At 40.7% G+C, this 72,089-nt stretch overlaps 3 pseudogenes; all 3 read left to right on the top strand.

Moving 5' to 3' along the window:
- The first annotated feature begins 36,889 nt into the window (after nt 1–36,889).
- LOC148041983 (glyceraldehyde-3-phosphate dehydrogenase GAPCP2, chloroplastic pseudogene) lies at nt 36,890–37,482 on the top strand (annotated as a pseudogene).
- An 8,902-nt stretch (nt 37,483–46,384) lies between these two features.
- On the top strand, nt 46,385–47,029 carry LOC148041982 (glyceraldehyde-3-phosphate dehydrogenase GAPCP2, chloroplastic pseudogene; annotated as a pseudogene).
- An 8,720-nt stretch (nt 47,030–55,749) lies between these two features.
- Nucleotides 55,750–56,411, top strand: LOC148041981 (glyceraldehyde-3-phosphate dehydrogenase GAPCP2, chloroplastic pseudogene; annotated as a pseudogene).
- Nucleotides 56,412–72,089: the final 15,678 nt, after the last annotated feature.

Below are 72,089 nucleotides of genomic sequence, written 5' to 3'. Positions count from 1 at the left end.
ACACAAGCCACGTGTGTGGCTATCTCCCCCCATCCTATATGAACCCCCCTCCCCTTGAGCTTGGGAGGAGGAGAGAACACAATCGTGAGACTGCCGTGCTATGCGCATACCATCCGCCATCGCCAAGAACACTGCCCTGCTCTGCCGTGGAAGCGCCACTGCTGCCACGCCGCCTTCCCTTCACCATCATCATCATCATCCTCCTTTTCGTCGTCAATCTCCTCTCCTCCAATCATTAATCTCCCCCCTCGACGTCATTCTGTTAAGAAGCAGAAGCTTCTTAAGATCAGGCTTTCATAAGCCTTGTGCACACGGCCTTTTCCCCCCGGTTTCCTAAAATCCACGTCTTGTAAAGGGCATTCCTATGCGAGGGAGAAGTAGGCAAGTTTTTGAGGTTGAGTTGCCAAAGCTTGGAGGGAGTTCGAAGATCGCATAAGGGCGAGGACAAATCGTGGAGTCCAAGTCCACTACATCAACGATGGCTCCAAAGCCAAAGGCGCAAGGCGCACACGTGGGAGCCTCGAACCCAAGTTTACACGTGGACATCGCTGCGAGTCCTCATACCTAGGTTCTTAGAAGTTTAATTCCGCATAAACGGAATGCATTGGGCACGTTTAAATTTCATGAGGAAGTTATGAATACAAATTACTCATTCGTCTTACGAGTTTTAGCCCACTTAGGCTTACCTACCATTTGAACTCTATCCCAATTAGGATTACCTTACCTACCATTGAGAAGCATATCCACACCTAAGCTTGCCCACTATTGAGACGCCTATCCCACTAAGTCCCATGATTCTTTTTAGTCTTCAATTTTTTAAAGTTACAAAAATTATAGATCTATATTAATTCTCAACTCTTCATACAATTTTTTCTATTTGAAGTTTCTCTTTATATAAATGTAATTTTAATTTCTACATTGAATCTTATGCACTTTCATAGAATAATAGAACATAACTTTCTAAAATCAAATATTAAAGAAACATTTGCATGTACGCACTTTAATAATAGAGAAAAATATGATGAAAGGCATGGTGCATACTTTATATAAGCCCAAAGAAGATCATGAAGTTGGATATCACATACTTGTATGCAACCTTGCTCAAATATAAAATACTTTAATATGGAAGCAATCGATACATATTTGTTTATATATCCCCCGTCTCCATTGTACCTTTATCCTATATATTTGAGAGGAGAATTTCAATAAGAAATATTTAATTCTTATATATATATGTATATATATATATGTATATATATATATATGTATATATATATGTGTATATATATATATATGTATATATATTTCCCTCTATGTGTGTGTGTGTGCAAATACTTCTCAATTTTATACAAAAAAGGAGAGATTTCACTAATCCAACCACTTACTTAACATATATAATCCAATTTGACACACACACACTCTCTCTCTCTCTCGCTCTCAGATAACCACAAAAATAAAGAAGAGAAGAAAACAACACACAATATAATTACGATAGCTACATGCAAAGTTATTTCTCTTCTCTTTCCCTCACTTTTTCCTCTCTTCGTCTCTTTTTCTATTTCATATCATTTTAATGATAATATGGAAATAATGAGATAGGATAAATTTACATGTATGCTGTCACTATCTCATTCTCTCTCTTTATCTTCCTATCTTCTTTTCTCCTACTCTCTATTTCTTTTACACGATCTCTTTCATACAAATGCAAGAGAAAGATGAAGAGAAACACATAGAAGACCTTGTAGCCATGCTTTTTTCCTTCTTTTCTATATGCGTTGAAGAGAGAATCAAGAAAATGAACTAAAGTTGCATAAAAATAGATGAAAAAGAAGCACTTATGTTTATGTATTACACTTATGGGTATGGGAGGGGGATACAAAAATGAGTCTCTTTTTAAAAATAACATGGATATTTGCATGGGTATACCATGGCACATGATGATGCTTGTACTAGTGTGTATATCGAAGAAATAAGACCAATGCAAATTAGCATATACACCAATGAAAATACAAGCAATCATGACCGTTATACTAATAGCATGCCAAAATACCCCCAAGCCATTGAAAACTAGCATCGGAATAGTCTCCCTATCTGTTGTATCGATGACACTCACCATGTAAGGAGAATATTAATTTACTAGTTTTGCATTGAGTTATATCAAATTGTATAATAAAGTTCTCTCTTTATTAATTCCTATATAGAGTATTGTTTGCTAGCTATGATGACATTACTATAGAGTAAATTACTAGATGAACTACAAAGAGCAAAAAGAACTATATACAAGAGAAATAATATGTAGAAAGAATGTAATGAAAGAGACCTAACTAGCCTAACTAAGGAAGAGAAGAGAGAGAACAACTGCAGGAGAAGAAGAAGAGGAGAGAGAAAGACAAGGAGAAGAGAGAGAAAGAGAGGAAAGGGAGAAAGAAGAAGAAGAAGAAGAAGAAGCCATGAAAGCTTCTGAAGGTGAAAAAGAGAGATTCTTGATAATTATGTGATGCCTCAGAAAACCCTCTTACATGTTATATACCATCAGTGTGACTGGTATGTTCCCATGCCATGTTCCCATGTCCCCCGCCCATTATAAACCATCCCATCTCATAGAGTTTTTGTCCTAAAAAACAAGGGATGAACCAGAAAAGAAGAACTGGAGCTCCCGAGTATGACTCTTCACATAATGCAATGGCAATAAGGAAGAGCGACGGGGCAAAGAAGAGAAATGGGGCGCCAAGGGTATGAGGTATGGGAGACCATATGGGAGGGTCTTGCCCAGATTATAATCCACCATTTCATGATAGATAAGACCCTGGATGGGGTGGAGAGCATGTTGTCCTATAGGGGTCTGCTGTAGGAAATCAGCCATAACTTTGTGTAAGAAACTCCAAATGGAACAAGTGAGGTGTCGTTACAGAGCCCATGAGGTGTACTTTGAGTCCATGTGGGTAAAGGGGGGCTGAAAATACGTTAGGACCAAAATTTTTGCAGAATAGATGGCTATCTAGAAGTAACTAGTGTGTTGTCCAAGATAGTATGGCTGGAGCAAAACAGCCATAACTTCCTCTAGGAAACCCTTGGGGAAAGTGAGGTGTCCTCACAGAGCCCTTGAGGTGTAATTTCAGCCCATGTATGGGAAGTGGGGCTGAAAATGTGTCAGGACCAAAATAGGTGCAAAACAGTTGGTTGTCCAGACGCAGACTGTAGCCCAAAACAGGGGTCAAGTGTGGTTAAGTTCCAGCCAATACGGCCTCCTTGATGTGTGGAAACTCATCCAAGATAGATGTTGGGTGCCAAGAATCTTCCTCTGTTGGTAGGCCTTGCCATTTGATCAAGTATTCATGAATAGAACGGGTACGGAGTTGCTTTTCACGTTGCTCAATGACCACTTCGGGAATATACTGAATAAGGCCCTCCTCATCTATGGGGGGTAGCTCCTCTAAATAATCTTTGGGAGTGCCAATGAAAGGTTTCAATTGGCGCACATGGAAGACATTATGGATCTTAGTAGTGGGAGGGAGTTGGAGACGGTAGGCCAATTCCCCAACCTTCTTGGTGATTGTGTAGGGCCCATAATAGCAGTGTGCCAACTTGTTGCAAGAACCGTCCTTTACTGTAGCATAACAAGACTTGGGGACCTTGAAATATACCAATTCATCCTCTTGAAAGTCAAGGGGTCTCCTTTTTGCATCAGCATGGAGCTTCATGTGCTCTTGAGCCCTTTTGAGATTTGCCTTGCATTGTTGAAGTAAAGCTTGCATGCAGTCCAACTCTTCTTTTCCAAGGGGGTTGAGCTTTTCATTGAAGATCACGGTGGGGAGGGGCACCCGATAACCATACAATGCTTCGAAGGGGGAGACTCCAATGCTCGAATGAGTGGAGTTGTTGTAAGAAAATTCGGCCAAATGCAGCCATACATCCCGAGAATTCTGCACATCATGACAAAAATGTCGTAAATAAGTCTCAAGCCACTTGTTGACTCACTCGGTCTGCCCATCCGTTTGGGGATGATAGACTGTAGACGGAGCCAATTTGGTCCCCATGGAGCTGAAAATTGTCTACCAAAATTGACTCATAAATTTGGTGTCCCGATCATGTACTATGATGTGGGGCAAGCCATACAGCTTAAATACATGCTCCATAAACTGAGTGGCAACTTGAGATGCTGTAAAATGAGATTTTGTAGGGATGAAATGGGCTGCTTTAGTGAGCCGGTCAACTACCACATAGATGCTATTCCAACCCTTCTTCGTTGTAGGTAAATCGGTGATGAAATCCATGGTAATGTGGGTCCATTTTCCTTCGAGGATAGGCAAGGGCTGTAATAATCCACCCAGTTTAAGAGTGTTATCCTTATTTTGTTGACAAGGCACACATCTAGACGTGAAGTCTTTAACATCTTGCCATAGGCCTTTCCAATGAAAGCTTTTTGAAATGCGGTCATATGTTTTGAACACCCCTAAGTGGCCAACAATCGGTGAAGAATGCATCTCTTCAAGTATCCTTTGGGTAAAAGGAGAGGCATGGGGGATTATGATATGGCCATGGATCCAAATGAGGCCATTATGGAGCTGATATTGAGAGTTGTCATCCATAACACCTTACTGTAATTTCTGAAAAAGAGGGCTGGATTCAACATTAAGCAAGTAGGCCTCCTGGAGCACTTCAATCCAATCATGGTGGAGTTCACTGATAGATGAGACCTTGCATGACCACATGCGAGAGAGTGCATCATCCACTATATTGTCCTTGCCACAAGTGTGGATAATCTCAAAGTCATAGTTCTACAAGGTAGCTACCATCTACATTGTTTGAGAGTGAGGTTGGGCTGAGTCAAGAAGTATTTGAGCACACGGTGGTCACTTTTCACTTTAAATTTACTACCATACAAGTAGTAGTGCCACTTTTTGATAGCATGAATAACTGCCAATATCTCCTGATCATAGACATGCAACTCTCTCTCTTTATCATCCAATTTCCGGCTCTCAAATGCTATTACACTGTGTTCTTGCAGCAAGACTGCACCAATACCCTGTCCACTAGCATCAAACTGAATAGTAAAATCCTTTGAGAAGTTAGGGTATACAAGGATGGGGGCTGAAGTGAGCAATTCTTTCAGTTGCTTAAAACTGTGATCAGCCAAATCATCCCATAAGAAGGCCTCTTTTTTAGCCTGTTAGCTAATGGTGCTGCAATTGTAGCATAATGGCGAATAAATCTCCGATAAAAAGAGGAGAGGCCAAGAAAACCATGCAAGGAGATAGTAGTAGTGGGTGTGGGCCAATCTCGAACACACTGCACTTTCTTAGGGTCAGCTTGGATACGTTTTTCACTAACAATGTGTCCCAAGTACTCAACCTCTGTTTGCATGAAGACACACTTTCTTTCCTTGGCGAATAACTGGTGCTCTCTTAGTATATCAAAAATTTGTTTGACATGCTTCAAATGCACATGTAGTGACTTGTTGTAAATGAGTATATTATCAAAGAATACCAACACAAACTGGAAAAGCCATGGCTGTAATATTTTGTTCATTAGGCTCTGAAATGTGGCGGGGGCATTAGTGAGTCCAAACGACATGACAAGGAAATGGTACAAGCCACGGTCAGTCCGAAAGGCTATCTTAGCTTCATCACCCACTCTCATTCTGATTTGGTGGTAGCTTGATCACATATCAATCTTGGTGAAGTAGCATGCTCCCTTGAGCTCATCATGCAAATCATCGATTCGAGGGATGGGGTATCTATTTTTTATGGTGATCTTATTGAGATCATGGTAGTCAATGCACAATAGGAATGATCTATCATTTTTCTTAACCAATAAAACCAGGGAAGCATAAGGGGAAGAGATAGGCTCTATGAATCCCATTTTAGTGAGCTCTTGTACTTGCTTAGCTACTTCCTCTCGCTCACATTTAGAGAGCCGATATGGGGTTTTATTGATGGGATTGGCATGGGGCTCCAAGTCAATTGGGCGATCCATTAATCGGAAAGAAGAAGAGGGGAAAGAGATATGATAAATTTGAGATCTGCCTAAGAAAGAGGGGGAAACTAAAAAGTAGAGAAATGAAAAGCCAAATATTAAAATAAAGTTGATGAAAATTCGATTCACAAACTTCCAGGAAGTGTCAGCATTGTATTCCCCATATTTTCCCTTATTTTATTATTGAGGGAAGATTTGGGCCAAGATATGGCTAGAAGATTCATGTTACATGAATCTAGGATCCTATCTCTCTCATTGGTTAGGCCTATATCTCTTTATTTACTCCTTAAGGGGCAAAAAAGAGAGTTCATATTTCTCCTAATTTCTCCTTTGATGATTTCAACAAATATTCTTGGCTCTATATTCTGATACACAAGGATGAAGTGCTAGATGTTATTCAAGGATTTTAAAAAACATGCTGAAAAAGAGTTTGGATGTTAGATCTCATGTTTGAGATCTAATGGTGGTGATGAGTATGTCTCTCATGAATTTGACAAGTACTTGGCTGAGTATGGCATTAAACGGCAGCTTATATGTAGTTATACACCACAACAAAATCGTGTAGTAGAAAGGAAAAATAGGATGCTTATAGAAGTTATAAGAGCCATGCTAAATGAGAATAATTTACTGAACTATTATTGGGTTGAAGTAGTTGTAATTATAGTATATGTCTTGAAGAGAACTCCTACAATTGGAAGTTTATGATCTTACACCGTATAAGAAACTATATGGACACAAACCAAATATCACCCATCTTAAAGTCTTTTAATGTATTACTTATGTACATATGCTGGATGAGAAGAGAAAGAAGTTATATCCAAAGGCTTGTAACTCTATATTGATTGGCTATGCATAGGACAAAAAAGGCCACAAATGCTACAATCTGAAGACACATGAGAAATTGGTTAGCAACGATGTAGTGTTTGATGAGTTGGCTTCATGGTATGATGGTCTAAATGTGGTTGTTTTTGATGGATTAGCAAACGATACTCATGTTGAATTTTATACCATGGATAGTACCACTATTAGTGGGCCTATAAGAGACACATTCTTTACTATTAGTCCATGGATAGGTCACTTGTGCATTCATAGTTCTATATCCAGTGACATGGATATGTCAGGGAGGGGGAGATGTGAGATAAAGGCAAAGGGAAGATATTTAAAGATGTTACTAGGCCACTTACTTCTAGTTATGAGTCACTTGGTAGTGACAGTCTTGATAGTGAACTTGGTATATCATATGTCACTACGCCTAGAATTAGGCAAAGCAGGTATGTACCACCTCATGAGAGGAAATCACATATTAGTGCACCATAGTTAAGAAGGATGGAAAGAGTTAGAAAGCCTATTGATAGGCTGACTTATAGTTGTATTCAACTAGACACTTTGTTTACATAACTAAAGTGATGGGTCACAAAGAGCCTACAAAGTACAATGAAGCAGTTGGTGATGAGAATTGGTGCATAGCTATGGATGAAGAATATGTTTCATTGGCTAAAAATGACACTTGGGATTTGGTCAAGTTACTTGAAGGAAAAACACCCATTGGTTGTAAATGGGTTTGCAAAATGAAATGCAAAGAAAATGGATCTCTTGAGAGATAAAAACTGCTAAAGGGTTTGGGTAGCAATAGGGTCTTGATTATGAGGAGACTTACAGTCCAATCGGAAAATTGGCAACCGTGAGAACTATCATTACTTTGGAAGCATTTAAGAGATGGAAGATTTGGTGGATGGATGTCAAAAATGCATTTCTAAATGGAGATTTGATTTAGGAAGTGTATATGGAACAACGAGAAGGCTATGTACACCTTGATTATTCGAATCATGTGTGTAGGTTAAAAAAGCACTTTATATATTCAAAGCAAGTATCAAGAGCATGGAATGCTCGGATCAGCTTGTATTTACAACAACTTAGATCTTAGATGGGAAACACAAATCATAGTATATTCACTAGGTAGATAGAGACAAGGTGTGTGGTCTTGGTTATTTATATAGATGACTTGATCTTTACTGGATGATGATCATGGTATTACTAAAATAAATCCATGTTACATGTGAAGTTTAAAGTGAAAGACTGGAAAGAGCTAAATTTTTTTCTTGGCATTGAGGTAGTGACTACACCTTAAGGAATTTGGCTACTACAAAAATAGTATGCACATGATATATTGATCAATATGGAATGATGGAGCCTATGGAAACACCACATGATCAAAATGTGAAGCTTGGAGTTGATATTGTGTGAGGTAGAGAATGTTATAATATACAACCAGATGTTGGGCAGCCTGATCTATCTTACCATTACTCAAGTTATTCAGTGGGGCTGATTAGTCAATTTATGTAGAAGTCACACAAACCTCACTTGGATGTAGTTACGAGGATTATGTGGTATGTGAACAGTGATTTTGATCATGGGTTTTTTTATGAGTTTGGAAAGCCACTTGATTTGACACAATATATAGATGCTGATAGGGCAATATGTGCATATGATAGACAATAAACTAGTGGTTATGCTTTCAACATTGGAAGTAGTATGGTTAACTAGAGCAGTAAAAGGCAACCTACAGTTTCTCTCTCTAGTAGAGGGGAAAAGTATAGAGACGCAATCTTGATTGCATGTGAAGTGGTTTGACTTTCGAAACTATTATATGACTTGGATATACAAATGGATAGGAAGGTCACATTGCATTGTGACAACATGAGTAGTGTGTTATTGGCAACTCCAAAACATTAAGGAGGTACCTCATTTCACCCATTGTTGGACTATGAACACATTCTAGCAAGAGATATCAAGTGAAGAAAAATGAGGTACACCTACTCCTTTACATGCTTTACTTAAGAGGAAAGGTTCTCTAAAAGATTCTCATGTTACTATTTTACATGAGGATGGTAGTTCTCATAATTTTGTTTTAGAAATATTGGTTAGGAGATTGCAGCTAGAAAATAATCCTTCATTGTACAAGGTTAAATCTAAATTTCAATGCATTAGATATAATGTAACATGAGAATTAAAAGGGTTAGATTTGCTATGATACATGCAAAGAAAAACCTTATTTTTGAGTTGCACATTTCCAATTATCAAATATAATCCTCATTACGCCCTTTAGACATCAATATATTCCTAACATTGACTATCATACTCATGCTATCACTTTTGAATTTCAAGACCAAACTATTACTTTGAGTAGTGATCTTGAGGTTGAATTGTTTCCAATGATTAGTCACACATAAGCTAAAAGAGCACTTAGATAGCAAACAAGGCATGCTGAAGTAGAAACTATTGAATCTTTTGCATTGCCTCCTACCTATGAAAAGATTTTGGAATATTAGAAGCATTGTTTTGAATGATTATCCACTTGAACTGCCGCCATCTCATGGAGACCTAGATCAAAGATAGATTCTTTCTTAGGGTAACTCTAGCATACAAAATGCCCTACAAGCACAACCCGTTACATCAAAAAGAGGTACAAAAACCAATAGTGGCATTGTTAAATAAGGGTCTAATCTATCCTAGATCTTCTTCACTTCATACACCTATCTTTTTGGTGAGCACTACTTGCTCAAGTAAATGTACACCATCATTTTTTAACAACTTGAGATGTTTGGGAAATATATGACAAACCCACTCATGCAACAACCACGTTCATGCTCTACACACCATGCACTCACAAATTATTTTTGAGATCTCAATCTCAGGCAAAGAACCCCTTCACAAGGTATTTGCTTGTACTCAATGTCACATGTTAAGATTTACATGGATATAAACAATCACTTTTGGACTCTACATAGCTCAAGTAGAGAACCCTTATGTGATAGGTGAATACAAATGTTTTCTTTGACTACTTAGGTTGGATATGATTATCCATTACCACATGTGCAAATATTTCTCACTTATACAATTATCATATGGTTTTCCATTGTGTGAATAGGCTTATACAAAATCCAAAATTATACTAAACAATTTCTTCTAAAAGGGATAGAAGACACATGGCATCATTATTGTCTTCATCATCTTCTCCCGTGTGTGGTTGTTGTTGATGTCTTCCTCTTCTTCTTCTTCTTTTAATTATATGTGTGGTTTTTGTCCACATCATCTTCTTATTCTCCTTGTTGCCTGAATGGTTTTAGTAAGCTGACAAAGAATGCTCTTATGCCGATTGAAGAACAAGCCCATATTGAAGAGAAGCCATGGAAGCCAACGTTGGCCTCATCATTCAGCAGCTCTTACAAGAGGAATCAGCTTGAGGTCACGGCTCTAAATCACATGCTATTATAGCATTCCAATGGCCAAGTTTGCTAGATTTGTGGTGATGATGTTGGTATCACTCCGATTTGTGAACTCTTTGTTGCCTACAATGAATGTTCATTTTTAGTTTGTTGACCATGCTATGAGTATGAGAAAAAAGATGGTAAATAAGCATGCTATTAGTGCCACTGCACCATTTCCTTTTTCATCTAAAAGATAGCTAGTTTTCCATCCCTATCTCCATGCTTTTCACCCATGAAAACTACTTTATGTGAAGTTGGTGAAATATCTTTCTACCAATGAGCTCTCTATGGTGTAGGTGAGTGAGAGTGGAGAAGCTGTTGCACTATCTACTTTTTGATGGTTGCTTCCGTACTCGATTATAGCTAGGTCCATTCATAAAGGCCTCTAGATCCCTATCTACATTTTCCCATCCAAGAGCCCATGTGCATGCTAGCAGGACATTACTACCTTTCTCTAATTCATCTTCAAGCTCTAGGTGCTCAATTGAGTAACTGAAAATGGGTCCCTTGAACTTCAAAAGATGTTTGGGGGTTAAAAGGAGGTTTTGGTTCAATAAGCATGTCCATGCACTTAGTCTACTAACACAAAAATGTCATAAAAGCTTGGCCTTGCTATTCATATTCCTTTATCTTTCTAGCTCCTATTCTTCAACATGCTATGTTTTCTCATTATTTGCTTCTACGACCTATCATAATACTATGTGCCTTAACATACACACTCAACTTTGACCGCCCAAAAAATTCCCACTTAAATGCTGATTATTACAATCATCTTGATTCAAGGCTTTTTGTCTAGACCTATCATAATCATTCCACATTCTATTTCACATCACATTGACCATTGCTTGGCTCCAAATGATCAACATTTGAATCTAAACCTTCATACAAACATAGCCTTCAATATAGCATATATGATCTCTTAATCAGCATGCTCTTTTAACATGAACTTTAAAGGGTGTGCTTCACAAGCTTCTCTCCTTAAGAAGCTTCCAAGTTTCCAAATTTATGACATCCTTCCCTTCTTCCACTCCACATACCTCAATCAACATGCTCCAACTTGCAAGAGCCATTGGGGTTAACACATCCCATACACATTGTCCTTTGATGAAGTGAGAATTCAAAAGATGAGATAATAGTTACCAAAAATACCTTCTTTTGAGTTCATGTGACTTCAAGGCAACTTCCACTTCTTTTACTCTGTGACATTCTCGATTTCTAAGCACGCGTTCTTCACATGAACCTTCTCTTAATAGGAGGTCATGAGAATAATAAATTGAAAATTATGGAAATTTTTTTACTTATTCCCCTTTTTCCCCCAGCCGACTATCGGGCTGGAGTAGAGGGGAATAGCAAGAGTGAATAAGCTCCTTGCTGGAGCTTACAGGGGGGAGAATGCCATGCAAAAGGGCGCGTGGAGGGAGGGAGGTACCTCTCTTTCTGGCTATAAAAGCCAGGGCTATGGTAAGCACAAAGGGGGTGCAGAGCGTAATGCTGCCCACGCCAAGGAAGGAAGAGATTGAGAGGGATCACGCTACAGTGAGGACTGTGAGGGAGGGCGTAAGGCTGGCCGTGTGGGAGAAGGAAGAGCTTCTGCTTCAGTCGGCGCTCACTACCGTGGAGGAAGGGAGCTCGCGAGGCTGCCGTAGGACGCCACCAACTCGCCGCCATCAGGCGGTCATCATGCCGACAGAGGAAATCTCCTTCTCTCTTTCACGTGGGGCTTTCACGATTTTTCTTGAAGCTTTAGAAGCTTCTTAGGAAGCTTCTAAAGCCTCCTTGGAAGCCCCCTTTCGTGTGGGTCTTTATTAGGCCTTTTCAAAGTGGGTTTGATAAACCCCCCCTCCCCGGGATTTAAACCCCATTCCTGTGGGTTTTTCCCTCTCTGCAAAAATCCTTCTTTAAGGTCTTTTACACCCTTTTCCCCCCTTTTCCAATCTGCTAAAGTTCATTTAGTACCCCCTTTCTCGTGGAGTCCTATTCGAGGCCTTTAAAAAGCCTCGTCAAGCGTTTTTTTCCCTTGGATTGCCCACAAGCTCCCAATAGCCCGAGTGCTAGAACCCTCCCGGAGGGCCTTCCCTATTGCCTCTCAAGCGCGTTCTTGTTAAATTGGGATCTTTTAAAAATCCCCTTTGCCTTCACAAAGCAAATCTTTTACACCCCTTCTTCCTCGAAGTTTAAGGAGGAAACCTATAAAGCCTTCTGAAGCCCAATTCTGAAAGACGGTGCTTCCGTCAAGGAAGCCGTACCGAAAAGGGAATTTTGCGTACAAGGGAGAACGGGCCAAGATCGTAAGATTGCGGCCAAAGCAAGAAGGTCGAGTTCACGATAAGGCACAAGGTGCAACCGTAGGAGGATCATCTCCTAACATCCATGTGGACATTTCACCACGAGTCCAGGTTTTCTTCCAAATTTTGTTTACGTCGTAATATTTCAATTGTGCATGATTCATTTACGGAAATTAGGATGCACTTTTTGGATTGAAATACCTTGGCTAAATTAAAGGAAATAACTTTGATCAAAGAATCGGTCATTTGTATTAAATGAATGAAAAAGAAGAGCATAAGATCTCTATGCATTCCTAGCAAGTGGTTTTTATGCATTGCAAAGTAACGAACTTAGATTAACTAATGCCCATTTTTACAAGACGAAATAATGATAGTACACTTCAATTTTGCATGGAAAGAATAAATTGCATGTCGCATTATTAGGCATCTTTCCTTCGAAATGATTCATTAAAAGAAGATTGCTAATCATCCGTAGGAATTTGCAAGGCATGGAAAATGGTTCTTAAGCTGCGTGAAGTAAATTAAACCCTAGTCAATTGGCTTAAATCTCAATCAACTATGTAAATAGTTACAAAAGGTTGTGTAATGCTCATTCAACGTACGAATATCTCATTTAGAAAAGAAGTTAGAAAAAGTTGAATGGTTCACATAAAACCCTTTAGCTTAGTAACATGAATCTTGATTGCATGTTATAAAAGGAGCAATAGGAATTATGCCATAACCTAACATACGCTTTGATCTTAAGCAAGAAAAGTAGGGTTTGTAAATCTACTCAAACGTAGACAATGAATCATGTGGTTACGAAAAATGGTATCGTAAATATCTTCAAGAATAGACAAGTAGATTTGTTTAACCTAAACACCTAAACCGCAAGGGACTTGTTAGATGCAACATATCCCAAGTGCTAAGTGGGATTTAGCACATTGAGGACATGACCTAATTGCTCTTATTGTCAAAGATGAAACTCTTATACCCTAAAGACTTGCCCTGATTCACGGAATGTAGGGACAATAGGACACACTTGCGAGAAACGATCTAGGGTTTTTACCCTAAGGATCGCTCACTAAAAGAATGAAACTCGATTTGGATTTGGACCTTTAGGACCGACAATATCGACCTAGTACAATCAGGAACGGATTGTTATGAAGATACCCTAACCCTGTTTCCTATCTAATCATGATTTCGTGATTAGACAACGCCATTCGATGGGTAAAATAGTCCCATGATTTTGATGCGACACTCACGCAATAGGTTGCAGAGTCGCATGATCTTGTGATTTGATCAAAAGTGAATGGCCAATTCCTCGCAATGAGATTGGCAGATTCTTACGCAAGTTTATCTTGTAAGAGGAGAAATAATCGTCGTGATATAGTACCTTTCTTGGGTAAAGTAACCAAGATACGAGGATTAGATATTTGCTTGGAAGCAAAAGACCAATTAGTAAATTGGAATAACATATTTACTGCTAATAGAATTTAAGGTAGTGGTTAAGTTGGGTTAGTAGGGTACGGCCCTAACCCAAGGATATAGGGTTAACAAACAAACCCTTGGGGATCTTGCCAAGTCGCAATTGATCTTGGATCGAGTGTTGGATGCATTCGGAGAGAAAGATTCACTCCTTAGCAATTGGCCAAATAAACGACCGCTGGAATTGATTGTGCTTGTAACAGTTTAGAAAGCACTGTTTGCATTGTTTGCTCAAAGAACTAAAGGATGAAAAGATATCTAATGCTTCAGGTTGAAGGCCTGAAGGGAGAGGCAGCTTCAGTTACCCTCGACTACCTGCCTGACCCTAACCAAGGGGGTTGTTGACCGCGCCGGGAACGTGGACCGAACCCGCCGCGAGAGGTCTCTCCGTTGAGTTCTACTTGGAGCAGGAGGACGCTTGGGTGCCATGGGGGCTCTGGCCGTAAATCCCTCGCCTTCTGGGTCGTGCACAAGAGGCTAACATGACTCGGGATTGGATCTCGAGGCCCACATACTAGTTTACGGGTGGAAGCTTGGAATAGTGATCCCTGGGGATTACTGGATAGCCCTCGGGCAGATTATGGACAAGCATACATGCGGAACTTCTTATATTTCAAAGATAAAATGATGAAATGTTAAAAAAGAACTTGGTTGATATTGTTTTTCTATGTCACGTGATAAGATTACGTGAAGGAACCAGTGCTTAATAGGATTAATTAAAGAAGCTGATTGTTATATGTCAAATTAATGTATTAGATAATTACATAACTAAAACAAACCGAGGAAAGTGCGGAGGATGGGCCATGGGTCCGTCCTACGGTTGGGTGGTCCTGGTTAGCCGGGAACTTTTCTCAAAAATCTCAAAGAACAGCGGGATGATCATCATCATCAAAACGAATAACGAGAGCGATGACCTAGAGTTACATCTTACCCGATTTACGCTGTTTTAGGGGAACGGAATGGGACTATGCCTTATGGCAGAGAGGTTGAGCCTTGCATCCCTCTCGTTTCCCACTCTCCTTGAACCAAGTGCAGCGTGAATCCGCTTCGGACCTGACGTTTCTCCGTAAAGTAGTTCGCTCGGGTCTGACGCTAGTTGCTGTTAGCTAATGACCAAATCAGGAAAAACCTAATTCCGGTCGATCCTAAGTGGGAACAGCCAGGATACTTCCGCTACGTGGCAGACACGGGAAGACCTAGATCGCAAAACCCGTAACATTCCATGGGAGTGCCGGGCGGAGTTTTCTAGACATCCTTTCCGATGGACTACTAAGACGTGTCCTGGTTGATACTAGGGGTCACGTTACAGTTGGTATCGGAGCGAACCAACAAAAGACTTGTTTTTAAGAAATTTTAATAAGAAGAAGTAAAGCAAATGTTACTGTCCCAAAAATTTCCTTACTTTCAATGCTGTCTTGCAGAATTATGAAGCATGGAACAGGTTCTCAGTGTTCCGAGTCATGTTTATGACCGCGATGCATTCCACGGATTATCGACAAAGGGTTGAGATGATGAACATCCTAGACCGCATTTACAATCCATCGCTTGTGTACATGGAACGGAGATGGATGGGTGTTTCAGGGATCTATTACATAGCTGCCCATCGACCTGTGTAACTTCAAATTAACTCGAAGAGAATCAAGTGGATGGAGAATTTGAAGATCGTGAAGCTGTTCGTCTTTGTTGAGGCTCATGCAAACGCGACCCTACAGGTCGGGGGTCGAAGGGTTAACCAGAATAAGTATGTGTACGAGGAAGTGATTCAAAGAATCCCTGCCGATCGAATCAAGGTTTTGGGACGTCATGAGAAGAATGGATATCAAAGGAAAAGATACCCTAATCTTCCAATGAACTATCGATTCCTGAAAATGGATGACCCCAATCCGTACTACTACTCAGTTTCTGTAGCTGAATGCAACAACATCTTATTCTCCTCGAATTAATGTATTAACTTGTTCCATCGACCCAAGAAATAATTGTACCTCGAAAAGGCTATGCTGATATGAATGGAATAATTTTTTTTAAAAAATCAACGATTGTCTTGACTATGAATATTGATAAAGAAGTAAAGTGAATTGGTCACTTGGCTAAAGGAATACGCGGACGTAGTTCCTGAAGAGTTAACAGAACTCCTGCTTCAAAGAGAAGTAGATCATGAGATCAAGCTAGTGATAGGAGCTGCGCCAATTGCGAAGAGACCCTATAGAATGTCTATACCGGAAGAAATTGAGCTGAAGGAACAACTCAAGCAACTGCTAAATCAGGGCTACATCCATCCTAGCAGTTCACCATGGGAAGCACCAGTACTGTTCCAGAAAAAGAAAGATGGAACACTTCGACTATGTATTGATTACAGAGGGTTGAATCAATCAACAGTCAAGAACAAATATCATATTCCTAGAATAGATGAGCTTCTTGATAGTCTTCAGGGTGCCAAGATCTTCTCCAAGATTATCTTAGGTCTGGTTACTATCAGATAGGAATCAAAGAAGAAGATATCCCAAAGACGACCTTCAACACTAGATATGGACACTTTGAGTTCTAGTTATGTCATTAGGGCTTACGAATGCGCCTGCCACCTTCAATAGGTTAATGCAGGATATCTTTAGACCATATCTTGATAACTTCGTGCTCGTCTTCTTTGATGACACTATAGTCTATTCCAAACAGGAAGGAGATCATGAACCCCAACTTCGGATTTTCCTTGAGACAAGGAGGTCACACAAGCTGTATGCTAAGATGACGAAATGTGCATTCCTCAAACATCAAATTGGTTATCTGGGATTCATCATATCAGCAGAAGGAATCTCAGTGGAGCCGGCCTAAGTCAGAAATATTCTAGGATGGCCAAATACCAACAACTGTCAAAGAAATATGCAGCTTTCTTGGATTGACAAGATGGTATACGGTCTTCATCAAAAACTATGCTTTGATTGCATCACCTTTGACAGACTTACTGAAGAAGCAAACGTCCATTGCATGGTCAACTACCGAACAAACTAGCTTTGATAGGATGAAGCAAAGTTTGGTATCAGCACCGATCCTAAAACTTCTAGACCACAGTAAGGAGTTCGAGGTAGTAACTGATACTAGCATGCTTGCCTTAGGATGTGTGCTCATGTAGGAAAGTCATCCTATAGCATAATCTTCAAGAAACTGAAGAGCCATGAGAAGAATTATGCTACCCATGATCTTGAACTTTTAGTTGTCAAGCTTTGGAGACACTATTTGCTGGGTAACAAGTTTACACTAGTGACTGATCATAAAAGTCTCAAGTGGAACTTTACCTAGAACAAGCTCAATATGAGGCAATGTCAGTGGATTGAAGTGCTAGAGGAGTATGACCTTGAGATCAAGTACCGACTTGGAATGGAGAATGTAGTTGCTGATGCACTCAGTCGCAAGGCATTCCTAATTCACTAATCTTGCAAAATCCATCAATAGCTAGATCTCTAGCTACAAAGGTGTCCATGCCAAACAACCCAATACTTGAGCTAGCTAGAGAAGAAGCATGCCATGATCCAGCCTATCAAAAGATGCTAAGGGAAATCTCTATCCAGGACCAGGAACAAAAGCTACAGGCTAAGTATCATGAATTCTCTGTCAATAGTGGACTTGTCTACTATAGAATGAGAGCATATATACCGGCAAGCCAGTCACTTAAGCAGAAGATATTGTGCGAAGCTCATGATTTCCCTTTCTCAGGACATCCTGGCTATGCCAAGACTCTCAATGCAATTAGGAAGAGCTACTATTGGGAGAGTCTTAAAGGTGGCATTCTCAAATATGTCACTGAGTGTTTGTCTTGTTAACGTATTAAAATCGAACATGTCAAGATGTCAAGGAAGTTGCAACCACTCGACATTCCCCAAATGAAATGGGAATTCATCAGTATGGATTTTGTTGTTGCCCTACCCCGAGTTCAGGGAGGATACAACTCCATCACAGTTGTGGTTGACATGCTTACTAAGGTTGCACACCTTATTCTAGTAAAGACAAACTATAAAGCCTCAGACATTGCAAGGTTGTTTATCAAGGAGATATTCAAGCTACATGGGTTGCCTAGAAGAATCATTAGTGATCGTGATTCTCTTTTCACATCACATTTCTGGAGAGCTATATTTGAAGCCATTGGGACTCAACTTTGTTTTAGCACAGCTTACCATCCCCAAACCGAAAGTCAAATGGAGCAAGTCAATCAAGTTATCAAGGATATGCTTAGGGCATACTGTTGTCGTGAACCAAAAAGGTGGATTCAATACTTGCCTTTGGTTGAATTTACCTACAATGCTTCTTACCAAGAAAGTATTCAGATGACCCCTTTTCAAGCATTGTATGGTCATGACTGTTGAAGTCCCCTAAACTTCTCAGATCCAACCTTGAGGGTTTAAGCTTCAAGGCAGATGTTGGAAGAGATGGATGACCAAGTAAAGTCAATAAGACAGGACATCCAAGCCGCCAAGGATAGACAAAAGGCATACATAGATTTGAAGCTTCAAGATAGAATCTTTGAGAAAGAAGACATGGTCTTCATTTGCGTACGCCCAAAGAAGAGTTCCCTATACTTAGAAGATTGCAAGAAGCTAAGTCCAAGGTATTGTGGACCATACAAGATCCTCAAGTGCTTAAGACCTAATGCATATAGACTGCAACTCCCTAAGAACCTAAGGGTTCATAATGCATTCCATATCAGTCTATTGAAGAAGTATATACCTAATCCTAACCATTTACTTGATGACCAACAAGTTGTAATGCCTAGTCAAGGAGTCCTTGAACTAAGGCCTGATAGGATCCTAGATGTTAGGGAGAGATAACTGAGATCCAGAACGTTGAGAGAATGCCTCGTCTAGTGGAAAGATTATCTCGAGGAGGATGCCACTTGGGTAGATGAGGGCACTCTCAACCACCAATATCCCAGTTTATCTCGAGATGATGACATCTCGATTCCTCCAAGGGGGAGAGAATGTGACATTCCCGATTTCTAAGCACGCGTTCTTCACATGAACCTCCTCTTAATAGGAGGTCATGAGAATAATAAATTGAAAATTATGGAATTTTTTTTACTTATTCCCCTTTTTCCCCCAGCCGACTATCGGGCTGGAGTAGAGGGGAATAGCAAGAGTGAATAAGCTCCTTGCTAGAGCTTACAGGGGGAAGAATGCCATGCAAAATGGTGCGTGGAGGGAGGGAGGTACCTCTCCCTCTGGCTATAAAAGCCAGGGCTATGGTAAGCACAAAGGGGGGGCAGAGCGTAATGCTTCCCACGCCAAGGAAGGAAGAGATTGAGAGGGATCACGCTGTAGTGAGGACTGTGAGGGAGGGCGTAAGGCTAGCCGTGTGGGAGAAGGAAGAGCTTCTGCTTCAGCCGGCGCTCACTACCGTGGAGGAAGGGAGCTCGTGAGGCTGCCGTAGGACGCCACCAACTCGCCGCCATCAGGCGGTCATCATGCCGATAGAGGAAATCGCCTTCTCTCTTTCACGTGGGGCTTTCACGATTTTTCTTGAAGCTTTAGAAGCTTCTTAGGAAGCTTCTAAAGCCTCCTTGGAAGCCCCCTTTCGTGTGGGTCTTTATTAGGCCTTTTCAAAGTGGGTTTGATAAACCCCCCCTCCCCGGGATTTAAACCCCATTCCTGTGGGTTTTTCCCTCTCCGCAAAAATCATTCTTTAAGGTCTTTTACACCCTTTTCTCCCCTTTTCCAATCCGCTAAAGTTCATTTAGTACCCCCTTTCTCGTGGAGTCCTATTCGAGGCCTTTAAAAAGCCTCGTCAAGTGTTTTTTTCCCTTGGCTTGCCCACAAGCTCCCAATAGCCCGAGTGCTAGAACCCTCCCGGAGGGCCTTCCCTATTGCCTCTCAAGCGCGTTCTTGTTAAATTGGGATCTTTTAAAAATCCCCTTTGCCTTCACAAAGCAAATCTTTTACACCCCTTCTTCCTCGAAGTTTAAGGAGGAAACCTATAAAGCCTTCTAAAGCCCAATTCTAAAAGACGGTGCTTCGGTCAAGGAAGCCATACCGAAAAGGGAATTTTGCGTACAAGGGAGAACAGGCCAAGATCATAAGATTGCGGCCAAAGCAAGAAGGTCGAGTTCACGATGGCCCCTAAAAAGGCACAACGTGCAACCGTAGGAGGATCATCTCCTAACATCCATGTGGACATTTCACCACGAGTCCAGGTTTTCTTCCAAATTTTGTTTACGTCGTAATATTTCAATTGTGTATGATTCATTTACAAAAATTAGGATGCACTTTTTGGATTGAAATATCTTGGCTAAATTAAAGGAAATAACTTTGATCAAAGAATCGGTCATTTGTATTAAATGAATGAAAAAGAAGAGCATAAGATCTCTATGCATTCCTAGCAAGTGGTTTTTATGCATTGCAAAGTAACGAACTTAGATTAACTAATGCCCATTTTTACAAGACGAAATAATGATAGTACACTTCAATTTTGCATGGAAAGAATAAATTGCATGTCGCATTATTAGGCATCTTTCCTTCGAAATGATTCATTAAAAGAAGATTGCTAATCATCCATAGGAATTTGCAAGGCATGGAAAATGGTTCTTAAGCTGCGTGAAGTAAATTAAACCCTAGTCAATTGGCTTAAATCTCAATCAACTATGTAAATAGTTACAAAAGGTTATGTAATGCTCATTCAACGTACGAATATCTCATTTAGAAAAGAAATTAGAAAAAGTTGCATGGTTCACATAAAACCCTTTAGCTTAGTAACATGAATCTTGATTGCATGTTATAAAAGGAGCAATAGGAATTATGCCATAACCTAACATACACTTTGATCTTAAGCAAGAAAAGTAGGGTTTGTAAATCTACTCAAACTTAGACAATGAATCATGTGGTTACGAAAAATGGTATCGTAAATATCTTCAAGAATAGACAAGTAAATTGGTTTAACCTAAACACCTAAACCGCGAGGGACTTGTTAGATACAATATATCCCAAGTGCTAACTGGGATTTAGCATGTTGAGGACATGACCTAATCGCTCTTATTGTCAAAGCTGAAACTCTTATACCGTAAAGACTTGCCCTCATTCACGGAATGTAGGGACAATAGGACACACTTGCGAGAAACGATCTAGGGTTTTTACCCTAAGGATCGCTCGCTAAAAGAATGAAACTCGATTTGGATTTGGACCTTTAGGACCGACAATATCGACCTAGTACAATCAGGAACGGATTGTTATGAAGATACCCTAACCCTGTTTCCTATCTAATCATGATTTCGTGATTAGACAACGCCATTCGATGGGTAAAATAGTCCCATGATTTTGATGCGACACTCGCGCAATAGGTTGCAGAGTTGCATGATCTTGTGATTTGATCAAAAGTGAATGGCCAATTCCTCGGAATGAGATTGGCAGATTCTTACGCAAGTTTATCTTGCAAGAGGAGATATAATCGTCGTGATATAATACCTTTCTTGGGTAAAGTAACCAAGATACGAGGATTAGATATTTGCTTGGAAGCAAAAGACCAATTAATAAATTGGAATAACATATTTACTGCTAATAGAACTTAAGGTAGTGGTTAAGTTGGGTTAGTAGGGTACGGCCCTAACCCAAGGATATAGGGTTAACAAACAAACCCTTGGGGATCTTGCCAAGTCGCAATTGATCCTGGATCGAGTGCTGGATGCATTCGGAGAGAAAGATTCACTCCTTAGCAATTGGCCAAATAAACGACCACTGGAATTGATTGTGCTTGTAACAGTTTAGAAAGCACTATTTGCATTGTTTGCTCAAGGAACTAAAAGATGAAAAGATATCTAATGCTTCAGGTTGAAGGCTTGAAGGGAGAGGCAGCTTCAGTTACCCCCGACTGCCTGCCTGACCCTAACCAAGGGGGTTGTTGACCACGCCGGGAACGTGGACCGAACCCGCCGTGAGAGGTCTCTCCATTGAGTTCTACTTGGAGCAGGAGGACGCTTGGGTGCCAGGGGGGCTCTGGCTGTAAATCCCTCGCCTTCGGGGTCCTGCACAAGAGGCTAACGTGACTCGGGATTGGATCTCGAGGCCGGCATACTAGTTTACGGGCGGAAGCTTGGAATAGTGATCGCTGGGGATTACTGGATAGCCCTCGGGCGGATTATGGACAAGCCTACGGGTGGAACTTCTTGTATTTCAAAGATAAAATGATGAAATGTTAAAAAAGAACTTGCTTGATATTGTTTTTCTATGTCACATGATAAGATTACGTGAAGGAACTAGTGCTTAACAGGATTAATTAAAGAAGCTGATTGTTATATGTCAAATTAATGTGTTAGATAATTACATAACTAAAACAAACTGAGAAAAGTGCGTAGGATGGGCCATGGGTCCGTCCTACGGTTGGGTGGTCCCGGTTAGCCGGGAACTTTTCTCAAAAATCTCGAAGAACAGCGGGATGATCATCATCATCAAAACGAATAACGAGAGCAATGACCTAGAGTTACGTCTTACCCGATTTACGCTGTTTTAGGGGAACAGAATGGGACTATGCCTTATGGCAGAGAGGTTGAGCCTTGCATCCCTCTCGTTTCCCACTCTCCTTGAACCAAGTGCAGCGTGAATCCGCTTCGGACCTGGCGTTTCTGCGTAAAGTAGTTCGCTCGGGTCTGACGCTAGTTGCTGTTAGCTAATGACCAAATCAGAAAAACCCTAATTCCGGTCGATCCTAAGTGGGAACGGCCAGGATACTTCCGCTATGTGGCAGACGCGGGAAGACCTAGATCGCAAAACCCGTAACATTCCATGGGAGTGCCGGGCGGAGTTTTCTAGATATCCTTTCCGATGGACTGCTAAGACGTGTCCTGGTTGATACTAGGGGTCACGTTACATACTCCATGATAGGAGCTTTGATGACACTAACTCCTCGTACCTACTAAACAATCTATTTGACAACATCATTGCAATGACATTACAAACAATTGTACTTGATGATGATAGCATCTCTATAGTCCTCACAACATTTTAGGTCCATTGAAAAGAAAAACAAAACATGTAATATGTGCATTGATTATATAGCCTTAAACAAATTGACTATTAGAAAATTCATACCCTATTCCAAGTGTAGATGATCTACTTGATAAATGAGGGAGGCAAAATGTTCAGTACAATAGATTTAAAATCAATATACCATAAACTTTGTATGGACCTAAGTGATGTATTTAAGATTGAATTTATGGTCATGTCCTTTGGTCTAACTTATGAACCAACTACATCTGCATAGATGATAAATCAAAATTTTCTAGATTATTAAGGTTTTGTGATTTTTTTTGTTTAATGATATATTTGCTTTTAGTAATTCAAAAGAGGAACATAAGACATATCTTAGTATTTTTTTTGAGTTATTGTATAAAAATCAATTATATGCAAATGTTTATAAGAGTTCATTATTTCATAAACAAGTTAAATATTTGGGACACGTTGTCGTGCCACTACGCAGACAGTGTGAAAAACCTTGGAGTGCATCATCATCTGGCTTTCTTATGAAATTAGAGAGTCAATGTTATCTAAGTCATTAGGGTGAGTGTCCAAAGTATGGATAGTTCAAAAATATGGGATTTTTGGATAATTTTACCCTATTTTTTATATTTTGGATATTATTTCTTGTAAATATCCAAAAAAGGTGTAGAAAACTTCTAGAATAGGGTGACATGTAAAAAGCAAGTTACTTTTAGCCACTTTTGGGAGATCTTATGTAAAAAGAAGGACTTGTGAATTTACATGGGGCACAATCAGAGTTTGCAAGTAGCAAACAACACTCCAAAGAACTGGGAGAAGAAGGAGTGATTTGGAAGAATTCTAACAAGGTGTCTTAGGGTTTTACCCCCCTTTCAGAGCCAATGAAACCATCAGATTTGTAGTCTGAGCAAAAGATAAGAAGTTAATGTCTGGTGCGTGTTTTGGAGTATTCCTAGACAAGGATTTTGTTTATCTTCTCAAGTCATGTCAATGCATAGTGCTTTGATTCATTCAGTTTGTCTTTATCTTGTGTACCTCTTTCTATTCTTTTTTCTTCTCTACTATCTCCTATTCTCTCGTTCCTTCTCTTTGTCATCCTCCATGGATATGACATTTCAACTAAAACCCCTCCGACATTGGTGAACCTTATGTGAAAGGTCATCAGAAGGAAAGACAATATGGAAGAACCTTTAGACACAATTTCTAGTGATGTTTTACAGCAGAGTTAGTGCAAAATATGAACATGCTTATGCAAGTACAACAACAAAAAAAGGTGATACAAGCTTCTTCTCAAAGAGAAACTATTGTGATGAATGCTCTACAAGCAGTAGAGCATGAGATGAAGTTGTTTAATGGCACAAATGTATCTGTGTATTTGCATACCTATGCTCAAAAGATAGAATTCTTTGGGGCGACTTAGCTTGCATGGAGCCAATATTTTGTATGGGTCACTGTTCATGAATTGGAAGCCTGAGTTACTGAATTATACATACAGGATGCTGAATAAGTAGCTTTCAAGAAGACACTCAGGGAAGAATTTTACATTGAGGATACCAATTTGATTACCCGCAAGACTTTTCAAGAGTGGGTTCTACAACTCAATAAGGGTCTTGTGGTGACTGCATACTTATTAAGAGAATTTGAAAGTTGGTTTGAGAAGTTAGATCTTGTAGAATAGCAAGCTCTTGCAAGTCAAAAAATTGAATTGTTTCTACAAGCGGTAGATCCTAAGCTTCAAGAGAAGCTTGATGATTTGTTAGAGGATCAAACTATAGAGATAGGGCTTAAACAAAGTGGATGCATGTTAAGAAAGCTATTATTGCACTAGTGAAAAAGCATAGAAGAAGAGAAAGATTCACATGTATCTAGCTTTCCCACTTTTACAGGAAAAATAGTTGATGTATCTAGTAAGCCACCCACTTCTGTGGCTAACCCTATAGGTGCACCTGCTATTCCCACTGTTAGGGAAGATGTATTAGATGAATCGGTCAAAGGCATGCGGGATCTTTAATTGAAGGTCACAAAATTGGACGAGAAAGGACAAGAGGGAAGGGGACGTGTAGCATCCCCTAAACCAGGAAAAAGATGTATGTGGTGTGATAGTTTGCAGCATGAAAGGAAGGATTGTGGTGCTTATCATCACAAGGCCTTGGCACTACAACTCATCTTTTGGAAAGATGGTAAGATCCATGCACAAGAAACAAGATTACCTCTTGCTTTGAATTTGGAAAGGGAGGTATGCAAAATTTGTTGGAAGACTTGGTTGTACAAAATGTTTATGCAGTTGTATATGCTTCTACTTTTGGTCTACAGTTGGATAGAATGCGTGGCCAACCAACCAAGTGATGGTTTGTCGAAAAGCTGCAATATGGACACATGCTTTTCATGCAGCTAAAAAGAGGAAAGTTACTGATAGTGAAATGTCTCATGTAGGGCTAAACATTTGTGAAATAATTTGCTGGGAATCGTTGGTAGATGCATATTCAATGTATGAATATTTGGCAAAGGATGCAAAACACAGATGTACTTGTGGAAGAGAAACGAAATAGAGATGAAGTTAATGCAAGGAAATCTAAGAGAGTGACAAGAAGAAGTGTGGATTAGCCTAAAGCTACAAATCAACCACCTCTTGAGGATGTTATGGAAGAGGCCAATCAATGAGGAGCAAAAACAAGATAGCAAACAACAGGGCAAAAAGAAGGGCAAGTAGCCATGATATAAGCTACATCTGATATTAAGATAGCCATGGATCTTAAGAAGGTTCTTGAAGAATGGATTTTAAATAGGAAGGTGGTGGAATTCACCTTTGGAGAGGTGGTTGGCATCACCAAACAGGAATTTCATGATGAAATCATTGACATAATTAAGAGAAAGCATTAGTTTCTTGGTGATACCACTAGTACATAGCTGCAATTTGAAGAGAAAACTGGTTTATTGGGTAGTCAAGCTAAATATGAGCATGATATAAGTGCTGGTTTATCTATGTAGGATGCTACTAATCACTGGTGGACATCATGTGGAAAATAGAAAAAAGTGGCTGGAAATGAACTGTCTTGTAGCAATATGCATGGTTGAGTAAGGCAGATGCAAGAATATGGGGAAGAGACTCGAGGATTAATTCCTTGAAGTCATTACACAAGTAATCACCAAGCCAGGGCTACCACTGAAACGGTAGTGAAAATAGGGAAGCATGAAACTCATTGTGTTGCTTTGCATGACCATGAGTCCAAGATTAATGACATTGAGCATGAATTATATGAGAATGGTGCATGGCCTATAGACATTGATCATGGTTGGCATATGAGGGCTACAAATAAATCTTCGGGGAAGCTCTATGCTCAATGTCCTAATGTAAAAGTGATGATTGGTGATGTAAAAGAAGAGCAACACTTCTTTGTGCAAAATAATTCCTCATCTGTAGTGATCTTAGGATAGCCCTATATCATAGGAGTGCATATGGAAATAAAGGTGTTTGATGATAGTTTTGGTTATGCAAGAGTCAGAAGTAAGGATGGAAGGAAAGAAGTCCAATTTCTTACCATTTGTGTTAATCATCCTAGGAATCAAGATACGTTTCGAGAGTCTCCTTTGTCTCTAAATGCAAGGGAATTCAAAGACCCAGATCTACATTAAGCATTGTTGTAATGCGAGGCTACAGTAGTGTTGTTCAAAGGATATACTCACCTCTTAATGGAATAAAGCATGTATCTACTACTCGTTATTCTCATTTTACAAAAAAAAGTTCATGTTGGTTTAATCATATGGAAGCTATGTGCAAGACTGAATGCATATCTATGAAACGGCACAAACTAAGAGCACTGGGGTTGTTAGCTGAAAATGAAGGAATTTTAGGCATCTTTTATGGGCTAAATATTAATGACACTATGGCTAAAAATTCAACAACTATACATGTAGAGTGAAAATGAGACTGAAAATAGAGTGTTGTCAATATGTTCTTTGGATATGTATGATGTTATAGCATTATTTGATCATCAAGAAGGATTACAATGGGCAGAAGCAGTTGTGGAGACAAAGTATAAGACGATTGACAAAAAGTTGAAACCAGTTGCTTTGCCGCTTCAACCAGAAAGTGAGGGTCTATATGAAAAAGCATCAAGGTAGCCAAGCTTACTAGATCTTAAAGACATAGGTATCAATTTATAGCTTAAACATTAGAGGAATGGAAAGTTGGTGCAGAAGGGTTTTTTTTGCCTGCTAAAAGAGAGTATTTTATGCAAATGTTGACTAGGCATGGAAAAGCATTTGCATTTCAGCCAATTGAAATACGTTGTGTGGATCTAAATGTTTTCTCTCTTTTGGTAATATTTACTATGCCACATGTACCAACTTGAGACCTATTCTAGTGCCAAAAGCTTACTTGCCAAAGCTAATGGATTTTCTAAATGAAAATATTCACATGAATATCTTGGAGCCCTCTTCATCCCCATACTCAAATCCTTGGTTCATTGTGCCCAAAAAGAATGGGGCTTTGCAATTTATTCAAGACATGCTACCAGTCAATAAAGTGACCATAAGAAATGTCAGTGCAGGTCCTGTGGTTGATGAATTTGTAGAGGATTTTGTAGGTAGAGCGATCTATTCTTTGGGTGATCTTTACTCGAGGAATGATCAGTTTCAGCTTGCATTTGAGAGCAGGGATATCACAACCCTGAAGACTCCCTTGGGGTTAGTATGGATGTATACTCTCCCACAAGGTGCAACGAACTTAGTAGGACACATGACAAATGTTGTGAATAGGGTACTTAGAGATTTTATACCACAATTGACAATGCCCTTCTTGGATAATGTTCCAATCAAAGGGTGTGTAGCGGATGAAAATAATGAAAAAATGGATGCTCATGGGTGTAGACAGTTTGTTGTAGACCATATTTTGATTGTGAAAGGATTTTGACGCCTCTAGAAGAGGTGCATTTAACTCTTTCTAGACAAAATTCAGTCTTTTGAGTTGAAGAGGTTTTTATTGTTGGACATATGTGTGGGCCCTATGACAATCCCCAGCAAAAATAAATGGGATTGATAGAATGCAAGATGTATGTGCAAATGTATCTGAGGTGCGTAGATTCTTGGATACATGTGTGCTCTATTTGATATGGATCCCTCACTTCGCACATGTAATTGATGCTCTATATCAACTATTGAGGAAAGGTCAGTGGGAAAGAAAGCATAAGAAAGAAATGAAGAAATTGAAGTAGCTCTTCAAATCTGCTCCTACATTGAGAAAGGCTAATTATTCATATAGAAAATCTATCATTATTACTATTGATACGAACCCAATTGGGATTAGATGGGCAATTGGGCAAGATGATGAGGAACAACATGTTGAGAGAGAGAGAGAGTACGAGAGAGATACACAAGACATGCTCCCAAAGAATGATTCATATTGATATAGAGTTAGTATATATAGGTGAGACCCAAGTCAAGTGAGAGATGATATATATAGTTGTAACATCCCCACTCAAACAAAGGTCTCTGGCTGCGAGTGAAAAAACCCTTGGGGAGAACAAGGGAAAAACGTAAGCCCCTACACATACCTACGATACAAAAATGATTTACTATAAAGTTTTCTTGAATACAATGATACATGCCTCAATCAGTGAGACAAGAACTTGGAACAATACCAAGTGCATGTCTTAATGAGCTAAAGCGAGCTTCACTAAGAGCTTTTGTGAAGATGTCTGCAACCATTTGATCACTGGGACAATGCTCCACCATAATGGAACCTTTCTTGACTTCATGTCGAACATAATGATAATGAATAGCAATATGCTTTGATTTACTATGTTGTATATAGTCTTTGGTAAGACTAATAGCACTTTGGTTATCGCATCGAAGAGGTGTACTAGATGATGAAGGATGTCCCAAATCTACAAGTAGTTGTCGAAGCCAAAATAGCTCGCGAGCTGCTAATGATGCAACAACATATTCGGCTTCAGTTGTAGAAACCGCAACACATCGTTGTTTCTTGCTGGACTAAGAAACCAAACATCCATTTACAAAGAAACAATTCCCACTTGTAGATTGCATGGATAAGTGTGAACTTGCCCAATCACCATCTGTATATCCAATAAGGTCAAGAGAAGTTGAAGAAGATAAAGAAGAATCCTCTCGACGACGATAAATAAGACCAAATTCCTTAGTACCCTTGAGGTACTTAAGAATACGTTTTGCAGCACTCCAATGAATAGTTGAAGGGGAAGAAAGATACTGTCCCAAAAAGTTAGCTGCAAATAAAATATCTGGTCTTGTGTTTAAACCAATAAATTGAAGACAACCAACAAGATTAGCAAAAGGTTGATGAATGGCTGATTCTTCATTGCTTGTTGTAGATGTACCCTTGGTAGAACTTGAAAGAATGGGAGTGTTGGCAGAGTGCGCATTTGTCAACCCAAACTTCTTAACAATATCATTAATAAACTTTGTCTGGCGAAGAAGAAGAATGCCTTGTTATCGGTGTTGTTGAACTTGAATACCCAAACAAGAATGTATCTCACCAAGATCCACCATTTCAAATGCAGTCGATAAAAGCTTCTTCATAGCATCCAAGAAAGCAATATTATTTGACACAAGAATAGTATCATCAACATGTAGAGCAAGAATAATAAAATATTTTTCCTCCCTTTTGATGTAAAGATTTGGGTCAGCAAAACATGCAACAAAACCTTTAGATGTGAGGAACTGATCAATCTTAATATACCAAGCACGAGAGGCTTGCTTTAATCCATATAATGCATGATGAAGCTGGCATACAAGATGCTCCTTTCCTGCAATCATAAAACCTTCAGGTTGCTCCATATAGATTTTTTCTTCAAGATCCCCATTGAGAAAAGCCATTTTAACATCCATTTGGTGAATTTCTAGATCAAATAGTGTTGCAAAAGCCAAAATCATACAAACAGTTGTGGAGCGCACAACGGGAGAAAATGTTTCTTGATAATCTACTCCTGCAATCTGTGAGTAACCTTTTGCAACAAGTTGTGCTTTGAACTTATCAAACGAGCCATCAGCTTTGGTCTTGGTTTTATAAACCCATTTACATTTAATAGGAACACGATTTGGGGGGAGTTCAGTAAGAATCCATATACCTTTGGAGATTAAAGAATCGTACTCAGCTTGCATAGCTTCTTGCCATTGATCCCTTTGAGACGAATTGATAGCTTCCATATACGATATTGGATCCTCTTGGACAGACATAGCATCATCAAAGACATCATATTCAATAGAATAGAATCCATGCTCTATCTCAATAGGAAGATCGACATAGATCTCAAAATTTTCATCAATCTTCTTTGGAGGTGAAGAAGGTTTATGATCATCAAAATTAGTAGAATCACAAAGCAAGTAAGGAAATGCACTAAGCAAAGACTGTGTATCATCTGAAAGATCTGACGACCATGTGCCACCCATAGTCTTCTCATCAAATATAGCATCACGACTAAACCAAGAAAAATAACCTTCAAACCTGGAGGATCCAACTTATGCCGAGTGTCCTTGGGCACATGAATACAAGCAATGCAGCCAAATGCGCGAAAGTGAGAGACTAAAGGTGTCTTCCCTGTCCAAAATTTACCAGCAGGTGCAGTAGTTGGAAGATGATTTTGAATAAAAACAACTGTTAGAAGTGCTTCAGTCCAAAACTTTCGAGACAAACCAGAGTGTATAAGCATGCAACGTATAGCATTAAGAATAGTGTGATTTTTGCGCTCATCAACACCATTTTGCTGAGGAGAATAAGGAACTTTAAACTCATGATGAATAGCTTGATCCTTACAGAAGTCATCAAATAGATTGGATACATATTTACCGCCATTGTCACTGCGAAGCGTCTTTATAGAGAATCCAGTTTGAAGCTCCACACTTATCTTGTATTGTTTAAATATAGATAAAGCCTCAGACTTATGTCAAAGAAGACAGACATGTGTGTACCGTGAGAAATCATCAATGAAAGTTATAAAATATTGATATTGAGACTTTGAGGCAGGAAAAGGACCGCAAATATCGGTATGAACCAAATCCAAGAGAGCATAGGAATGTGATGAAGTAGAAGTGTGGAAAGGCAAACAATGGTGTTTTCCAAGTGCACAGTACTCACATATTCCCATACGTGGATGAGATTTAAGATCCATAGCTTGCACAAGACCATGACGATGAAGATCAAGAATTTTGGCAAAATCGGAGTGTGCAAATCGTTGATGCCATAATTTGCAATCTGCATCTCCAGGGGCAGTAACAACATTTGCAACTGTATCGTTCAATGATAGCTCAAATAGATTACCATGTCGAGGAGCTACTGCTATAGTATGCCCGTCTTTCTCTATACGACATTGATTATAATCAAAGCCAACAAACAAACCAAGATCAACTAGATGAGCAACAGAAAGAAGATTTCTTTGCAAATCTGGAACATGAAGAACTCCTCTTAATATTCTAGTGGATGAAACAGTCCCCAGATATAAATCACCCACTCCTGACTTGACAAGTCGTATCATCCGCAAGGTAAACAAACTTCTTGATAGGAAGAGAATGATAATTGTGAAGCCACTACGATTGGTATGTCATGTTTCCAGTGGCACCTGAATCAACGATGAATAGAGAACCATCATGAACATGAAGTACCTTTTCTGGAGAGATATCATGATGGACGAAATTGAGCTCCTGATGAGTATGATCATCATCAGTTGTTATAGTTTGTTGAACAATATAAGCTCAAGAATGTTCTTCATCATATCTGCGTTTATAACAACGACGAGATGGATGATCTGTATGTGCACAATAATCACAATGAGGAAAACTTTTGGACGAGCGAGGTTGGTTTGTAGTAACTCCATGCTCCTCATCATATTGACGTGCCCAGTAATCAGAAGACACATGGCCTTTCTTATCACAATAAGAACAATGTTTGTTAGGATAAGCAAGACGAGAAGATTTACTACCTTGATTAGGGCGTCCACCCTGCTGAAAACGTGAAGCAGGACGCTTGCGAGCAACAAAAGCATCATCAAAATCCCTTTGTTCGCGAGTGACCAAAACAACATCAGATTTTTCCAAATGATGCTCATGACGTTGAGAATATTCAATAAGAGATATACATGCTTTGTCAAAGTGGATATCATCCTTGCTAGACAAAATAGTGATGATATTGTCATATAAAGGATCTTTGATGGTATGAAGAAGTTGAGTAACAATCTGATTTTTAGCAACAGGAGCGCCGGCAGCACCAAGCTGATTGATAATGTCTTTAAAAGCCTTGGTATGAGAGTGCATAGAAGTACCAACCTTATATTGAAGATTCTTCAAACAAGTTTGGAGATATAAAATTTCGGTGACCGATTTCTTCTCAAACGTTGAGATAAGATACTCCCAAATAGCATGAGAGGTTTCCAGATGAAAGACATCCAACATAAGTGAGTCAAGAAGTGTAGACAATATATAACGACGAGCCACTTTGTCACGACGAATCCAATTAGTATGATCAATTTTCCATTGTTCAAATAATGGACCATCAGTAATCACAGAATTGTTATTCATCACATCAATAGGTTGAACTGGGCAAGAGAGATCGCCCAAAACAATATCAAATAATTCGTCACCTTCAAGAATTAGCATCATCTTTGCTTTCCACCCAGGAAAGCCTTGTCCTTGGAAGAAGTGAAGCGAACGTTGGCCAGACGGATATCCGTTTACAATTACCCAATTGGCCATGCCTGTATGTCGAGAGAAAACAAATAAGATGAGATCGCAGAATATGCAAACCATGATCAAGACGAGCGTAGTTGAGATGCATGACAATCAAAATAGGGAGATGCACATAAGAATGACGAAAAGTATTGAGTGACTAAAAAGAAAACCCGAAATAGAGAGGCGTAACGTGCAAGACGGGATGACACATATAAGAAAAGTGCTATTTCGGCCAAGCAAAGAACGTGAACGATAATAAAACATCGCTAAAAATAGCAAGATGTTTTCTTGTCGTAATCAACATCATTAATGAAGACGAGCAATTAACAAACTGTAATTGGGGATTAACGAACTGTAATTAGAATTACAGTTTTAAATAAAGAATCGCAGATTCGAGCAGAATTGTTGTCTTGAATCCCGAACTATCATAACTTTTGATCTAGAACTCCGATTGACAAGCGGTTTTGACAAGATTCGAGAGCACGATGAGAGCTACGCACCTGGACCTGGTTTTGTTTTTAAAGACAAAATTAACTAATACTTCTAATTTGAACAAGTTCATGTATCAAACCATCACTTGTGCAAAGAATTCAATCAAGTATAAACAATGAAACAACTTATCTTCCTTGTTGTTGCTATGCATCCATAGCTCTGATACCATGTTGAGAGAGAGAGAGTACGAGAGAGATACATAAGACATGCTCCCAAAGAATGATTCATATTGATATAGAGTTAGTATATATAGGTGAGACCCAAGTCAAGTGAGAGATGATATATATAGTTGTAACACAACAAAGTTATGCAATTTGATTTGGTGCTAAAGTATTGTGACTGAACGACAGAGAAGGTATCCACAGGTAAAAAGAGAATGACGGGGAATTGTGAAAGTCCTTAAATGTGATAAGGAGTATTTTTTGGGTACTCATGTAGTCATTGAGACTGATTGTTTGCCAGTATTGTGTTTGATTACTAGTTGTTCTACCTCATACATTGCTATGCTCTAGTGGATTGCATACATCAAATCTTTGAACCCTGAATTTTAGCACACTACAGGAAGAGATAACCTAGTGGCAGACATGTTATCTCGGGCATGCTATGAGAATGAAGATGGGATGATGGATGAGGAGGAAGAAGATGACTTTCTTACAACTGGAAATGATGTTGTAAGAGTGAATTTAGCAATGCAAGGAGTTGCCACAACACTAACAGAAGCTTGGACAGCAAAGAGAAGACACTTTATATGTTATGTTTCGTGTGTAGAAGTGTTTCTAGAAGACAAATATGCATGAGAGTGGCAAAGAATTGGTCAATACCTTAGTATATTAACAAAGAGAGACGAGTGGTCGAATGAGAAGTCTAATAAGATCGAACAAAATCCTATGGGTTTTTCTTAAAAGATGGATGCTTGTGGAAACATGCTACGAAGAAAGAAGGTATACCATTGTGAGTTTTGGGTGACAAAGCCTCATAAGTAAATGTCATGCAAGAATTTCATGAAAGCTTGTGGGCTTGTCTTTTGCAAATATCAAAGAAAGATATTGGTGGCATGGCATGTATAAGAATGTTGCTCACTTTGTGGAAACCTATACGACATGTCAAATGTATTCATTTGTGAGATATCGGGATGGATTGCAGCCCACATATCCCTTTTCTCTTCATTTTAAGTGGGTGGTGGATTTAGTCACGATGCCTATAGGTCTTTGGCAAATGAGATATCTTGTACTTTCCCGTGAAGAATTGACTAATCAAGTGGAAGGAAGACCTCTACGTACTAAGACAACAAATGCAGTGTGTACTTTTCTCCTAGAAGAGATCTTTTGTTGATATGGATGTGTGGGAAAATTTACAAGAGATAGGTGTGAACTGGATGCAGATGAAGCCCACAATTTCTTTGCATTGTTGGGGATAAAACTTGATTTAACTTTAGCTTATAACCTTGAAGGAAATGGAAAAAGTGAAAGAGGTCACCCACCTACTATGAAGGCATTGGCAAAAGCATTTCGAGAGAAGATAAAAGAGTGGCCAGGATTGCTCCCTTATGCCTTATGGCCTGATAGAATAACTCATAATGCTCTTATAGGATATATGCCTATTGAATTGATGTATGGTCCAAAACCTATTATGCCAATAGAAGAGATGGTAGTCGCATGGAGTGTGCTACCTTGGGAAGAGGAGTTGAATCGAGAGGAGTTGTTGGCCTTATGTATTATATAGTTGGAAAGAAAGTCAGAAGACATAGAGGCAGCAGTTGCAAAGCTAAGTGCAACAAGAATACCGAATAAGAAATGGTTTGACAAAAGATATAGATTGAGGCCAAGAACCATACAAGATGGGGATTGGGTATTGGTTTATGATAGTAGTTTAGATAACCACCATAGTGCCATGCGTAAAGTCTCCAAAAGATGATTCAGACCCTATGTGGTAAGACAGGTGTTTGATAATGCTACTTATGCATTAAACGAGCTAGATGGGATAGATATAAAGCTTCTGGTAGCATAGAAAATAATCAAATTACTCAAGAGGCAGGAATGTACTACCTATGAGTTGCCAGAATTGGAAGAAAATAGTGGCCATGATACAAGGGCTAGCCAAGACGAGATGGAAGATGAAGAAGTAAAGGATATGGTTGCAGAGGATGAGGAGGACTCAAAATCTAGTGACAATTAGGACTTTGGCACATACCAGAGGATGTGCAGAGTTAGACGGGGTGGATGACGTGTCACTATGTGGACACATCATGAAAAACCTTGGAGTGCATCATCATCCAGTTTTCTTATGAATCTAGAGAGTCAATGACATGTTAGTCATTAGTGTTAATATCTAAAGTGTGGATAGTTCCAAAATATAAGATTTTTGGACAATTTTGGATAGCTTCAAAATATAAGATTTTCAATATTTTGGATATTATTTCTTGTAAATATCAAAAAAATGTGTTAAAAACTTCTAGAATAGGGTGACATGCAAAAAACAAGTTGTTTTCATCCTATTTTGGGAGATCTTATGAAAAATAAGGACTTGCGAATTTGGGCAAGGTACAATCGCACTTTACAAGCACCAAACAACATTCCAAACTAGGAGAAGAAGAAGCATGAGTGATTTGGAAGATTTTTGACCAAGTCTCCTAAGTTTTACCCCCCTTTCAAAGCCAATGGAACCATCAGATTTGTGGCTTGAGAAGTAGAGAAAAAGTTCATGTTTGGTGTGCATTTTTGGTCTACCATAGAGCTCCAAGAGATCAAATGCTTGGACATTGCTTCTGAGTAGTCCCAGACAAGGATTTTGTTTATTTTCTTCGGTTCTATCAATACATAGCACTTTGATTCATTAAGCTTTGTCTTTATCTTGTGTACCTCTTGTCTATTATTTTTTCTTCTCTTCTATCTCCTATTCTCTACTTCGTTCTCTCTTTGAGTCCCATTGGATACGACCTTTCGAGTACAACCCCTCCAACAACATAGTTCTTATTCAAGGTATATTTGTATGTAACGTTTTAAAATTTCTTCGCGTGAACTACCTCTTATAGGAAAGGGGGATAATGATATAGCATTTTTTAGAATTTCCTAAGGATAATGCAAAAAAAATTTCTTATTCCCCTCCCCAGCCGACTGTCGTCCTGGAGAGGGAGGGGAATAGAATGCATGGGAAAAGCTCCTCGGTGGAGCTCGCTAGTCATAAACCACCGTCGCGCTGACACGTTAGGAGAGGGAGGATCCTCCTCCCCTCCCCTATTTAAATAGGAGGAGGCGCTGCCATAGGAGGTAGCTTAATACGTGAGGGAGAGAAGAGAGGGGAGATTCTCTGAGTGCGTGTGGGAGAGAAGGGAGGAGGGACTTTGCGCTAGCCGCCCTATGGCAGAGGGACGCAATGCTACGAATCCCTGTCATCGAGCCACAGATAGCGTTGTCGTATTGCTGCGCATTCGAGGTGTGAAATCCACCCGAAAGTTGTGTGTGCGATTTGATACTTTGTGCATACTTAGTTGTTGTGATTACATTTATTCTCTGTGTATGAGTATAGTAGCGAGCATGAAGGGTTGCTTTCAGTCTATGTTGAACAGGGTCAAGGAGAGAAGACATTACAACTATTCAAACAAATGCACGAGGAGGATATCTCTCTGGATAGTATCACACTTGTCTGTGCTTTAAAAGCTACAAAGAAAGTAATCATATCAGCACCTTTTGCAGATGCCCCAATGTTGTGATGGGTGTTAATGAGAAAAAAATACAAACCAGAGATGCAAATTGTATCAAATGCCAGTTGCACAACGAACTGTCTAGCTCCGCTTGCAAAGGTTATACACCAAGAGTTTGGAATTATTGAGGCTCTGATGACTATGGTCCATGCAACTACTACAACTCAAAAGACAGTGGATGGTCCTTCTGGGAAGGACTGGGGAGGAGGCAGGGGTGCAGCACAAAACATCATCCCTAGCTCAACTGGTGCTGCAAAGGCAGTGGGAAAGGTTCTACTTGCGTTGAATGGCAAGTTGACTGGCATGGCATTTAGAGTTCCGACTCCTAATGTTTCAGTTGTTGATTTGACTTGCCGACTGGAAAAAGATGCTTCTTACGATGAAGTTAAGGCAGCAGTAAAAGCTACGTCTGAAAGCTCAATGAAGGGGATCCTTGGATATACTGAGGATGATGTGGTCTCTACCGACTTTGTTGGGGATGAGAGGTCCAGCATCTTTGATGCAAAGGCAGGCATTGCTCTGAACAAAAAAATTTATGAAGTTTGTGGCATGGTATGACAATGAATGGGGCTACAGCAACTGAGTGGTGGATCTCATCAGCCATATTGCTTTGGTTGCTGTTGGCAAGAAATATTGAGAGCTTATAATCTACAAGACTTCGAGGTTGGGCCTGTCATTAAGCTGGCGGTTTTTGTGTAACACTCAAGAGCGTTCCCTATCAAGGTCATGGAACCAAGTTTTTGCTTTTTCTGGGACAGGGGAGCCGCGCTTTGGGGGAAAGGAGGAGCTTTTGTGTTTTTGAATCGAGCTTGGGGGATTTTTCCGAGATTTATGGATCTGGCATACGACATTTTTGGAAGAGGAATCAGAAGGCGAAAGGAGAGGATTATGGCTGCAAATTGGAGGTACTCAGGACGGCGGAATTCGTTTTTCTCTGGGAACTGCTGGACTGGATTTCTGGAACTTCGAGGAGACAATTGAAGCATCAAAAATCGAAGCTTTGTGATCGACCTTACCTAGCACAGTTACTCTGTCACTGAAATTTGCAGATATTTTCATATGCTCCATCTGGATGGCTGTCGTTGAGATGACAATTGACGTTTCAATGCTGGAGGATGTTTCGGTGTTTGATCAGCTTCTCGGATAATGCCTAGAGTGATAGCAAAGATGGCAGAAGAAGAATGACAGTAGGAAACGAAGCATCAGAGTCGAGGTAGTGATGAAGCATCGATGACAAAGAAAGCAGCAGCGGCAGCAGAAGAGGTATAGCCCTGCTTCGAGTCAAGCCTGGAACCCTTGTAAGACATCTAGAGTATGCCATAGCTTCATTTTCATCTGCGTACCAGCATGTGTCTGTCAGTCCCGCCACGTGAAAAGTTTTACAGTCTCGTGGAGTGGACACTTATAAGACCATGGCTGTTTGAGAGATGGACAGGGAGAAGTTGATGAAGATGGCTAGTGCAGTCCGCACTGGTGGCAAAGGCACTGTCAGAAGGACGGAAGCATCAAACAGGACTATAGGTTTGTTACAACTATGGAAGGACACACATCTTTAGTCTCAGCTTTGCTCGTAGACAAAGAGATTCTGTACAGGGGTTGCTAAGATTATGGCGATATCATTTCTTGATGTTTTGGCTTACAACATTGAGACAATCGAAGAGCTTCAAAGGGATGTTCGAGTTCACTGAGATAACGTTAAGCAGTCAATTGATGTGTTAAAGATTGGATTCACCAAGACTGTACTGTGTGATTGGATTGAGGATGCAGAACGGGAAGAGAAAGCCTTCTGGGCATAAACCGTGCATGCTCGCTGTTGTAGCAGCAAATGTAGCTTAGTCAAGCTTGGCAGATAGCGTATTAGTGAATCATGAAGCAGAAAGACAGATGTTGAAATTGCAAAAAGGGAATCCGAATCCATATTTGGAAGAGCTTCAGATCCATGGCAGAGAAATTTGAATTCCAGGCTGAAGTATCGTGTCTAATGGATATTATCATTAAATCTCTGAAGAACAACAAAGATATTTTTCTTTGTGAGCTTATTTTAAATGCATCTGATGGACTGGACAAAATTTGTTTCTTGGCTTTGACCATCATCAATCACGTGGAGGATCTACTTTGATTCAGTTTAAGCTAATGCCTAAAAATTACTGGCCTGCATGTGCAAGAAATGATCAAAATCGTATCTGATGCTATAGCTTGGAGTGACAAAGTATTCAGGATTCATGTCTCAAGTGCATCTTAGAATTGTAAAGTGTGGCATAGGTTGGTGTTGGATTCGTCTTCTGACAATTATTGTGGATAGGTCTTTGATGTTAGTGGAGGAAAAGCCTCCAATTTTACTGAACCATCCAGCAACAAATGGCAAGTCAGGATCTCAAGGTTAAAGCATGAGAATAACGTGGAGCTTGTTGGATACTGCATTGATGAGAACTTATGTATCTTTGCTTCTGAGTTTGCAACAATGGGATCTTTGCATGATATTTTACATGGTCGGGAAGGTGTGCAAGGTGTTCAATTAAGTCCTGTTTATGGGATCTTTTTCCTTGTTGGATCGAACAGAGACCCTAGTTGTAGTGTCACACTTGAATGATCTTCTATCCTAAAATTAAACAAGGACTTCTGTGGTTGCGACTTTGCTTTCCAAAACCCTTCCACATCTTTGGTGAACCCGACGTGAAAGCGTCGCAGAAATTTCAGGATGGGAGATACTTCAGCCTCTATTTCAACTTCTTCTACAACTCGAGCTGTGTCTACTTCAGCTCCATCAATGACTGCTGCGTCAAGTACTTCAACGGAGGATCTAAAACAGATTTTGCAGAATATGTCCATGTATATGCAGCTCCAAAATCAGCAAACACAATTGTATATGCAGCAGCAACAACAATTGCATCAACAGCAGTTGTCTCAGCAAAGGCAACTCTATTCGGAGCAGGAGAATGCAAACAGCGCGACTAAGGCTATTGAAGCAATTGAGAGTGAGAAGAAGCTATTTGATGGGCGTAATGTTTCGGCATATTTGAAGACATATGAGATCAAGATGGGGTTTTTTGGAGTTCCTGCTGGACTTATGAGTAAGTACTTCCTTCGTCTTGTCACACCTGCTTTGAGGACAAAAGTGACTGATCTTTTTATTCAAAATACACATTGGCAAGATTTTAAGAAGGCCTTGAAAGAAGAATACTTCCTTGAGGACTTTGGTATGGCTACTCGGCGGTCATTCCGAGAGTGGGTCTACATGCCAAACAAAGGTCTCGCTGCTTCGGAGTTGATTCGAGAATTCGAAGAGAGGTATAGTCAGCTTGATGCCATTGAACAAAGAGCATTGGATGTTGAAAAAGTTGAGCTTTTCTTGCAAGCTGCAAATCCTGCTCTTCAAGAAGAATTGGGTGAGCTTCTTGAAGATCGTATGAAGCCTATGGGTCTTAAAACTGATTGGCAGGATGCTCAGGATGCAGTCTCGACTTTGACCAAGAGGAGGATATGGAAGACTCGCCTACAGAATGGTTCCATGACACCTACACCATCATTAGTTCCTATGCCTACTTCTATCCCTGTTATTTCTTCTCCTCCTCAGCCAGTTTCTTGGCCTATACCAGTGCCTACTGTTTCTACTCCACCTATTCCTCCTGTTCCACGACCAATGCGTACACCTTCTGCTCCAAAACCATCCGCTCCATCGGTGCCTACCTCAATTGATGACATAATCAAAGGCATCACAGATTTGACACTTGAGTCAGTCAAAGCGGAGTTGGTGGGTAAGTTGAAGGAGCAGTTTGCTTCAACTGTGCCTACTACTTCTTCTAGTGCTCCTACTGCACCTAGGAGTGCTCCTACTGCACCTACGAGAGATCGGAGATGTATTTGGTGTGATAGTACGGAGCATCAGCATTGCAGGGATTGTGACTCTTTCCAGGATGCAAGGAGGCAGAATTTGGTATATTGGGGGCAAGATGGTAAGATTTGGTTGACTGAGACAGGAGCTCCACTTGCTACCAACTTTGGTAAAGGTGGAATGAAGAAGTTAGTGGAGGACATGGCTGCGCGTACTTCTTATGTGATAGCTAGAGGTGATGCTTCTGCATATGGAGTACAGATTGAGAAGGGATCAGAGACTCAGTCCGCACTATGGACTTATCCTATGGAGACTGCAAACAAGGGAAAAATTCAGCAAACTGTTTTGACTAGTGCAGACTCTAGCATCAGATCAGAGACAGGTTGGGACTCGCCTGTTGACAGGTACTCTATTTATGCTTATTTGGCTAAATCTCATGGTGCAGATGTATTTGTTGAGGAGAAGTGTAAGAGGGATGAAGAAAATCCAAGTGCAGCTAAGAAGACTAGAGGGGGTGAGTTTGTTACTCCACCTAGTGCAGGACCGTCTTCAAGACCAGGGCCAGATCGACAGATGGAGGATGCTTAAAAGAGAGAAAAGAGGCAAGAGCCTAGAGAGAGAAAGTAGCCAGGATTCAGATTGATGTCCGATATTGAGACATCTACAGACATGAAGAAAATCTTTAATGATAAGATACTTGGCAGTGAGGTGACTTTCACTATTTCTGAGATTTTGGTCATCTCAAAAAGAGAGTTTCAGGATCAGTTTCAGGAGGTCTTGAAGAGGAAAAGACATGCATTGGCTACCACTGATACACAGGGAGTTTTGATTGGAGAGTTGGATGAGGATGATGATGAGGTTATGGTTGATAATGCTTCTGTTTTTCCGCAGGTAGAGAAGAGGGTTCAGCCTATGCATTATGCTGAAATTGATGAGCCTGTTTTGATACCGTGTAGTCACTTTTCGCGGAGCCATTGGGCTAGGGCAACTACAGAGACGATGGTAAAGATTGGAGAGAAACAGGTGCCTTATGTTGCATTGGTTGATCATGGTTCAGAGATTAATCTCATAATTCGTGGAGTTTATGAGAGTAACAGATGGCCTATGGATGTAGAGCATGGGTGGCGTATGAGAGCTGCCAATAACACTGCAGGTGATTTGTATGCTGCCTGTCCTAGTGTCAGGGTTTCTATTGGTGATGTAGAGGAGGATTTTCATTTCTTTGTGCAGGATTCATGCTCTTATCCCATAATTCTTGGTCAGCCATTCATTACAGAGATGCGCATGGAAACAAAGGTCATGGATGATGGATCTGCTTATGCACGGATTCGCAGTAAAGATGGTATGAGAGCAGTTCAGTTTATGACTGTATGTGTGAACCATGTTAGAAACAGGGATACTCTCAGAGATGCACCTTTGCCCACTGTGAGAGATTCGGGTTTTCATTAGGTACTGCCGTTTCGCGAGACGACGGTGGTACAGAGGAGAGGAGATTGGAGTTCTCGCCTCCTGGCAGCAGTGTTTTCTCCTCCGGTTATGTTGGGATTTCAGCAAACAGTTCGATGAGTTATCAGAAGACTTCTAGGTTGTCTAGAGCTGCCAGGCAGTATATATGCAGAAAGGAGAAAAAATTGAAAAATGCAGGAATTTTGGAGGATGATGAGCACATAGATGGGATGTATGACAGTGTGATTTGTGCAGATACGATGGCAGAGATGGGAGATATGCTGAAAACTGATATGCTGAATTGTCATGGTAATGTATTAGTGCAATCCCTGGACATGTTTCATGAAATTGCAGATTTTATGTCACAGATTGAGTCAGAGGCTGAGGTTACTCAGCAAAGAGTGTTGAGTGCTGAAGAAATTCAGCAAACAGAGTTTCCAGCTGGTTATGATCAGCTTTCAGAGCGACAGAGGGCTGAAAATTTTCAGCCAACAGAGTTTAGTGCTGAAATATTTCAGCATTCAGAGTTTGGGGCTGTTCCTATGCAGTCCATAGAGCAGAGGGCTGAGAAAATTTAGCCATTGGAATGCAGAATTGCTGATTTACAGCAAGGTTTATGTAATGCAGAAGAGCATAATGAAGCCAGGGTTGACACGAAATACAAAACTGTGGATAGGAAGGTGAAGCCGGTTGCTGTACCGCTTCCATCTGACAGTGATCAGCAAATAGAGAGGGCTGCTAAATAGCAAATTTTGAGGAATCCGGAGCATATTGGTCATAAATTTTCAGCAGAGACACTTGCTGAATTGAAAATTGGAAATGGTGATTTCTTGTTACCCATAGAGAAGCAATGCTTTCAGGAGATGCTTGAGCGTCATGGAAGGGGATTTACTTTTTTGCCACATGAGATTCGATGTGTGAATCCTGATATTGTTGCTCCTATGGTCATTTTTACTATTCCTCATATTCCATGGAATCTCCGACCTATTCCAGTGCCTAAAGCACACTTGCCAAAGCTGATTGATTTATTGAATGAGAAAATCAGGATGGGAATCCTTGAGCCTTCATCTGCACCATACTCAAACAGGTGGTTTACAGTTCCAAAGAAAAATGGTACTCTCCGATTTATTCAGGACATGCAGCCAGTGAACAGAGTTACTATCAGGAATGTTGGTATAGGTCCAGTTGTGGATGAGTTTGCAGAGGCATTTGCTGGACGTGCCATCTATTCTTTGGGTGATTTGTATTCAGGATATGATCAGTTTCAGCTGGCTTTGGAAAGCAGGGACATAACCACCATGAGAACTCCTATTGGGCTTGTCAGGATGTGTACCTTGCCTCAAGGTGCCACTAATTCTGTTGCGCATATGATGAATGCCATGCATAAGGTCCTTCGTGATTACATACCTCAGCTTACTATGCCTTTCTTGGATGATGTGCCCATTAAGGGGTGTGCAGAAGAAGAGAAGAATGAGAGCCTAAATGAGCAGGGATGCAGATACTTTGTGGCTGATCATATTTCAGCATGTGAGAAGATTTTGGCCAGGTTAGAAGAAGTGAACTTGACACTTTCAGGGCAAAAATCTGTTTTTGGAGTGAATGAGGTTGTTATTGTTGGGCATATGTGTGGATATTATGGCAGGAAACCCTCACCTGATAAGGTGAATGCTATAGGCAAGATTGCAGAGTATTGTTCTACCACTTCTGCGGTACGGAGATTCATTGGTGCTTGTGTGTTTTATATGATTTGGATACCTCATTTTGCACACATAGCAGATTGTTTGTATCAGCTGCTTCGAAAGGGGCAGAAATTTCATTGGGATGAGAGTCACACTAGAGCCATGTGGAAATTGAAGAAGTTATTGCAGAATGCTCCTACTCTCAAGAAAGCGGATTATAATTGTGATAGGCCTATTGTATTGACAGTTGATACTAGTCCAATTGGCATAGGTTGGGCTGTGGGTCAAGATGATGCAGATGGAAATAGGTATGCTATTCGGTTTGGGGCGAAAGTCCTAAACGAAAGACAGAGGAGATATCCGCAAATCAAGAGGGAGTTATTGGGGATTGTCACGGCTCTCAAATGTGACAAGGAGTACTTTATTGGAGCTTCGGTTGTGGTAGAGACAGATTGCTTGCCATTGATTGGTATGATCACGAGTTGTTCTACTCCGGATATAGCTATGTTGAGATGGATTGCATACATCAAGTCATTAAATCCGGAATTTAAACACATAGCAGGGAAGGATAATCCAGTGGCAGATATGTTGTCTAGAGCTAGATATGATGATGAGGAGACACTACTTGCAGAAGAGGATGATGCAGAAATTTCAGCCACTATGGTTGATCATGTTTGTCATGTCTATGATATTGTGGCTTTCACAGAAGAGCTCTATGTTGGAGATTGGTTGCAGATTGGCAGGTACCTTAGTACACTAAGCAAAAGAGATGAATGGACAGATGAAGAGTTCAAGAAGATCAGAAGGAAAGCCTATGGTTATTTTCTCAAGGACGGATTTCTTTGGAAGCATCCGAAGAAAAGAGGCGGATTACCTTTGCGGGTTGTCTGCGATAGAGAGACACAGTTACAAGTGATGAGGGAGTTTCATGAGAGTCCTTGGGCCGGTCATAGAGGAGTATGGGCTACTTATGAGAAAATCAAGGAGAAATATTGGTGGAAAGGCATGTATAGAGATGTTTCTCACTTTGTTGAGACTTGCAGAGACTGTCAGATGTATTCAGTAGTGCGTCATCGAGATGAGCTTCATCCGACCTATCCACTATGCATTCATTATAAGTGGGTAGTTGATTTGGTTACCATGCCTATGGGTCTATGGCAGATGAGATACATTGTTTTGGCTAGAGAGGATCTTACTAATCATGTTGAGGGCAGATCTTTGAGAACGAAGACCACTAGTGCAGTGTGTAAGTTCTTATTGGAGAAAATTTTCTGCAGGTATGGTTGTGTGGGTAAGATCACTGCGGATCGTGGTGAATTGGATGCAGATGAAGCTAGGGAGTTTTTCTCTCAGCTAGGAATCAAGTTTGCTCTAACCACAGCATACAATCCAGAGGGAAACGGAAAGAGTGAAAGAGGGCATCCGCCGATAGTGAAAGCAGTAGCCAAAGCATGCAGAGGATGGATTGGAGAATGGCCAAGACTTCTACCATTTGCTTTATGGGCTGATCGTACGACTCATAGTGTTACCACAGGATATATGCCTGCAGAGTTGATGTATGGTCAGAAACCTGTTATGCCGATTGAGACTTGTGCTTTGACTTGGTCAGTTCTACCTTGGCAGGAGGATTTGACGAGAGAAGAGCTCTTAGCTCTTCGGATTCGACAGTTGGAGAGGAGACCTGAGGATATTCAGCTAGCTATTGACAGGTTGAAGGTTGCTAGACTAAGGAATAAGGACAGGTTTGACAGTAGGCATCGCTTGCGGCCAAGAGCAATAGAAGAGGGAGATTGGGTATTGGTCTTTGATAGCAGCCTTGAAAATCAGCATACTGCACTTCGGAAGATGGTGAAAAGATGGTTTGGGCCATACATAGTTAGACATGTCTTTGATAATGCAACATATGAGCTGACAGAATTGGATGGGACAGTGCTTAGAGTGCCTATTGCTGGAAAAAGAATCAAGATTTTCAAGAAAAGAGATGATGAGGATTATGCATTGGAAGAATTTTCAAGAGAAGAGCAACGACAAGAAACTCCAATGGAAGAGACAGATGATATGACAGATAATCTTGTTGATCTACCGGAAATGCATAATGAAGAGATTGATCTGTTTGTGGATCTTGATGATAACGATCATGGGTAGTTGGCCCATCCGGAGGATGCGCAGGATTAGAGGGGGTGGATGTCGTATTGCTGCGCATTCGAGGTGTGAAAACCACCCGAAAGTTGTGTGTGCGATTTGATACTTTGTGCATACTTAGTTGTTGTGATTACATTTATTCTCTGTGTATGAGTATAGTAGCGAGCATGAAGGGTTGCTTTCAGTCTATGTTGAACAGGGTCAAGGAGAGAAGACATTACAACTATTCAAACAAATGCACGAGGAGGATATCTCTCTGGATAGTATCACACTTGTCTGTGCTTTAAAAGCTACAAAGAAAGTAATCATATCAGCACCTTCTGCAGATGCCCCAATGTTGTGATGGGTGTTAATGAGAAAAAAATACAAACCAGAGATGCAAATTGTATCAAATGGCAGTTGCACAACGAACTGTCTAGCTCCGCTTGCAAAGGTTATACACCAAGAGTTTGGAATTATTGAGGCTCTGATGACTACGGTCCATGCAACTACTGCAACTCAAAAGACAATGGATGGTCCTTCTGGGAAGGACTGGCGAGGAGGCAGGGGTGCAGCACAAAACATCATCCCTAGCTCAACTGGTGCTGCAAAGGCAGTGGGAAAGGTTCTACCTGCGTTGAATGGCAAGTTGACTGGCATGGAATTTAGAGTTCTGACTCCTAATGTTTCGGTTGTTGATTTGACTTGCCGACTGGAAAAATATGCTTCTTACGATAAAGTTAAGGCAGCAGTCAAAGCTACGTCTGAAAGCTCAATGAAGGGGATCCTTGGATATACTGAGGATGATGTGGTCTCTACCGACTTTGTTGGGGATGAGAGGTCCAGCATCTTTGATGCAAAGGCAGGCATTGCTCTGAACAAAAAAAATTATGAAGTTTGTGGCATGGTATGACAATGAATGGGGCTACAGCAACCGAGTGGTGGATCTCATCAGCCATATTGCTTTGGTTGCTGCTGGCAAGAAATATTGAGAGCTTATAATCTACGAGACTTCGAGGTTGGGCCTGTCATTAAGCTGGCGGTTTTTGTGTAACACTCAAGAGCGTTCCCTATCAAGGTCACGGAACCAAGTTTTTGCTTTTTCTGGGACAGGGCAGCCGCGCTTTAGGGGAAAGGAGCCGCGCTTTGGGGGAAAGGAGGAGCTTTTGTGTTTTTGAATCGAGCTTGGGGGATTTTTCCAGGATTTATGGATCTGGCATACGACATTTTTGGAAGAGGAATCAGAAGGCAAAAGGAGAGGATTATGGCTGCAAATTGGAGGTACTCAGGACGGCGGAATTCATTTTTCTCTGGGAACTGCTGGACTGGATTTCTGGAACTTCGAGGAGACAATTGAAGCATAAAAAATCGAAGCTTTGTGATCGACCTTACCTAGCACAGTTACTCTGTCACTGAAATTTGCAGATATTTTTCATATGCTCCATCTGGATGGCTGTCGTTGAGATGACAATTGACGTTTCAATGCTGGAGGATGTTTCGGTGTTTGATCAGCTTCTCGGATAATGCCTAGAGTGATAGCAAAGACGGCAGAAGAAGAATGACAGTAGGAAACGAAGCATCAGAGTCGAGGTAGTGATGAAGCATCGATGACAAAGAAAGCAGCAGCGGCAGCAGAAGAGGTATAGCCCTGCTTCGAGTCAAGCCTGGAACCCTTGTAAGACATCTAGAGTATGCCATAGCTTCATTTTCATCTGCGTACCAGCATGTGTCTGTCAGTCCCGCCACATGAAAAGTTTTACAGTCTCGTGGAGTGGACACTTATAAGACCATGGCTGTTTGAGAGATGGACAGGGAGAAGTTGATGAAGATGGCTAGTGCAGTCCGCACTGGTGGCAAAGGCACTGTCAGAAGGACGGAAGCATCAAACAGGACTATAGGTTTGTTACAACTATGGAAGGACACACATCTTTAGTCTCAGCTTTGCTCGTAGACAAAGAGATTCTGTACAGGGGTTGCTAAGATTATGGCGATATCATTTCTTGATGTTTTGGCTTACAACATTGAGACAATCGAAGAGCTACAAAGGGATGTTCGAGTTCACTGAGATAACGTTAAGCAGTCAATTGATGTGTTAAAGATTGGATTCACCAAGACTGTACTGTGTGATTGGATTGAGGATGCAGAACGGGAAGAGAAAGCCTTCTGGGCATAAACCGTGCATGCTCGCTATTGTAGCAGCAAATGTAGCTTAGTCAAGCTTGGCAGATAGCGTATTAGTGAATCATGAAGCAGAAAGACAGATGCTGAAATTGCAAAAAGCGAATCCGAATCCATATCTGGAAGAGCTTCAGATCCATGGCAGAGAAATTTGAATTCCAGGCTGAAGTATCGTGTCTAATGGATATTATCATTAAATCTCTGAAGAACAACAAAGATATTTTCTTTGTGAGCTTATTTTAAATGCATCTGATGGACTGGACAAAATTTGTTTCTTGGCTTTGACCATCATCAATCACGTGGAGGATCTACTTTGATTCAGTTTAAGCTAATGCCTAAAAATTACTGGCCTGCATGTGCAAGAAATGATCAAAATCGTATCTGATGCTATAGCTTGGAGTGACAAAGTATTTAGGATTCATGTCTCAAGTGCATCTTAGAATTGTAAAGTGTGGCATAGGTTGGTGTTGGATTCGTCTTCTGACAATTATTGTGGATAGGTCTTTGATGTTAGTGGAGGAAAAGCCTCCAATTTTACTGAACCATCCAGCAACAAATGGCAAGTTAGGATCTCAAGGTTAAAGCATGAGAATAACGTGGAGCTTGTTGGATACTGCATTGATGAGAACTTATGTATCTTTGCTTCTGAGTTTGCAACAATGGGATCTTTGCATGATATTTTACATGGTCGGGAAGGTGTGCAAGGTGTTCAATTAAGTCCTGTTTATGGGATCCTTTTCCTTGTTGGATCGAACAGAGACCCTGGTTGTAGTGTCACACTTGAATGATCTTCTATCCTGAAATTAAACAAGGACTTCTGTGGTTCCGACTTTGCTTTCCAAAACCCTTCGACATCTTTGGTGAACCCGACGTGAAAGCGTCACAGAAATTTCAGGATGGGAGATACTTCAGCCTCTATTTCAGCTTCTTCTACAACTCCAGCTGTGTCTACTTCAGCTCCATCAATGACTGCTGCATCAAGTACTTCAACGGAGGATCTAAAACAGATTTTGCAGAATATGTCCATGTATATGCAGCTCCAAAATCAGCAAACACAATTGTATATGCAGCAGCAACAACAATTGCATCAACAGCAGTTGTCTCAGCAAAGGCAACTCTATTCGGAGCAGGAGAATGCAAACAGCGCGACTAAGGCTATTGAAGCAGTTGAGAGTGAGAAGAAGCTATTTGATGGGCGTAATGTTTCGGCATATTTGAAGACATATGAGATCAAGATGGGGTTTTTTGGAGTTCCTGCTGGACTTATGAGTAAGTACTTCCTTCGTCTTGTCACACCTGCTTTGAGGACAAAAGTGACTGATCTTTTTATTCAAAATACACATTGGCAAGATTTTAAGAAGGCCTTGAAAGAAGAATACTTCCTTGAGGACTTTGGTATGGCTACTCGGCGGTCATTCCGAGAGTGGGTCTACATGCCAAACAAAGGTCTCACTGCTTCGGAGTTGATTCGAGAATTCGAAGAGAGGTATAGTCAGCTTGATGCCATTGAACAAAGAGCATTGGATGTTGAAAAAGTTGAGCTTTTCTTGCAAGCTGCAGATCCTGCTCTTCAAGAAGAATTGGGTGAGCTTCTTGAAGATCGTATGAAGCCTACGAGTCTTAAAACTGATTGGCAAGATGCTCAGGATGCAGTCTCGACTTTGACCAAGAGGAGGATATGGAAGACTCGCCTACAGAATGGTTCCATGACACCTACACCATCATCAATTCCTATGCCTACTTCTATCCTTGTTATTTCTTCTCCTCCTCAGCCAGTTTCTTGGCCTATGCCAGTGCCTACTGTTTCTACTCCACCTATTCCTCCTGTTCCACGACCGATGCCTACACCTTCTGCTCCAAAACCATCCGCTCCATCGGTGCCTACCTCAATTGATGACATCATCAAAGGCATCACAGATTTGACACTTGAGTCAGTCAAAGCGGAGTTGGTGGGTAAGTTGAAGGAGCAGTTTGCTTCAACTGTGCCTACTACTTCTTCTAGTGCTCCTACTGCACCTAGGAGTGCTCCTACTGCACCTACGAGAGATCGGAGATGTATTTGGTGTGATAGTACGGAGCATCAGCATTGCAGGGATTGTGACTCTTTCCAGGATGCAAGGAGGCAGAATTTGGTATATTGGGGGCAAGATGGTAAGATTTGGTTGACTGAGACAGGAGCTCCACTTGCTACCAACTTTGGTAAAGGTGGAATGAAGAAGTTAGTGGAGGACATGGCTGCGCGTACTTCTTATGTGACAGCTAGAGGTGATGCTTCTGCATATGGAGTACAGATTGAGAAGGGATCAGAGACTCAGTCCGCACTATGGACTTATGCTATGGAGACTGCAAACAAGGGGAAAATTGAGCAAACTGTTTTGACTAGTGCAGGCTCTAGCATCAGATCAGAGACAGGTTGGGACTCGCCTGTTGACAGGTACTCTATTTATGCTTATTTGGCTAAATCTCATGGTGCAGATGTATTTGTTGAGGAGAAGCGTAAGAGGGATGAAGAAAATCCAAGTGCAGCTAAGAAGACTAGAGGGGGTGAGTTTGTTACTCCACCTAGTGCAGGACCGTCTTCAAGACCAGGGCCAGATCGACAGATGGAGGATGCTTAAAAGAGAGAAAAGAGGCAAGAGCCTAGAGAGAGAAAGCAGCCAGGATTCAGATTGATGTCCGATATTGAGACATCTACAGACATGAAGAAAATCTTTAATGATAAGATACTTGGCAGTGAGGTGACTTTCACTATTTCTGAGATTTTGGGCATCTCAAAAAGAGAGTTTCAGGATCAGTTTCAGGAGGTCTTGAAGAGGAAAAGACATGCATTGGCTACCACTGATACACAGGGAGTTTTGATTGGAGAGTTGGATGAGGATGATGATGAGGTTATGGTTGATAATGCTTTTGTTTTTCCGCAGGTAGAGAAGAGGGTTCAGCCTATGCATTATGCTGAAATTGATGAGCCTGTTTTGATACCGCGTAGTCACTTTTCGCGGAGCCATTGGGCTAGGGCAACTACAGAGACGATGGTAAAGATTGGAGAGAAACAGGTGCCTTATGTTGCATTGGTTGATCATGGTTCAGAGATTAATCTCATAGTTTGTGGAGTTTATGAGAGTAACAGATGGCCTATGGATGTAGAGCATGGGTGGCGTATGAGAGCGGCCAATAACACTGCAGGTGATTTGTATGCTGCCTGTCCTAGTGTCAAGGTTTCTATTGGTGATGTAGAGGAGGATTTTCATTTCTTTGTGCAGGATTCATGCTCTTATCCCATAATTCTTGGTCAGCCATTCATTACAGAGATGCACATGGAAACAAAGGTCATGGATGATGGATCTGCTTATGCACGGATTCGCAGTAAAGATGGTATGAGAGCAGTTCAGTTTATGACTGTATGTGTGAACCATGTTAGAAACAGGGATACTCTCAGAGATGCACCTTTGCCCACTGTGAGAGATTCGGGTTTTCATTAGGTACTTCCGTTTCGCGAGACGACGGTGGTACAGAGGAGAGGAGATTGGAGTTCTCGCCTCCTGGCAGCAGTGTTTTCTCCTCCGGTTATGTTGGGATTTCAGCAAACAGTTCGATGAGTTATCAGAAGACTTCTAGGTTGTCTAGAGCTGCCAGGCAGTATATATACAGAAAGGAGAAAAATTTGAAAAATGCAGGAATTTTGGAGGATGATGAGCACATAGATGGGATGTATGACAGTGTGATTTGTGCAGATACGATGGCAGAGATGAGAGATATGCTGAAAACTGATATGCTGAATTGTCATGGTAATGTATTAGTGCAATCCCTGGACATGTTTCATGAAATTGCAGATTTTATGTCACAGATTGAGTCAGAGGCTGAGGTTACTCAGCAAAGAGTGTTGAGTGCTGAAGAAATTCAGCAAACAGAGTTTCCAGCTGGTTATGATCAGCTTTCAGAGAGACAGAGGGCTGAAAATTTTCAGCCAACAGAGTTTAGTGCTGAAATATTTCAGCATTCAGAGTTTGGGGCTGTTCCTATGCAGTCCATAGAGCAGAGGGCTGAGAATATTCAGCCGTTGGAATGCAGAATTGCTGATTTACAGCAAGGTTTATGTAATGCAGAAGAGCATAATGAAGCCAGGGTTGACACGAAATACAAAACTGTGGATAAGAAGGTGAAGCCAGTTGCTGTACCGCTTCCATCTGACAGTGATCAGCAAATAGAGAGGGCTGCTAAACAGCAAATTTTGAGGAATCCGGAGCATATTGGTCATAAATTTTCAGCAGAGACACTTACTGAATTGAAAATTGGAAATGGTGATTTCTTGTTACCCATAGAGAAGCAATGCTTTCAGGAGATGCTTGAGCGTCATGGAAGGGGATTTGCTTTTTTGCCACATGAGATTCGATGTGTGAATCCTGATATTGTTGCTCCTATGGTCATTTTTACTATTCCTCATATTCCATGGAATCTCCGACCTATTCCAGTGCCTAAAGCACACTTGCCAAAGCTGATTGATTTATTGAATGAGAAAATCAGGATGGGAATCCTTGAGCCTTCATCTGCACCATACTCAAACAGGTGGTTTACAGTTCCAAAGAAAAATGGTACTCTCCGATTTATTCAGGACATGCAGCCAGTGAACAGAGTTACTATCAGGAATGTTGGTATAGGTCCAGTTGTGGATGAGTTTGCAGAGGCATTTGCTGGATGTGCCATCTATTCTTTGGGTGATTTGTATTCAGGATATGATCAGTTTCAGCTGTCTTTGGAAAGCAGGGACATAACCACCATGAGAACTCCTATTGGGCTTGTCAGGATGTGTACCTTGCCTCAAGGTGCCACTAATTCTGTTGCGCATATGATGAATGCCATGCATAAGGTCCTTCGTGATTACATACCTCAGCTTACTATGCCTTTCTTGGATGATGTGCCCATTAAGGGGTGTGCAGAAGAAGAGAAGAATGAGAGCCTAAATGAGCAGGGATGCAGATACTTTGTGGCTGATCATATTTCAGCATGTGAGAAGATTTTGGCCAGGTTAGAAGAAGTGAACTTGACACTTTCAGGGCAAAAATCTGTTTTTGGAGTGAATGAGGTTGTTATTGTTGGGCATATGTGTGGATATTATGGCAGGAAACCCTCACCTGATAAGGTGAATGCTATAGGCAAGATTGCAGAGTATTGTTCTACCACTTCTGAGGTACGGAGATTCATTGGTGCTTGTGTGTTTTATATGATTTGGATACCTCATTTTGCACACATAGCAGATTGTTTGTATCAGCTGCTTCGAAAGGGGCATAAATTTTATTGGGATGAGAGTCACACTAGAGCCATGCGGAAATTGAAGAAGTTATTGCAGAATGCTCCTACTCTCAAGAAAGCGGATTATAATTGTGATAGGCCTATTGTATTGACAGTTGACACTAGTCCAATTGGCATAGGTTGGGTTGTGGGTCAAGATGATGCAGATGGAAATAGGTATGCTATTCGGTTTGGGGCGAAAGTCCTAAACGAAAGACAGAGGACATATCCGCAAATCAAGAGGGAGTTATTGGGGATTGTCACGGCTCTCAAATGTGACAAGGAGTACTTTATTGGAGCTTCGGTTGTGGTAGAGACAGATTGCTTGCCATTGATTGGTATGATCACGAGTTGTTCTACTCCGTATATATCTATGTTGAGATGGATTGCATACATCAAGTCATTAAATCTGGAATTTAAACACATAGCAGGGAAGGATAATCCAGTGGCAGATATGTTGTCTAGAGCTAGATATGATGATGAGGAGAGACTACTTGCAGAAGAGGATGATGCAGAAATTTCAGCCACTATGGTTGATCGTGTTTGTCATGTCTATGATATTGTGCCTTTCACAGAAGAGCTCTATGTTGGAGATTGGTTGCAGATTGGCAGGTACCTTAGTACACTAAGCAAAAGAGATGAATGGACAGATGAAGAGTTCAAGAAGATCAGAAGGAAAGCCTATGGTTATTTTCTCAAGGACGGATTTCTTTGGAAGCATCCGAAGAAAAGAGGCGGATTACCTTTGCGGGTTGTCTGCGATAGAGAGACACAGTTACAAGTGATGAGGGAGTTTCATGAGAGTCCTTGGGCTGGTCATAGAGGAGTATGGGCTACTTATGAGAAAATCAAGGAGAAATATTGGTGGAAAGGCATGTATAGAGATGTTTCTCACTTTGTTGAGACTTGCAGAGACTGCCAGATGTATTCAGTAGTGCGTCATCGAGATGAGCTTCATCCGACCTATCCACTATGCATTCATTATAAGTGGGTAGTTGATTTGGTTACCATGCCTATGGGTCTATGGCAGATGAGATACATTGTTTTGGCTAGAGAGGATCTTACTAATCATGTTGAGGGCAGATCTTTGAGAACGAAGACCACTAGTGCAGTGTGTAAGTTCTTATTGGAGGAAATTTTCTGCAGGTATGGTTGTGTGGGTAAGATCACTGCGGACTGTGGTGAATTGGATGCAGATGAAGCTAGGGAGTTTTTCTCTCAGCTAGGAATCAAGTTTGCTCTAACCACAGCATACAATCCAGAGGGAAACGGAAAGAGTGAAAGAGGGCATCCGCCAATAGTGAAAGAAGTAGCCAAAGCATGCAGAGGATGGATTGGAGAATGGCCAAGACTTCTACCATTTGCTTTATGGGCTGATCGTACGACTCATAGTGTTACCACAGGATATATGCCTGCAGAGTTGATGTATGGTCAGAAACCTGTTATGCCGATTGAGACTTGTGCTTTGACTTGGTCAGTTCTACCTTGGCAGGAGGATTTGACGAGAGAAGAGCTCTTAGCTCTTCGGATTCGACAGTTGGAGAGGAGACCTGAGGATATTCAACTAGCTATTGACAGGTTGAAGGTTGCTAGACTAAGGAATAATGACAGGTTTGAAAGTAGGCATCGCTTGCGGCCAAGAGCAATAGAAGAGGGAGATTGGGTATTGGTCTTTGATAGCAGCCTTGAAAATCAGCATACTGCACTTCGAAGATGGTGAAAAGATGGTTTGGGCCATACATAGTCAGACATGTCTTTGATAATGCAACATATGAGCTGACAGAATTGGATGGGACAGTGCTTAGAGTGCCTATTGCTGGAAAAAGAATCAAGATTTTCAAGAAAAGAGATGATGAGGATTATGCATTGGAAGAATTTTCAAGAGAAGAGCAACGACAAGAAACTCCAATGGAAGAGACAGATGATATGACAGATAATCTTGTTGATCTACCGGAAATGCATAATGAAGAGATTGATCTGTTTGTGGATCTTGATGATAACGATCATGGGTAGTTGGCCCATCCGGAGGATGCGCAGGATTAGAGGGGGTGGATGTTGTATTGCTGCGCATTCGAGGTGTGAAAACCACCCGAAAGTTGTGTGTGCGATTTGATACTTTGTGCATACTTAGTTGTTGTGATTACATTTATTCTCTGCATATGAGTATAGTAGCGAGCATGAAGGGTTGCTTCTCTCTGGATAGTATCACACTTGTCTGTGCTTTAAAAGCTACAAAGAAAGTAATCATATCAGCACCTTCTGCAGATGCCCCAATGTTGTGATGGGTGTTAATGAGAAAAAAATACAAACCAGAGATGCAAATTGTATCAAATGCCAGTTGCACAACGAACTGTCTAGCTCCGCTTGCAAAGGTTATACACCAAGAGTTTGGAATTATTGAGGCTCTGATGACTATGGTCCATGCAACTACTGCAACTCAAAAGACAATGGATGGTCCTTCTGGGAAGGACTGGCGAGGAGGCAGGGGTGCAGCACAAAACATCATCCCTAGCTCAACTGGTGCTGCAAAGGCAGTGGGAAAGGTTCTACCTGCGTTGAATGACAAGTTGACTTGCATGGCATTTAGAGTTCCGACTCCTAATGTTTCAGTTGTTGATTTGACTTGCCGACTGGAAAAAGATGCTTCTTACGATGAAGTTAAGGCAGCAGTCAAAGCTGCGTCTGAAAGCTCAATGAAGGGGATCCTTGGATATACTGAGGATGATGTGGTCTCTACCGACTTTGTTGGGGATGAGAGGTCCAGCATCTTTGATGCAAAGGCAGGCATTGCTCTGAACAAAAAAATTTATGAAGTTTGTGGCATGGTATGACAATGAATGGGGCTACAGCAACCGAGTGGTGGATCTCATCAGCCATATTGCTTTGGTTGCTGCTGGCAAGAAATATTGAGAGCTTATAATCTACGAGACTTCGAGGTTGGGCCTGTCATTAAGCTAGCGGTTTTTGTGTAACACTCAAGAGCGTTCCCTATCAAGGTCACGGAACCAAGTTTTTGCTTTTTCTGGGACAGGGCAGCCGCACTTTAGGGGAAAGGAGCCGCGCTTTGGGGGAAAGGAGGAGCTTTTGTGTTTTTGAATCGAGCTTGGGGGATTTTTCCGGGATTTATGGATCTGGCATACGACATTTTTGGAAGAGGAATCAAAAGGCGAAAGGAGAGGATTATGGCTGCAAATTGGAGGTACTCAGGACGGCGGAATTCGTTTTTCTCTGGGAACTGCTGGACTGGATTTCTGGAACTTCGAGGAGACAATTGAAGCATCAAAAATCAAAGCTTTGTGATCGACCTTACCTAGCACAGTTACTCTGTCACTGAAATTTGCAGATATTTTCATATGCTCCATCTGGATGGCTGTCGTTGAGATGACAATTGACGTTTCAATGCTGGAGGATGTTTCGGTGTTTGATCAGCTTCTCGGATAATGCCTAGAGTGATAGCAAAGACGGCAGAAGAAGAATGACAGTAGGAAACGAAGCATCAGAGTCGAGGTAGTGATGAAGCATCGATGACAAAGAAAGCAGCAGCGGCAGCAGAAGAGGTATAGCCCTGCTTCGAGTCAAGCCTGGAACCCTTGTAAGACATCTAGAGTATGCCATAGCTTCATTTTCATCTGCGTACCAGCATGTGTCTGTCAGTCCCGCCACGTGAAAAGTTTTACAGTCTCGTGGAGTGGACACTTATAAGACCATGGCTGTTTGAGAGATGGACAGGGAGAAGTTGATGAAGATGGCTAGTGCAGTCCGCACTGGTGGCAAAGGCACTGTCAGAAGGACGGAAGCATCAAACAGGACTATAGGTTTGTTACAACTATGGAAGGACACACATCTTTAGTCTCAGCTTTGCTCGTAGACAAAGAGATTCTGTACAGGGGTTGCTAAGATTATGGCGATATCATTTCTTGATGTTTTGGCTTACAACATTGAGACAATCGAAGAGCTACAAAGGGATGTTCGAGTTCACTGAGATAACGTTAAGCAGTCAATTGATGTGTTAAAGATTGGATTCACCAAGACTGTACTGTGTGATTGGATTGAGGATGCAGAACGGGAAGAGAAAGCCTTCTGGGCATAAACCGTGCATGCTCGCTGTTGTAGCAGCAAATGTAGCTTAGTCAAGCTTGGCAGATAGCGTATTAGTGAATCATGAAGCAGAAAGACAGATGCTGAAATTGCAAAAAGCGAATCCGAATCCATATTTGGAAGAGCTTCAGATCCATGGCAGAGAAATTTGAATTCCAGGCTGAAGTATCGTGTCTAATGGATATTATCATTAAATCTCTGAAGAACAACAAAGATATTTTTCTTTGTGAGCTTATTTTAAATGCATCTGATGGACTGGACAAAATTTGTTTCTTGGCTTTGACCATCATCAATCACGTGGAGGATCTACTTTGATTCAGTTTAAGCTAATGCCTAAAAATTACTGGCCTGCATGTGCAAGAAATGATCAAAATCGTATCTGATGCTATAGCTTGGAGTGACAAAGTATTCAGGATTCATGTCTCAAGTGCATCTTAGAATTGTAAAGTGTGGCATAGGTTGGTGTTGGATTCGTCTTCTGACAATTATTGTGGACAGGTCTTTGATGTTAGTGGAGGAAAAGCCTCCAATTTTACTGAACCATCCAGCAACAAATGGCAAGTCAAGATCTCAAGGTTAAAGCATGAGAATAACGTGGAGCTTGTTGGATACTGCATTGATGAGAACTTATGTATCTTTGCTTCTGAGTTTGCAACAATGGGATCTTTGCATGATATTTTACATGGTCGGGAAGGTGTGCAAGGTGTTCAATTAAGTCCTGTTTATGGGATCTTTTTCCTTATTGGATCGAACAGAGACCCTGGTTGTAGTGTCACACTTGAATGATCTTCTATCCTGAAATTAAACAAGGACTTCTGTGGTTGCGACTTTGCTTTCCAAAACCCTTCGACAGCGTCGCCTCTGCTGTGAGGCCATGCCCAGCCACATTAGAATTTTGCCTTCGACGTTGGCTTTGACTCCCCCCTCGTGCCACGTATACTAAAGAAGCTGTAGAAGCTTCTGAGGGGAAGCTTCTAAGGGGGCTTTATAAGCCCCCTTTCCCCCCAAAAGAATTAAGGCCTTCAAGGTCTTATTACCTTTTCCCCCGTGTTTAATCCTTTAAACCCCTATCTCTTGGCTTTGGGATCACCCCCCCCCCCCCTTGTGTTTTAAACCCTTAAGCCCTTTCCCTTGGATTTTTGGAATTACCCCCCCCCATGTTTTAAAAATTTCTTTTAGCCCCTTCCCTTGTGCCATTTTGGAACCCCCGTGTTTTAACCCTTAAAGCCCCTTCCCTTTGGGCTTGAAACCCCCCCCCCCCCCCCTCGTGTTTAAAGCTCATAAGCCCTTCTTTCCCCATCACCCTTCACATGCTTCACGTGGGCTTTGAAATCCTCGTGTTTTATAAATTTCCTTAAGCCTTTTCCCTTGGACTTTGGGATTACTCCCCATCTCCCCCCCCCCCCCCTTGGTTAAACCCCTTAGCCCGTTCCTTGCCCTATGCAAAATACCCTTGGGCTTTGTTCTTTTTCCCCACTCATAAAAGAGAAGAAGAGTGTTGAAGGTTTTTTTTTACACCTCCCTTTCCCACTCAAAAAACCCTCATAAGGGATTCCACACTTTATTTATTCCCCGTTTGTGCGAGCCATTATAAGGCCATTAAGCCCCTCCAATGGCTTTAATGGGTCTTATCCACAAAATATTTTAAAACACCCCTTCTTTCCAAATCCCTACTTCAAGGAGGGAGCCTTCTAAAACTACTTTCGACGGACGGTGCAAGGGAGCGACGGTGGAATTCCAATGAAGAGTTGTAAAGCTACTTCCACGACGGAAAGACTACAATTGCGATGCCTCCTAAGAAAGTCCAAGGCGCAACCACGGGAGGGTTGTCCCGGGCATCCACGTGGATATCTCACCCCAAGCCCAGGTTTTCCTTCCTAATTTTTATTTGATATTATTGTAATTCAATCATGCAAGGTTAATTGTTTGAAATAGGATATATTTTTGTCCTAGATGCTCACAACGGAGGAACTTAGTCATTAATACTTTTAAATGAAACATGCAAATTAAAGAAAGCATAAACACATTTCTAGCAAATAGCTTTATGCATTGAAATGAATTATAAACTAGATTATTGTCCATTAAAATAGTATACTTCGCTTAAGCCTAGATGTATAAACTACGTATCGCACTATTAACCCATATCCTCTTCACAATGAATCATCATGGAAAGTGCAAGCATGAAATGATTCTTTCAATGAAAAAACTCTAGGAATTATCGTTTTTCAACTGCATAGATTATCAAGAAAAAGGTTGCTTGTTTAGCATAAATTTTATTCGCAAGTTATAGGAAGATTAGTTGAAATTAACCTTATCTATGCCTGAACTTAAATAGACAAGTTAGGGTTGAAAGAGTAACTTATGCATAGACAACAAGTCATATGTTTATGAAATGATAACGTAGCTATCTTCTAGAGTTAAACAAATTGGCATGAACCTAAAAACCGTGGAGTACTCATTTAGAATGAGTTAAATTCCAATAAATTCACTAGAAGTTAATACGTAACCTAATCGCTACGTATTGTTAAATTTGAAACTCCTATATCTTAAATACTTGGCCACTTTCGCCGAAATGAGGGGATAGTGCAATATATTTGGAAGGTGAACTAGGGTTTGTCCCTAAGATTCTTACAAGAAGGAACTTGGAAAACCTAGGTCTAATGACTTCAGTCTAATATAATCAGGAACAGATTGTTTCATGACTCCGTTCAATGAGTAGAATAAGTCTGATAGTTCAATGCGACACTTGCGCAACAAGTGCGGAGTCATATGATCTTCTGATTGGATCACAAGGGAATGGCCAAGTTCTCGCAATGAAGTTGGCATGTCCTTACACAAGTTATCTTGCAAGAGGATGAATAATCATCCTAATTCAGTATCTTTCTTGAGAAAAGAAGATTGATTGGAAACTAAAGACCAACCGATAAACTAAAATAACCAATGAACTTAAGGTTTGACCAAGTCGGGTTAATAGGGTATGCCCTAACCCAGGATATAGGGGAACTTGCCTAGTTGAAAGTTTTTCAGGATCGAGTGCTGGACGCATTCGAAAGGAAGGATTCATTCCTTAGCAGTTTGCCAATAAAATCGATCAATGGAAATGTTTGTGCTTGCTAGAGATTTTAGAGCACTGTTTGGCTTTGTTTGATCAATAAATTAAAAGATAAAAGGATATCTATACTTCAGGTTGAAGACCTGAAGGGAGAGGCAGCTTCAGTTACCTCCGACTGCCTGCCTGACCCTAACCAAGGGGGTTGTTAACTGCACGAGGCATGTGGACCGAACTCACCGCGAGAGGTCTCTCTGTTAAGCGATACTTGGAGCAGGAGGACGCTTGGGTGTCAAGGGGCTCTGGCCATAAATCCCTTGCCTTCTGGGCCTTGCACAAGAGGCTAACGTGACTCGGGATTGGATCTCGAGGCCCACATACTAGTCTACAGGTGGAAACTTGGATTATTGATCCCTATGGATTACTGGATAGCCTTCGGGCGGATTGTGGATAAGCCTACAGGCTGGACTCTCTATATTTCAAAGATAAATATGATAACCTATTAATAAGGAACTTGTCTGATATTGTTTTTCTATGTCAAGTGATAAGATTATGTGAAGGAACCAGTGCCTAACGGGTTAATTATAGAAGCTGGTTGTTACATGTCCAACTAATGTGTTAGGTAATTAAATAACTAAAACAACCCGAGGAAAGTGCGGAGGATGGGCCATAGGTCCGTCCTATGGATGGGTGGTTCCGGTTAGCTGGGAACTTTTCTCAAATCACGATGGTCAGCAGGAAGATCGTCAAAGAACAGGAACAACAAAAGCGTTGACCTAGAGTTATGATTAAACCCGATTTACGTTGTTTTAGGGGAACGGAATGGGATTATGCCTTATGGCAGAGAGGTTGAGCTTTGCATCCCTCTCGTTTCTCATTCTCCTTGAACCAAGTGCAGCATGAATCTGCTTCGGACCTGGCGTTTTTGCGTAAAGTAGTTTGCTTGGATTCGACGCTAGTTGCCATTAGGAAATGACCAATAAGGAAAACCCTAATTTAGGTCGATCCTATGTGGGAACGATCGGAATACTTCCACTATGTGGCAGACACAGAAAGCCCTAGATTGCAAACCCCATAACATTCCATGGGAGTGCCAGGTGGAGCTTTCTAGACACACTTTCCGGTGGGCTACTAAGACGTCTAGTGAAGGACCTTCTTGGCTAAAGGAATACATAGACGTATTCCCTGAAGAGTTGACAGAACTCCCGCCTCAAAGAGAAGTGGATTATGAGATTAAGTTAGTACCAGGAGCTGCGCCAATTGCAAAGAGACCTTATAGAATGTCCATACCAGAAGCAATTGAGTTGAAGGATCAACTCAAGCAACTACTAGATCAGGGCTACATCCGGCCTAGCAGTTCACCATGAGGAGCTCCAGTACTATTCCAAAAAAAGAAAGATGGAACACTTCGACTATGTATTGATTACCGAGGGTACAAGTACCCTATCCCTAGAATAGATGAGCTTCTTGATCGCCTTCAGGGTACAAAGATCTTCTCCAAGATTGACCTCAGGTTAGGTTACTATCAGATAAGGATCAAGGAAGAAGATATCCCAAAGACGGCCTTCGACACTTTAGTCTATTCTAAATAGGAAGAGGATCATGAACCCCAACTTCGGATTGTCCTTGACACAATGAGTCACATAAGCTGTATGCTAAGATGAAGAAGTGTGCATTCTTCAAATGTCAAATTGAATATACGGGATTCATAGTATCAGCAGATGGAATCTTAGTGGACCCAGCCAAGGTCAGAGATGTGCTAGAATGACCAATACCAACATCTATCAAAGAAATACGCAGCTTTCTTGGATTGAAAGGATGGTATAGGGTCTTTATCAAAAACTATGCTTTGATTGCAGCACCTCTGACAGACTTACTAAAGAAGCAAACTTCCATTGCATGGTCAACTCCCGAACAGAATAGCTTCGACAGATTTAAGCAAAGTTTGGTATCAGCACCTATTCTAAAACTTCCAGACCTCAATAAAGAGTTCAAGGTAGTAACTGATGCTAGCATACTTGCCTTGGGATGTGTGCTCATGCAGGAAGGTCATCTAGTAGCATACTCTTCAAGGAAATTGAAGAGTCATGAAAAGAATTATGCTACGCATGATCTGGAATTGTTAGCTGTCATCCATGTTCTAAAGCTTTGGAGACACTATCTGTTGGGTAATAAGTTTACACTAGTAACTGACCATAAGAGTCTCAAATGGATCTTTACCCAGAATGAGCTCAACATGAGGCAACGTCGGTGGATTGAAGTGTTGGAGGAGTATGACTTTGAAATCAAGTACCGACCAGGAAAAGAGAATGTAGTTGCCGATGCACTCAGTCGCAAGGCATTCCTTAATTCCCTAATCTTGTAGAATCCATCAACAGCCAGATCTCTAGCTACAAAAGTATCTATGCCAAACAACCCTATACTTGAGTTAGCTAGAGAGGATGCATGCCATGATCCGGCCTACCAAACAATGCTGAGGGAGATCTCTATCAAAGATCAGAACCAAGAGCTGCAGGCTAAGTATCATGAATTCTCCATTAATAGTGGACTTGTCTACTATAGAACAAGACTGTGTGTACCAACAAGCCAGTCACTTAAGCAGAAGATATTGTGGGAAGCTCATGATTCCCCCTTTGCAGGACATCCTGGCTATGCCAAGACTCTTAATGCAGTTAGGAAGAGCTACCATAGGGAGAGGCTTAAAGGTGACATTCTCAAATATGCCACCGAGTGTTTGTCTTGTCAACGTATCAAAGCCGAACATGTCATGATGCTAGGAAAACTGCAACCGCTTGACATTCCCCAAATGAAATGGGAATTCATCAGTATGGACTTTATTGTAGGCCTACCCCAAGTTCAGGGAGGATACAACTCCATCATGGTTGTGGTTGACATGCTTACTAAGGTTGCACACCTTATTCCAGTAAAGACAAACTATAAAGCCTCAGACATTGCAAGATTGTTTATCAAGGAGATATTCAAGCTACATGGTTTACCTAGAAGAATCATTAGTGACCGTGATTCTCTCTTCATGTCACACTTCTGGAGAGCTATCTTTGAAGCTATTGGGACTCAACTCTGTTTTAGCACCGCTTACCATCCCCAAACAGATGGCCAAACAGAGCGAGTAAATCAAGTCATCGAGGATATGCTTAGGGCATACTGTTTTCGTGAGCCGAAGAGGTGGATTCAATACTTGCCTTTGGTTGAATTTACCTACAATGCTTTTTACCAACAAAGCATTCAGATGACCCCTTTCCAAGCACTATATGGTCATGACTGTCGAAGTCCCCTAAACTTTTCAGATCCAACCTTAAGGGTTGAAGCTTCAAGACAGATGTTGCAAGAGATGGATGACCAAATAAAGTCAATAAGATAGGACATCCAAGTGGCCAAGGATAGATAGAAGGCATACGCGGATTTGAAACGTCAAGATAGAGTCTTCGAAGAAGGAGACATGGTCTTCATTCACGTACACCCTAAAAAGAGTTCCTTATCTTTAGGAGATTGCAAGAAGCTAAGTCCAAGGTATTGTGGACCGTACAAGATCCTCAAGTGCCTAGGACCTAATGCTTACAAACTGCAACTCCCTGAGAACCTAAAGGTTCATAATGTATTCCACATCAGACCATTGAAAAAGTATGTACCTAATCCTAACCATGTACTTGATGACCAACAAGTTGTAATGCCTAGTCAAGGAGTCCTTGAACTAAGGCCTGATAGGATCTTAGATGTTAGGGAGAGACAATTAAGATCCAGAACCTTGAGGGAATGCCTCGTCCAGTGGAAAGATTATCCCGAAGAGGATGCAACTTGGATAGATGAAGGTACTCTCAACCATCAATATCCCCAGTTTATCTCGAGATGATGACATCTCGATTCCTCTAAGGGGGAGAGAATGTAATATTCTAAATTTTCTTCACGTGAACTATCTCTTATAGGAAAGGGGGATAATGAAATAACATTTTTGAGAATTTCCTAAGGATAATGCAATTTTTTTTTCTTATTCCCCTCCCGAGTCGACTGTCGTGCTGGAGAGGGAGGGGAATAGAATGCATGGGAAAAGCTCCTCAGTGGAGCTCGTTGGTCATAAACCGCCGTCGCGTTGACACGTTAGGAGAGGGAGGATCCCCCTCTCCTCCCCTATTTAAACAGAAGGAGGCGCTACCATAGGAGATAGCTGAATACGTGAGGGAGAGAAGAGAGGGGAGATTCTCTAAGTGCGTGTGGGAGAGAAGGGAGGATGGACTCTGTGCTGGCCGCCTTGTGGCAAAGGGACGCGACGCTGCGAAGATGAATCCCTATCATCGAGCCAGAGACGGTGTCGCCTCTATTGTGAGGCCGCGCCCAGCCATTAGAACACCACCTTCAGCGTTGGCTTTGACTCCCCCCTCCTGCCATGTATACTAAAAAAGATGTAGAAGCTTCTGAGGGGAAGCTTCTAAGGGGGCTTTATAAGCCCCCTTCCCCCCCAAAAGAATTAAGGCCTTAAAGGTCTTATTCCTTTTCCCCCGTGTTTAATCCCTTAAACCCCTATCCCTCGGCTTTGGGATCACCCCCCCCCCTCCCCCCCCGTGTTTTAAACCCTTAAGCCCTTTCCCTTGGATTTTTGGAATTACCCACCCCCCCCCCCCCCCATGTTTTAAAAATTTCTTTTAGCCCCTTCCCTTGTGCCATTTTGGAACCCCCGTGTTTTAACCCTTAAAGCCCCTTCCCTTTGGGCTTGAAACCCCCCCCTCTCGTGTTTAAAGCTCATAAGCCCTTCTTTCCCCTTAGCCCTTCACATGCTTCCCGTGGGCTTTGAAATCCTCGTGTTTTATAAATTTCCTTAAGCCTTTTCCCTTGGACTTTGGGATTACTCCCCATCCCCCCGCCCCCCCCCCCCCCCATGTTTTAAAAATTTCTTAAAGGTCTTATTCCTTTTCCCCCGTGTTTAATCCCTTAAAACCCTATCCCTCGGCTTTGGGATCCCCCCCCCCCCCCCCCCCCCCCGTGTTTTAAACCCTTAAGCCCTTTCCCTTGGATTTTTGGAATTACCCCCCCCCCCCTATGTTTTAAAAATTTCTTTTAGCTCCTTCCCTTGTGCCATTTTGGAACCCTCATGTTTTAACCCGTAAAGCCCCTTGCCTTTGGTCTTGAAACCCCCCCCCCTCGTGTTTAAAGCTCATAAGCCCTTTTTTCCCCTTAGCCCTTCCCATGCTTCCTGTGGGCTTTGAAATCCCCGTGTTTTATAAATTTCCTTAAGCCTTTTCCCTTGGACTTTGGGATTACTCCCCACCCCCCCTCCGGTGGTGAAACCCCTTAGCCCATTCCTTACCCTATGCAAAATACCCTTGGGCTTTGTTCTTTTTCCCCACATGTAAAAGAAAAGAAGAGTGTTGAAGGTTTTTTCTTACACCTCCCTTTCCCACTCAAAAAACCCTCGTAAGGGATTCCACACTTTATTTATTCCCTGTTTGTGCGAGCCATTATAAGGCCATTAAGCCCCTCCCATGGCTTTAATGGGTCTTATCCGCAAAAGATTTTGAAACACCCCTTCTTTCCAAATCCCTACTTCAAGGAGGGAGCCTTCTAAAACTACTTTCGCGGGACAGTGCAAGGGAGCGACGGTGGAATTCCAAAGCGGAGTTGTAAAGCTACTTCCACGACGGAAAGACTACAATTGCGATGCCTCCTAAGAAAGTCCAAGGTGCAACTGCGGGAGGGTCGTCTCCGGGAATCCACGTGGATATCTCAACCCAAGCCCAGGTTTTCCTTCCTAATTTTTATTTGATATTATTGTAATTCAATCATGCAAGGTTAATTGTTTGAAATAGGATATATTTTTGTCCTAGATGCTCACAACGGAGGAACTTAGTCATCAATACTTTTAAATGAAACATGCAAATTAAAGAAAGCATAAACCCATTTCTAGCAAATAGCTTTATGCATTGAATGAATTATAAACTAGATTATTGTCCATTAAAATAGTATACTTTGCTTAAGCCTACATGTATAAACTAGGTATCACACTATTAACCCATATCCTCTTCACAATGAATCATCATGGAAAGTGCAAGCATGAAATGATTCTTTCGATGCATAAACTCTAGGAATTATCGTTTGTCAACTGCATAGATTATCAAGAAAAAGATTGCTTGTTTAGCATAAATTTTATTCGCAAGTTATAGGAAGATTAGTTGAAATTAACCTTATCTATGCCTGAACTTAAATAGACAAGTTAGGGTTGAAAGAGCAATTTATGCATAAACAACGAGTCATATGTTTATGAAATGATAACGTAGCTATCTTCTAGAGTTAAACAAATTGGCATGAACCTAAAAACCGCGGAGTACTCATTTAGAATGAGTTAAATTCCAATAAATTCACTAGAAATCAATACGTAACCTAATCGCTATGTAGTGCTAAATTTGAAACTCCTATACCTTAAATACTTGGCCACTTTCACCGAAATGAGGGGATAGTGCAATATATTTGGAAGGTGAACTAGGGTTTGTCCCTAAGATTCTTACAAGAAGGAACTTGGAAACCCTAGGTCTAACGACATCAATCTAATATAATATTGTTTCATGACTCCATTCAATGAGTACAATAAGTCTCATAGTTCGATGCGACACTTGCGCAACAAGTGTGGAGTCATATGATCTTCTGATTGGATCATAAGGAAATGGCCAAGTTCTCGCAATGAAGTAGACATGTCCTTACGCAAGTTATCTCGCAAGAGGATGAATAATCATCCTAATTTAGTATATTTCTTGAGAAAAGAAGATTGATTGGAAACTAAAGATCAACTGATAAACTAAAATAACCAATGAACTTAAGGTTTGACCAAGTCGGGTTAATAGGGTATGCCCTAACCCAGGATATAGGGAATCTTGCCTAGTTGCAAGTTATCCCGGATCGAGTGCTAGACGCATTCGAAAGGAAGGATTCATTCCTTAGCAGTCTGCCAACAAAATCGATCAATGGAAATGTTTGTGCTTGCTAGAGATTTTAGAGCACCGTTTGGCTTTGTTTGATCAATAAATTAAAAGATAAAAGGATATCTATACTTCAGGTTGACGGCCTGAAGGGAGAGGCAGCTTCAGTTACCCCCGACTGCTTGCCTGACCCTAACCAAGGGGGTTGTTAACCGCGCCGGGCATGTGGACCGAACCCCTGCGAGAGGTCTCTCCGTTGAGCGCTACTTGGAGCAGGAGGATGCTTGGGTGCCAGGGGGGGCTCTGGCCATAAATCCCTCACCTTCTGGGCCCTACACAAGAGGCAGATTGGATCTCGAGGCCTGCATACTAGTCTACGAGCGGAAACTTGGATTAGTGATCCCTGTGGATTGCTGAATAGCCTTCGGGCGGATTGTGGATAAGCCTCGACTCTCTGTATTTCAAAGATAAATATGATAACCTGTTAATAAGGAACTTGTCTGATATTGTTTTTCTATGTCAAGTGATAAGATTATGTGAAGGAACCAGTGCCTAACAGGTTAATTAAAGAAGCTGGTTGTTACATTTCCAACTAATTTTTAGGTAATTAAATAAATAAAACAACCCAAGGAAAGTGCGGAGGATGGGCCATAGGTCCGTCCTACGGATGGGTGGTCCCGGTTAGCCGGGAACTTTTCTCAAATCACGATGGACAGCAAGAAGATCGTCAAAGAATAGAACAACAAAAGTGTTGACCTAGAGTTATGATTAAACCCGATTTATGTTGTTTTAGGGGAACAGAATGGGACTATGCCTTATGGCAGAGAGGTTGAGCTTTGCATCCCTCTCGTTTCCCATTCTCCTTGAACCAAGTGCAGCGTGAATCCGCTTCGGACCTGGCGTTTCTGTGTAAAGTAGTTCGCTTGGATCTGACACTAGTTGCCATTAGGAAATGACCAATAAGGAAAACCCTAATTCAGGTCGATCCTAAGTGGGAACGGCCGGAATACTTCCGCTACGTGGCAGACGCGGAAAGCCTTAGATCGCAAACCCCGTAACATTCCATGGGAGTGCTGGGCGGAGCTTTCTAGACACCCTTTCCGATGGACTGCTAAGACGTGTCGTGAAGATACAAGTAGACACGTTACATTGTAGATCCTAAGAAAATTAAAACCATCAAAGATTAGCTGAGTCCTAAGAGTGTGCATGAAGTCCAATCTTTTCTTAGATCAATAAGTTTCTATTGAAAGTTTGTTTAATCTTTTAATTGATTGCTTTACCTTTAACTATTTCATTACATAAAAGCATTTACTTTTGCTGGGACCCTAATCAATAGAAATCCTTTAACACTTTGAAATACCTTTTGAACCGTGCATCTATCCTTCAATTACCTACTTTTTTACAACCTTCCTTTCTTATTATTTTACAAATGGTAGTGGTTCAAGCATCGGTGCAAGTTTAATACAAAATCATCTCTCTAAAGCTTATAAAACTAAACAATTCAAATTACCTTTTGAACAAAATTTCAATGTATTTGATAAATAGTTATTAGGTATATATAATCTCTAGATATTTTGAAGCATTATTTCATGGGATCTAAAGTTATGATAAGGACATATCAACATGCCATTAAATATCCTATTGAATCAATCTCTTATGTCTTACCCTCATATTAAATGGACTTTTTTAGTCCAAAACTTTAATGTGATGATTCAATGCCAACTAGATGATATCAATGTGCTTACCAATGCATTGATTTATAGGTCTACAAAAAATATTGTATCTCATCATTTGCTTGCTCTTGATAAAATTAAGACTATGTACTAGAATTGAATTTCTATTGTAAGGGTTCAAACTTTGGATACAATGATTCCCATATATTTTTTAGACTTTAATTTTTCTATCATTTGGCAAAGATCTCACAACACTAACATTATTATATGAAATGATTCAAATGTAGGTAATTACACTCTTGTGAATGTATTGTTGCATTATCAAAAAGAATTATGTACTACTATACCATTTGGGAATATTGCAATGATTGAAATGCATATACCTACTTACATGGTAAATAGATGAATTATGTCTACTATAGATGCATGTAAAGAATATTTCCATTGGCCTACAATGAAGCATGATATTGTCAAATTTGTGTCTAAATGCATTGTATGTCAACATGTTAAACATCATCATGGAAAAACTTCCGAATTACTTATGTATTTACCAATACATGATTGACCATGGGAACCAAATTCTATGGACTTTATTATTGGTCTTTTCACAACATTTGCACATCATAACATGATTTGGACTATACTAGATAGATTGAATAAGCTTCCTTCCTTGCAAAAATACTTTGTCTACTATACTAGCTATAAACTTTTCATTAATACTATCACGAATTCTCTAAGCTAACACTTTTTAATCATGATGGTAGAATTTGCAATCATTTCTACATAGCATTGGAAATCTAGGTTCTAAGATGGCTTACCTCAATGTTCCATTGTGAGAGCAAATGGCGAGACTAAAGCATCTAATAGTACTATCCTTGATCTTCTTAGATGATATAACATTGATAGACTAAATAGTTGGAATCAACACTTGCCTACAATCTATTTTGCTTATAATAACACCCCATGTTTTGCTACAAGAAGAGCACTTTTTGAAATTGTTTATGGGAAAAAACTACCTATCCCCATGACCATAATTGCTACTGATGTTTCAACTCTAATGACACTTTAGGTAGTGACCATAGAATAATTTTATAAAGAAGTGACTGAAAAAAATTAAGGAATCACAAACTAAGATATGAAGCCTGAACAAACAAGAAATGCAAGGCTATTACATTTAAGGACAATGATTTAGTGTGGCTGTGAATTGAAAAGAGGAGGTTGAAATCCATTGAGAGACATTCAAAAATTAAATTATCCCCAACATATTGTATTATTAATGAAAATACATTTAGAGTGATCATGTATGCTCATTGGCAGTTTCATAATTCTTTTCATATCAATTTGTTGAAACCTTTTAAGAGAATACCTACAATTCATCCTATTGTAGATGACCGACCATTGTTAGAGGAAGATAAAAAAATTAAATTTCTAAAGTAATTCTTGACCATGACATGATTAGAACTAAAACTAGAAACTAGTATCATAAGTATGTAGTAAAAAACAAAACTCATCTTGTCATAGAATCTCAATGGATTCAAAAAGTAAAAGGTACTCTAACTTATAACCATCTAATAAATACTTAGTACTAATTGTCACATTAAATATCCCATGGGTATAGATGTTTTGCATGAGGTGATATTTTGTGTAAAATCTATGGAACCTTATTTTAATAAGAAGTTATAGATTTGCCACATGAGGTAGCACTAGAATGTGGCTAATCACACATGTGATTTTTCTTTGATTTTATCAACTACCCCTAAGAGACGTGATAAAATTATGGTATTTACAAAAGCTATCCAAATTCACTATAAAAATATGATCATTTGTTAATTTATTATGGATTTTGTTTATTTGTCACATGATTTTTAACTTATTGCATGAGCACATTGTCATGATACTCACTGTCCATGAATTGGAATCTTACAGGATCTCTATTCCTATTGAGATTTCATGTGTCTACATATAGGATGTGTCTATCAATGTTTAGGAGACTTATACTTCACTAGAGAGTATGTCAAGAGTTATTTAAGTCATGGCACATACTAATTGAAACAAAATATATCATATACCCTTTTCGAGGACATTCGAATGGCCAAATTTAGTGTGGAGGACCAATGTTTGAGTGTGATTGATGTATCCATTGGTCCTAGGATAACTACCACTTTTTTCACTATAAATTGTGGGCCTATTTCATGTGCCAATAAATAGGGAAAGAAGAGGCAACATAACTCTAGCTTGATACATGATTTTTGCGAGAACTTAAACTCAAGAAAGGTAAGGACATGTAGGCTCAAACACAAGAAATAACTTTAGTATATGTGTGGATACACTATAGATCTAGGTGAGATTTGGAACTTTCATACTGTTGTTCTATAGATATTTTTCCATCTAAAGTGTTGAACTTAGAGTCTGCAAAGGACATTGTGTTGATTTGAGTGCTATCTCTTGCATATTGAGCACTATAAAGAGAGTTTGTGTGGATGGATTTGGAACTCTCTTTTCCTACTATTGTAGCAAAGAAGGTTGCTAAAAATTCCACTATTTACTTCAAATCCTTTCTTATGTAATGCCCAACGCTATACATTAGTTTTATGTTAGAAGTTTGTTTTGATTGTGGTTTTCAAGTGACTTGGGCTCCTAGCTTATCATAGTTTCATTTGTGATTCCATGGTGATATCTATAGTGATACATCATGCAATGCAGGGTAGATGTGCTAAAGTTTCATATGAAGCACTCCCTTGGAACAAATATTTCTATCACATGAAACAAATATGTATCACATGGTGATATCTATAGTGATACATCATGCAATGTAGGGTAGATGTGCTAAAGTTTCATAAGAAGCACTCCCTTGAAACAAATATTTCCATCACATGAAAAAAATATGTATCACATTAGATTGGAATGTCTCGGTCATTGTCACAACATTAATTCCCACTAAAATAGTGCTTAAAAATTAG

The sequence above is a fragment of the Lygodium microphyllum genome, chromosome 1 (genome assembly GCF_053477565.2).
Source record: "Lygodium microphyllum isolate KBCC chromosome 1, Lygodium_microphyllum_v1.1.10, whole genome shotgun sequence".
In the NCBI taxonomy this organism is placed as follows: Eukaryota; Viridiplantae; Streptophyta; class Polypodiopsida; order Schizaeales; family Lygodiaceae; genus Lygodium; species Lygodium microphyllum.
The sequence above is the reverse complement of the archived record's forward strand: the minus strand, read 5'-3'. Positions and strand labels throughout refer to the sequence as shown.